The 70,983-nt window shown below is 42.7% G+C and overlaps 3 protein-coding genes and 1 long non-coding RNA gene across 14 annotated transcripts; 3 read left to right on the top strand and 1 right to left on the bottom strand.

Annotated features, from left to right (window-relative positions):
* Window positions 1-10,957: 10,957 nt before the first annotated feature.
* LOC311309956 lies at window positions 10,958-15,516 on the bottom strand. The gene is made up of 9 exons (XR_014630480.1): window positions 15,474-15,516; window positions 14,615-14,687; window positions 14,285-14,336; window positions 13,641-13,676; window positions 13,298-13,349; window positions 12,654-12,689; window positions 12,314-12,365; window positions 11,670-11,705; window positions 10,958-11,378 (listed from the first exon to the last, which is right to left on the bottom strand). It is a non-coding gene; the product is annotated as an uncharacterized lncRNA (long non-coding RNA).
* A 1,019-nt stretch (window positions 15,517-16,535) lies between these two features.
* Window positions 16,536-28,311, top strand: bub1 (BUB1 mitotic checkpoint serine/threonine kinase; the record flags this gene model as incomplete). The annotated part of the gene is made up of 24 exons (XM_084440084.1): window positions 16,536-16,558; window positions 17,044-17,103; window positions 17,219-17,360; window positions 17,504-17,700; window positions 17,940-17,983; window positions 18,080-18,159; window positions 18,301-18,347; window positions 18,424-18,611; window positions 18,797-18,903; window positions 19,378-19,565; window positions 19,722-19,768; window positions 19,877-19,996; window positions 21,646-21,750; window positions 21,891-21,972; window positions 22,076-22,157; window positions 22,275-22,452; window positions 23,155-23,221; window positions 23,323-24,215; window positions 24,301-24,401; window positions 24,517-24,678; window positions 24,769-24,926; window positions 25,084-25,261; window positions 25,347-25,453; window positions 28,113-28,311. The coding sequence occupies 24 exons, from the start codon at window positions 16,536-16,538 to the stop codon at window positions 28,309-28,311; spliced, it is 3,555 nt and encodes a 1,184-aa protein (XP_084296210.1).
* Window positions 28,312-42,523: 14,212 nt separating this feature from the next.
* syncrip (synaptotagmin binding, cytoplasmic RNA interacting protein) lies at window positions 42,524-50,410 on the top strand. Of its 8 annotated transcripts, none has more exons than XR_014630498.1 (13): window positions 42,524-42,649; window positions 43,641-43,800; window positions 44,686-44,804; window positions 44,897-45,004; window positions 45,135-45,248; window positions 45,493-45,669; window positions 45,821-45,956; window positions 46,069-46,274; window positions 46,577-46,726; window positions 46,849-46,970; window positions 47,096-47,631; window positions 49,003-49,092; window positions 49,431-50,410. XR_014630498.1 is itself a non-coding variant. In XM_084439920.1 (13 exons), exons 2-12 carry the CDS (start codon window positions 43,641-43,643, stop codon window positions 49,042-49,044), a joined length of 1,713 nt encoding a protein of 570 aa, XP_084296046.1. In that variant the 5' UTR covers window positions 42,524-42,649; the 3' UTR covers window positions 49,045-49,092; window positions 49,431-50,410. The 8 variants fall into 8 exon arrangements, 7 of the variants coding, with proteins under 7 accessions (XP_084296046.1, XP_084296047.1, XP_084296045.1 ...); XM_084439920.1 differs by having other exon boundaries at window positions 47,096-47,474; XM_084439921.1 differs by having other exon boundaries at window positions 47,096-47,474; window positions 49,006-50,410.
* A 525-nt stretch (window positions 50,411-50,935) lies between these two features.
* Window positions 50,936-67,912, top strand: snx14 (sorting nexin 14). 4 transcript variants are annotated; one of them, XM_084439868.1, is made up of 30 exons: window positions 50,936-51,095; window positions 51,260-51,409; window positions 51,725-51,845; window positions 52,127-52,200; window positions 52,392-52,470; window positions 52,561-52,604; window positions 52,695-52,782; window positions 52,957-53,041; window positions 53,174-53,330; window positions 53,456-53,531; window positions 53,657-53,701; window positions 53,803-53,883; window positions 55,567-55,681; window positions 55,910-56,065; window positions 56,763-56,887; window positions 57,030-57,088; window positions 57,319-57,345; window positions 58,262-58,394; window positions 59,609-59,795; window positions 59,898-59,981; window positions 60,308-60,408; window positions 60,554-60,665; window positions 60,772-60,812; window positions 61,996-62,115; window positions 62,450-62,573; window positions 65,871-66,035; window positions 66,257-66,352; window positions 67,177-67,268; window positions 67,394-67,447; window positions 67,751-67,912. In XM_084439868.1, the coding sequence occupies exons 2-30, from the start codon at window positions 51,273-51,275 to the stop codon at window positions 67,781-67,783; spliced, it is 2,811 nt and encodes a 936-aa protein (XP_084295994.1). In that variant the 5' UTR covers window positions 50,936-51,095; window positions 51,260-51,272; the 3' UTR covers window positions 67,784-67,912. The 4 variants fall into 4 exon arrangements, with proteins under 4 accessions (XP_084295994.1, XP_084295993.1, XP_084295996.1 ...); XM_084439867.1 differs by having other exon boundaries at window positions 52,124-52,200; XM_084439870.1 differs by lacking the exon at window positions 57,319-57,345.
* The last annotated feature ends 3,071 nt before the right edge of the window (window positions 67,913-70,983 follow it).

Below are 70,983 nucleotides of genomic sequence, written 5' to 3'. Positions count from 1 at the left end.
CATCTTGGTTAAATCTCCCAAATCTCCCAAATGTTGTTTAAAAGATGATATTCATGAACATACTACATTTTTTTTCTAAGCACATTTTAAAAAGGCTCAGAGTCATTTGACAATTCACTTCCATAAATTGCTTAAATGAATATGGTTAAAATTGTAGGATGTATGAAGAGATAAATATAAAACATTTGAATAGGTAAATAGGGGACTAGTTCACCCTCTTCTCAGAGTAATGGAGAATAACATATCATGGCTGTTGAGCCTCAACACTGCAGATAATCAGGCAGAAGAATGCTATCTTTCAGCTTTACTGAAAAGCCAACATATCTGAGCTGAGTCATTTTCCACTGAGAAGCTAGCCTGTATTTAAGAAGCCCCCACCCCATGTTACATTACATATAGACCTAATTTGACATCACAGTGGAGCAGGGGAATGAGGAAATGGTGGACACCTGGGTTTATACAGTAAAAGGTGTTGTTGGGTAACTGTCTACTGCAACAACGCTCCAAACTGGCTCCAAGCCCTCTAACTGGAGCTCTCTCTGCTCATGAACAGAAGGCCTGGCAGGTGGCAGATTGACGCTGACATTGGTATCACACAGCTGCCATGTCTAGACCTGTGTGTGTGTCTGTGGGGCGTGTGGATGGCGGTCTGGCACAGATAAAGTTGATCACACCCGCTGTGTCTGTGGTAACAGGCCCAGGATGATAATTAGAGCCATAATCTGTCAGGTCTGTGGAGTTTTCTCATGTTTGGCATACTGTGAGAAACCCACTGGGAGTGCAAGCCTGCGCCTCAGAGAAATGTGCCATCAGTTTGATTACCTATTCCATCTCTGGAGACCTGGAGAGGGAGGCAACAGCCTACCAAATATAAAGATCTGACTGAGTGCAAAGAGGAGAGGGCATGAAACCTGAAAGTGATGCGTGCCAATCAATTTGAGTCAGTTGATTTCACTGAAGTTAGATAACTTAAGTTTGGGAGCAGGAAGACCACATCACAACTCCTCCTCCACTCATCTAATGATGATTTCTAATATTTAAGGATTTCAAGATGTGAGGAAGAATGTGGATGCTCACAAAGGTGTAATACAGATATTTATTAAATCAGATCTGGATCATAATACCAACAGCTGTAATAATACAGAAAAGTAGTATTAATGCAGATGTGTGCTGGACTCTTATGGCACATATGGAACAGATTAAGGCTGGAAGGTGTAGTGGTTGATGTCATCAAGGTAACAAGAGAACATGAAAAACACATCGCTTTAAACTCCCAAGGAAAATTACCTCAAAGCAACTGATCTACCTGTCACCCCTGTGTGTGCTCTGCTTTTGCAACACACTCCCTCCCCACCTCCTCCTCTGCTCTCATGCTCCTCTATCTGCTACCCAGGTTCCATGCATGGGATCTGCTGAGTTTGGAAATCCAGCAGAGAACCTTAAGGCGTCACTCTGGTGATAGTTTCTTGTAGCAAATTTTCATCTTATGTTGATAACTAAAAGTTATCTAAAGGAGTGAAAAAAAATTCATCAAAAAGTTAATTTCAGCAGTTTTGCAGGTATCTCTTACTGCATATTTGCAGGTATCTCTTACTGTATCTTATCTGCTTTTCAGATTTCCTGGCTGCTGCTAAGAAAGTTCTTTATAGATGTATGAATAAATTATAGGACCCGAGAGGGGGGGTCTTTATTCAGCCACACATGCAATTTTTCAAGCGTCGTTGGTGGAAATTATTCCCTACTTTTCTTCCATCCAAGCCGTCCTCCTCCAGGGGCAGCCAGGAGCAGTGGGCAGCCATCGTTCATGGCGCCCGGGGACCAAGTCCAAGTGCTCAGTCCAGGTCTTGGACAGGGACTGAGCATTTGTTCTTCAGAATTTTTTTTCGTTTTGGGTTCTTTGGGAGGAATTCCCTTGCGAACACAGGGAGAACATGCAAACTCAATCTAACAGAAAGGCCCAGAGACCTTCTTGCTGTGAGGCAACAGTATTATGTACTGCACCACTGCACCAGTATTAGGTACTGCACCATGTGAGCGATTTAGGGGTTCAGTATCTTGCTCAAGGACACTTTGGCACAAAGAACTGGGATCAAACCGGAAACCATGCAATCTCCAGCTGGCCGTTCTACCTCCTGAGCTACGTGCCACCCCGTTTAAAGACAGATGTTCAGGGTAATTGTATACTAACTAGCTTTAATGCTGCTCATATAAACATTTGACACAGCAGTGGGATCTGTTACTGCATGATGCCATGATGAATTGAGAATAGTCAGCAATGTTGGCAGGTTTACATGAGAAGACACGGTCGTTAAGATATGTCATTACTGATTCTACATGATGGTGTGAAATTATGAGATCTCTTCTTCAAAGTAGGATTTAATATTGATCAGAAGGTCTAATCTTACCTGACACGCCAGATGGTTTGTTTCACTCGACCATCTGGGAAGGCTTTGTTGGAAACTGTTTGGAAAAGGAAAGGCACTTTCAAAACTACCTTGCAGGAGATTGGATGAACCATCACCGTTTCTCACGGGCTTCAACTATTTCCTCACAGAACACTGATTAGGTAGATCGTTTTCTGATCTAGCATAAACTGATCTCTAATAAGCTTTGCCAGACTCAGATCTGAATGGTCTCACAAGGCTAGGTCTAATCTGTTGTTTTTAACATTTGTCCCTCTGAATCCTGTCCCTGAGCTTTGTAGCCAACCACTCATAGCATGGAGAGGACTGAGGAGAGGACTGAGGAGGGGATTGAATAGAGGACTGAGAGGACATTGTTAAAAGAAGATAAGCTGTTCTGTGAGATTTGAGAGCACTTTTGAATCTAAAATCCTCACATAAATTATTGTAATTCTGAAGCTTGTCAGAACAAAATGGGAATGAGACAATCAATTTTTGACATTGCAATAAAAATACTATCTAAGAGAGCGAGTCAAACTCCTGGACCACAAAACACTGGATTATAAATCAGACAGATATGGGGTTTTGAAAAAATGGAAAGCTTGTAAATCTGTTAAAATCTGAGAAAGATTTTGTCAATCTGTTCATTTGTCATTGACAAAACAAGTTATCTTCATGGATGGATGATATTAACAGCTTCTTAGCAGCCCATGTTCATGAATTGCCCACTTATTCTGCCTGGTCCTCCACAGAGAAAAAAAAACATTTACTGTAATACAATCTATATTTAAGGTACATTTGCGCTCTCTCAGGATATTCTTAAACAAAATCAGTAACTGATTATGTAGATCTCTAAATGTGAGTTGAGTTTTTATTTATTTTTATATTCGCACAAATTTTTTAAAGTACTAAATTGACAGAGAACACAATGAATAAACTGTGCAGGGAGAGGCAAAAAACCCAGTGGGCTTATGTGGAGTCTCCACCTAATGATAGCCAAAGAGTGTTATAAAGAACTCAAAAATAACATACAGAAATTAACATAAATACATAAGAGTGATGGTAAACTAATAATAATAATAGTGACAAAATATACATCAACAACAGTGATAGTCGGAAGAACAGCGATGACAGTCTTTTACTCCGAGAAACTCCAGTGTTTTTTTTGGCATTCGCTTATTTATTTGTTAGCAGGATTATGCAAAAACTACCATACTGATTTTAATGAAACGGTGGAGGGGTGTAGCATTGGCCAACTTAGAACCCATTACATTTCAGACCGGATCCGAATCACGGGGTGGATCCACAAATTAGAATAACATTTTGAGGGAAGACAGCTTCCTATGTGGAGGCACTAGAGACACAGGGTTTGGATCCAAACATGCATGGTAGAAACCCACAAACATGACGTGACTTTAACAGAGCTAATCTCAATTATGAACTCCCCAAATACCGCCAGCAGATAAAATGCCCAAACAGGGAGGAGAACACTCTGGACCACTATTACACCACACTATCCAAGGCCTACCACGGCATCTCCCATGCTGCGCCGGGCCACTCGGACCACGCCATCGTCCACTTGATCCCTAAATACAGGCAGAAGCTGAAACTCTCCAAACCTGTCGTCAGGGCATACAAGATGTGGACCGACGAATCTAAGGAGAAATCCACCCGTTCCAACCCGCACCAAGATCATATACAACAATGACAAGCCCTAGTTCACAGCCAGACTCAGGAAGTGAAGGCTGGAGAAAGAGGAAGGATGTAGGAGTGGGTTCAAAGAGGCCAAGTACAGGTTTAGCAAGGCAGTGAAGGAGGCTAAACAACGCTACTCTGAGAAACTCCAACACCAATTCTCAGATGGTAATGCATCTTCTGTCTGGAAAGGCCTCAGACAGATTACAAACTACAAACCGAGATCCACCCAGGCCACTGACGACTCACACCTAGCCAATGACCTGAACGAATTGTACTGCAGGTTTGAAAAACAACAACCCCCCACACCCAACAGTTGCATGAACCCAGCCCCCTCTACAACTACACAGCTCCCCTCCCCACCCACTGCAACACAGCCTCTCACCATCCTAGAGAAGGATGTGAACCCCCTGATCAAGGGATAGAACCCCCAGAAAGCGGCCAGACTAGATTCTGTCTCCCCCTCCATGCTGAAGTACTGTGCTGATCAGCTGTTGTAATTTGTACATTGCACTGTATTATGTTGCACTGTTCTTTGGAATTTTGTATTTGCACTGCTTTCTGTACTATTTTGCACTGTAATATCTTTGCACTGTCCTGTCCAATCCTTGCACCCTGTCCTGTGTCGTGTACAGTGTATGCCTTAGCCCTAGTCAAATTCCTAGTATGTCATATAAACAGATCTTGAGTCTTGAGTAAACCTGTTTTGAAAAGAGCTATACAAAAAGTGTATTACTACATTATGTGACTCAGAACAAAGAATAATAGAGACCCCCATTGTTTATCCTCCTCTTTCTCTGTCTCCTGTGTTGGCCGGAGATATGCCCCGTTGCTATTCCAAGGTGAGACTACAGTTTTTTATGTGTTTTTTGTTGATTCACCTATACTTCTGTGTTAAGCACAATTAAGATGCACACTGTGTACACACACTCTTTCGCCAAGGGCTAGGCATTCTCAAATATATAGAAAACAAGCAGGCTTAACAGCTCTTCCTTGATCTCAGATAAATAAAGTTAACTCGTCAAATTGCAGCATACATCAGTACCACCCTCCATACTGTACTACAAAACTATTTTTGATTGACCTCATGGAGAAGCTTAAAATCCAGTATACCAAGCGATATTGTCCAAGAGCATATTCTACCAATTGATGTTCAAGAACCAGTTTGTTAGAATTCACACTTTTAGAATGACACCATTATTTTGATGTTAAAGAAGATGGTGCACACGAGACAGCAAGTGTTTGATGTCTCAGAGGCTTTAAAATGATGTAGCCACATCCCTGGGTGGAGGGAGATTCTGTATGATGGCCACAATTGCTCTCTACCATACAAAACAGAGAAGGTCTTAACATTCCCAAGAAACTCTCATTTGAATTACTGGAATTGCTGAACATGTATGTTTCACTTAATTAGTTAATAATTCTAAAATAGGGATTTCCAACAAAATTGGGATTGCAATTTAATAAATGTTTATGCATATTTCCCTCAGATTGTATGGTTTTGGTGGTGACAGTAATGAGGTTTTACTATGACTGCAGATTAGCAGGAATAGATAAGGTTTAGTTGAAATAATAGCTATGCCCTATCGGCTCGGCTCCATCAGTTAATTTGTTTATTTGTAATTAATTTGCTTGTGTACATTCAAAGTCTTGGTTGTCACTAATTTTATTTCTGAACAAAGCACACAACACTAGCTACTAAGTATGCCACACAGCTCTCATTGTAGATCTTTATTGAAAACCCTGAGCACAGCAGATTGTGCAAATAAAGTGGTGAGGGACAATTTGTGAGGGACCATATGAGACCATAGAAATATCATGAATCTAGATGCTAGTTGTGGCAATCCAGAGCCGTCATTCCCCAAAATGGCCGCCTGCGCCACAAGATGGATGCTAACCTAGACTACAGGCTCCCCAAAATGGGAATCCACCCTGGGACCACATAACCCATCAGGCTGGGAATTGGGAGACTGATTGCACTGGGCTGATCCCATGCACCTGAATTAGTAGTCAGCCAGGGAAGGACTGTGGATGCACAGAAGAGCTGGAGGGAAGAGAGACAGCTAAAGGAGCTGCCTCATGTTTAACATAATTTTGTTTGAGAACCATTTCAATTGTTAAGTTATTTATTAAAAGGCCAAGCAATAGTAAACTGCAAGCCGTCTCCCAGGTCTCTGTGCATGCTACTGCTGTTTGGAGGTTTGTTGGTCTCCCCTCAGTTGCCTCCGGGGGGTTGCCACATATTGCATATTGCAGACACATTTTAAGAAAGGATTGATGGACTCTTAGTGCTTAAAGTTCACTACAACTTTATGATGACATCTGCTGTAGTTATATGTATTTATGTCTTTCATTTATCTAGGTATCTTTATTGGCTGTGTTGACTACAGTTTGCAAACCGGATCCAAATGAAAACCACCAACCACCTGTTTACAAACTCACCAATATGACCTCGTTACTAGCTAGTTTCATGTGGAGATGCACATGCAGCTAAATAGCCTCAAGAAGTGTGGAAAGCTGTCATGAAATAGGACATTCACTATAGGAAGAAATAATAGGCATCTCTTATTTGAAAAGGTTTATGAGGACCAATGTGACATCTACTGTTTACCTGCTCAGCCATTTCTGTTTCAGGCAGCACCTCTGGAAGATCAACTGCCACTCTTTCTCTTCTTATTGTACAGTGAGTCCACATCATTAGACCATATAATAATAATAATACATTTTATTTGTAGTGCGCTTTACATTCCGAGAAATCTCAAAGTGCTATAAAACAGAGGTTAAAAACAACAATGTAGTACATTCATCCAGGCTCCACATCATTACACATCCAATACATCCACAACCAAGTCACATCCAACACATTAGTACAATATTGGTAATACAATAATAAAAAAGATACAATAATAATAATACAATAATAATAATAAAAACATGAAGCAAGCATTACATGGCACATAAAAGATGAAGATGACATGGGAGAACGGTCAACAGAAAGCTTTTATGAAGAGGTGGGTTTTAAGGTCTTTCTTGAAAGGACTCCGTGCTGTAATTTCTCCAGGTGTCAGAACAAAGCGACAGTTTCTCTGTACCTGTGAGAGCAGAACGATACACTTCGCTCCCACGCATACTCGGGCTCATAAACAAGTCGTGCACATTTATAGACACAGCAAATAAAGGAAACAGGCCAAACCTGACCAAATGTTGTGATGACACTATAAACAGCCACTCTGTAAAGAAGGAGGAGATGCATGCCACTCTCAGCTTCCTACTAAGATAGCAAGGGTATGTTTGAGACCAGTGTGTCCAAATGAGCCCCAAGTGCTATATGGCCCTCTCGGTGGAGTTATATTGTATGTTCCAGTTGACTGAAAATGAAAGAGAGAGTATGGGGGAGGGGGTAAGATGAGGAGGTGCTGAGGGCAAGGGGCTTCTCTCATTCACTGTGAAGCTGCATGTTTTCCTGAGAGCTAGCATTCACATTCCCTGACATGTTTGCCTGCTATTAATACATTTATGCTAATAGACATCCCAGACCCAGGTGTCACGCACACTATTGCAATAAACAGAACAGGGAGCACAACCTCCACAGGTGCCATTACTGAGCAAACCATGTGCCTTGGATCACACATATTATATATACCTATACATATAACTATACCTCTTTGATCAGTGACACATGCTGTATGGATGTGCTGCCATCCAATTCTAAGCTATTGTGCAACATGCATTTGGGTGCCAATTCAGTATGGCAGCCACTGGAGAGTATAAGCTGATTATCACACTAAAAGAAGCAGTGCAGAAATCTTCCTTATCAAGCTCTGCTCCCATTACAAAACTAACGAGACGCATTAAAGCATTGACTTGCACCTAGGCATAGACATCTGGAATGATCACAGTGAAACTGAACATCACATAAGTACCATTGAGATGGAGATGTGTCATCCTGTGGTGTTGTCTACTGCATCACCCGGAATCATCAAATTATCTCATGTGATGCATTTATGTGACAGGTAAGTACCACAAGAAGTGTTGTGCAGGCCCAATAGCCCATTAGGTGTCTTTGAAGAGATATTTGTCAGGCCTGCCAAAACCTCTCATTAAATAGTCAGTCTTTTTTTTTTATGTGCCCAAATAGTCCACTGACTAAGGCAGTGAGACAGACATCTCCCTATCCTCCCACCTGTGTGGCATCTTCTAAGCTGCTGCCCCGCAGGTCTCCATTTATTACTGCTTGTCTGAAGCAGAGGATGCTGTCACGCTGACTGGCAGCTTGCTGCTGCACTCAACAATATGCAGCTCTGCAGGGTTAAATATCAGATTGGATCACTGGGAGCCCAGAAGTGGAAGTGTAGGCGATAGTTTTCACTGCTATTTAGGGCACCCTGCAGGGCATCCTTTGCTGTTCTCACAGAAAAGGATTATGAACAGAAGAAGATGGGCAGCAGTCAAAAGACTATAGACTTGACTAGAGTCGATTGATTTACTCCCCATCAGGCAAACAATCACCTGCAGACTGAATATTTGACAGATAGTCTTTGAGTGATTTGCATGTAGTAAAACAGTCCTGAAGAGTCCCCTGATATCATGTCTACAACTCAATTTGGTTCTGTTCTTGTAAAACATACACTGGGACTCGGAAAACAAATAGCCACTCGCTGAAAGAAAGGCAAGGCAAGTTTATTTGTATAGCACATTTCAGCAGCAAGGCAATTCAAAGTGCTTTACATGAGACATTAAAAGCATCAAGACAAAGTGCAAGAAACACATAAAAGGTCATATAAAACAAAATGCAGAAAAAGGAAATTGAAAACAAAATGCTGGGGAAAAAAATACAGGAATAAAAGTTACAGTGCAATGTATGAATTAATAATTCTTTGATTTAATAAAAAGCAGCAGGAAAAAGAAAAGTCTTCAGTCTTGATTTATAAGAACTGAGAGTTGCAGCAGACCTGCAGTTTTCTGGATGTTTGTTCCAGATATGTGGAGCATAAAAACTCAACGGTGCTTCTCCATGTTTTGTTTTAACTCTGGGGACAGAAAGCAGACCTGTGCCAGATGACCTGAGAGGTCTGGATGGTTCATAACGTAAAAGCAGATCAGAAATATATTTTGGCCCTAAACCATTCCGTGCTTTATAAATCAACAGCAGTATTTTAAAGTTAATCGTTTGACAGACAGGAAGCCAGTATAAGGACCTCAGAACTGGAGTGATGTGATCCACTTTCTTAATTTTAGTGAGGACTCGAGCAGCAGAGCTCTGATCAATTTTTTAGAGACCTGTAAACACACTGTTACAGCAGTAGAGTCTACTGAAGATAAATGCATGTTTTTTCCAAATCCTGCTGAGACATATATCCATTAATCCTTTATATATTCTTCAGGTGATAGTAGGCTGACTGTAATTGTCTTAATGGGACTGTTGAAATTCAGGTCTGAGTCCATGACTACACCAAGATTTCTGGCTTTCCTTTGTGGTTTTTAGCATTGCTGATTGGAGTTGAGCGCTGACTTTTAATCGATCTTCTTTGGATTCAAAGACAATTACTTCAGTTTTATTTTTGTTTAGTTGAAGAAAGTTATGGCACATCCAATCATTGATTTGTTCAATCTACTCAAGAAAGATATGTTGTAATTAAGGCACTTCAATTGGCTATGGACTGGACACAAGCAAATCAAAAAGCCATTGATATAATGAATATTCTACTTCATAACGGTTAGCTGTAAGTAAATCCTGTTTGGGTGGCTGGGTTTTCTCATTACAAGGTGTCAGCACAGTGGCCTCAATACGTGATGAACTGCTCTCTCTCAAAGTTTTTGGGTGGTCTTATTCTCCTCCCACTTGTCCATGATCAGTTATGTCTATTCAACAGACAAATATGGTTCGGTAATGAGGTGCTGCTACACGGTTCTGCTGAATAGAAAACATTATGCAAACAGTGAAGGAAATTTAAAACACCCAGCTGTGATGCATGGCATAAAAAGCAGAGAGAAAAAAAACATCTGTGAGGACTACTTCCAAAGTAGTTGCTAGGGTCATGGAGGGGACCACCTATTTTGATGTTGTCTGATGTTACTCTTTGTGTGTGTGTGTGTGGGGGGGGGGGTAGACTCTGGCACCTTTGATAGTCCATGTCCTCCAGAAATGTATTCCAACATCCAGCCTGCATATGCCAGGCCCTGATGAGCACTACAGTTCCAGCTGCTTGGAGATAAAATTAGCAGTACAAGAGCAGCGTGTCTGCACCTCTCCTTTTCATCTCCCAGGATTCAAAGTGACATTGACAGCAGTAGCGTACACAACAAAGCAGCTCATTAATCATGCAGAGGGATGGGAATTCAAAGGACTGGGAGCTCAAAGTGGGAAACATTGAGGCTGTGGTCACTAGTGAGTCATTAGCCGAGCAAGAGGGTCCTCTGAGATCACAGCAGGGTGCCCTTTCCATGTTTCTTATGATACATCATACATGTTTTTACATAATTCATTGATCATCTAAGGATCTCCATTGTCATTTTAAGTCAGGTTGTGAAGCATGATAGTTATGGTGATACTATAGCTCATGTCTGTAATCAGGTTCTCCATGTAGTGATAAATAGGGTTATGCAGGTTTTGTTCAATTGGGAATGTCACATCCTGGATGGAAAAGTACCAGCAGCATAATAATGTCATCTTACTGTGATTTGGATGCTGAACATAAAATAATTTGATGTTACCTTTATTTAACCAGTAACTAGTTGAAAATGTGTATTTCACTAGTCAGTCCTGACAATGTTATCAATCACACAGGAATCAGTTCGGTTAGGGTTGTCCTTAATGCAATATCACAACCTCATGAAAGAACATAGAAACAAGAGTGATCTCACATTACGAGAAAGCTTTTATTTATTTATTCAATACAAATGTACCAGGAAATCTCCAATGTCAATCTCAAAGATTCTATAATTTTGAAGACAAACAGGTACAGAACAAAATACATTACAAGATCAAAAACAACAAATTCTCTCCCCTAATCTTACAAATACTGATTAAAATGAATATAAATCTTACAAATACAATTAAAATTGCAGCGACAGGACAATCTATTTAAAGACAAAATCTTTTCGTCTTCACGCTGACTAATGCATTAAAATAGTAAAATGGACGTCAGGCGCTGAAAGTGCAACACTTGCAAACGGACCGTTTACCTAACTGAAATAAACTACTCGACTCAAGCTACATTCTTACATACCATGGAGGGAGAGGAACCTCATCCATTTCGTTTTCTGCTCAGTCACCATCTCCTATAAAAACAATCACATCATTAGCATATTGAACACTTTCCAATAACACAAAGAGATTTAACCAAATTGCACATCAGAAGTCAGATCCGTTTAAAGGGTTTCATTCACATGAAATCAGGTTCGGGATAGATTCATCACTTATGCAACCAGTCTGCCACTAATAAGGCCCAGCATAGTTCCTCAACTTTAACAGCCAAATATGGCCACTTGTCCATCGCTGATTTCTATCACACAACATTTACATTTCAGATTAGAGGATATGTAGCATATGTGAAGTGGAGGTGAACTTGCCTCAGAGTCTGGACATCATTTACATTAGGCTTCATTCTGTTGAATACAGAAGAGAACATTGTCAAACATATTGCAAATTACAAAATCTAATCTAGGCAACTGATCCGATGGTCCTGATACATTAGTACATTAGTATTTAAGTGGACTAGTTGAAAAATTGCATTTCAGAAGTCAGATCCGACAGTGTTATCAATCACACAGAAATCAGGTTCGGGATAGGGTCATCATTAATGCAATATTACAACCTCATGAAAGAACAAAGGGTGATCTCACTAGGCGAGATTTTTTATTCAATACAAATACAAGCAGGAAATCTCCAGTGTCAATCTCACAAATTCTATAATTTTGAAGACAAACGGGTACAGAACAAAATACATTACAAGATCAAAAACTGCAAATTCTATCTCCACTAATCTCACAAATACTGATTAAAATGAATATAAATCGTACATAAATCGTACAAATACAATTAAAAGTGCAGCAACAGGACAAAATCTATTTAAAGACAAAATCTTTTCGTATTCACGCCGACTAATGCATGAAAATAGTAAAGTGGCAGTCGGGTGCTGAAAGTGCAACACTTGCAAACGGACCTTTTACCTAACTGAAATAAATTACTCGACTCAAGCTACATTCTTACTTACCATGGAGGGAGAGGAACCTCATCCATTTTGTTTTCTGCTCAGTCACCATCTCCTATAAAAACAATCACATCATTAGCATATTGAACACTTTCCAATAACACAAAGAGATTTAACCAAATTGCATATCAGAAGTCAGATCCGTTTAAAGGGTTTCATTCACATGAAATCAGGTTCGGGATAGATTCATCACTTATGCAACCAGTCTGCCACTAATAAGGCCCAGCAAAGTTCCTCAACTTTAACAGCCAAATATGGCCACTTGTCCATCGCTGATTTCTATCACACATTTACATTTCAGATTAGAGCATATGTAGCATATGTGAAGTGGAGGTGAACTTGCCTCAGAGTCTGGACATCATTTACATTAGGCTTCATTCTGTTAAATACAGAAGAGAACATTGTCAAACATATTGCAAATTACAAAATCTAATCTAGGCAACTGATCCGATGGTCCTGATACATTAGTACATTAGTATTTAAGTGGACTAGTTGAAAAATTGCATTTCAGAAGTCAGATCCGACAGTGTTATCAATCACACAGAAATCAGGTTCGGGATAGGGTCATCATTAATGCAATATTACAACCTCATGAAAGAACAAAGGGCGATCTCACTAGGCGAGATTTTTTATTCAATACAAATACAAGCAGGAAATCTCCAGTGTCAATCTCACAAATTCTATAATTTTGAAGACAAACGGGTACAGAACAAAATACATTACAAGATCAAAAACTGCAAATTCTATCTCCACTAATCTCACAAATACTGATTAAAATGAATATAAATCGTACATAAATCGTACAAATACAATTAAAAGTGCAGCGACAGGACAAAATCTATTTAAAGACAAAATCTTTTCGTATTCACGCTGACTAATGCATGAAAATAATAAAGTGGCAGTCGGGTGCTGAAAGTGCAACACTTGCAAACGGACCGTTTACCTAACTGAAATAAACTACTCGACTCAAGCTACATTCTTACATACCATGGAGGGAGAGGAACCTCATCCATTTCGTTTTCTGCTCAGTCACCATCTCCTATAAAAACAATCACATCATTAGCATATTGAACACTTTCCAATAACACAAAGAGATTTAACCAAATTGCATATCAGAAGTCAGATCCGTTTAAAGGGTTTCATTCACATGAAATCAGGTTCGGGATAGATTCATCACTTATGCAACCAGTCTGCCACTAATAAGGCCCAGCAAAGTTCCTCAACTTTAACAGCCAAATATGGCCACTTGTCCATCGCTGATTTCTATCACACAACATTTACATTTCAGATTAGAGGATATGTAGCATATGTGAAGTGGAGGTGAACTTGCCTCAGAGTCTGGACATCATTTACATTAGGCTTCATTCTGTTAAATACAGAAGAGAACATTGTCAAACATATTGCAAATTACAAAATCTAATCTAGGCAACTGATCCGATGGTCCTGATACATTAGTACATTAGTATTTAAGTGGACTAGTTGAAAAATTGCATTTCAGAAGTCAGATCCGACAGTGTTATCAATCAAACAGAAATCAGGTTCGGGATAGGGTCATCATTAATGCAATATTACAACCTCATGAAAGAACAAAGGGTGATCTCACTAGGCGAGATTTTTTATTCAATACAAATACAAGCAGGAAATCTCCAGTGTCAATCTCACAAATTCTATAATTTTGAAGACAAACGGGTACAGAACAAAATACTTTAAAAGATCAAAAACTGCAAATTCTATCTCCACTAATCTCACAAATACTGATTAAAATGAATATGAATCGTACATAAATCGTACAAATACAATTAAAAGTGCAGCGACAGGACAAAATCTATTTAAAGACAAAATCTTTTCGTATTCACGCTGACTAATGCATGAAAATAATAAAGTGGCAGTCGGGTGCTGAAAGTGCAACACTTGCAAACGGACCGTTTACCTAACTGAAATAAACTACTCGACTCAAGCTACATTCTTACATACCATGGAGGGAGAGGAACCTCATCCATTTCGTTTTCTGCTCAGTCACCATCTCCTATAAAAACAATCACATCATTAGCATATTGAACACTTTCCAATAACACAAAGAGATTTTAACCAAATTGCATATCAGAAGTCAGATCCGTTTAAAGGGTTTCATTCACATGAAATCAGGTTCGGGATAGATTCATCACTTATGCAACCAGTCTGCCACTAATAAGGCCCAGCAAAGTTCCTCAACTTTAACAGCCAAATATGGCCACTTGTCCATCGCTGATTTCTATCACACAACATTTACATTTCAGAGCATATGTAAAGTGGAGGTTAACTTGCCTCAGTCTGGACATCATTTACATTAGGCTTCATCCAAGCTTCCATCTTCATCCAACAGAAGATGACCCTAACCCTAGCCCAACAGAAGAGAAAATATTGCAAATTACTGACTTGATGGTCCTAATGAATCTCATGGCAATAGCATAGTATTCAAGTGGACCAGCTGAAAAATTGCATTTCACAAGTCAGATCCGACAGTGTTGTCAATTACACAGGAATCAGGTTTGGGATAGGGACGTCTGCAATATTACAAACTCATGAAAGAGCATGGGTGACCTCACATGGCGAGAAAGTTAGGCTATTAGCCTACTTTTTAATTCAAATTTGACACTAACAGGTAGGCTACAGAAGAAAATACATTATTCCAAGTGGACTAGTTGAAAAATTGTAAGTCTCACACGAATCAGGTTCTAGAATTAGATAATACTAGTAGGCTATTACAGCCCAACATGTAGTAGGCTACTACAGATCTGAAGATGTAAAAGGGATAGAGAACTACATAGGTAGGCCTACTAACTTTTAGGCTACCTCACAGCTTGGACTAATCTGTCTCATTTTGCTTGTGGTAGGTTAGGCCTATAGTTTGTCCCCTGAAAATACAAAATTCTAACATTCTGCTCATATCACTGGATTGCAAGAAAGTCCAGATTTAGGTTTCAATCAAGTTTAGGTTCGGGATAATTCATTATAACGCAATCTCGAACAATCATACTCGTCTGCTGCACGAGGTATCGAAGTTGACGTTAGCCGACAGGCTTCAGGCAGTTTTTTAATGAGATAGGCTACTGTTAAGCCACATGCATTGGTATTTGAAACGTTAGCTAGCAAAGTGAATTACAACTCGTTCATATTTTCTTACCTTCGTGTAGGCTACCAACGTGCTCTGCCCTGCTACTTCCGTTGAACAAAAAGGACTGTGCGAGGGAAACTTCCGCATATATACCACGGAAATTCACAAGAACATTCAGAAACACAGATTCAACAAAAATAGGGTGCAGGTTCAACAAAACAGGGTGCACGCAATAGGCTATAAATTACCTGGTTCATTCAACATCTTGACTTTTTTTTCTTTCTAAACCAAAATAGATATTTTGCTACCTACATTTAAATCCATGTTATAGGGACATAACATGTCTCGATTGTTTGCATATCCAATTATGCATACTCATTGCTTTGAACGACGGGGTAAATTCTTAGTAGAAATTAGAATTTTTTAGAATAGGGAGAAAAATCTAAGTAAGTATGCCCGGCAAAGCCTTGGGGTTCATGCCCTGGGTATATTATAGCTCCATTGTTAATGCCCATGCAACATCTGTCTCTGGAATAAATGTTATTAACCACAGCAGGGGTGGGCCGGAGGAAAAATCAGGTTGACCCACAAAGCAGTTTGGCTCCAGACTCTCCAACCCCAACGCGCTTTGACGGCGTACTTATTTTATGAATCATGGCCCGCCCCGCGGTGCGATTCCGCCTTAAAGCCCGGCGAGTGGATGAATCCAGAGCGTTGCGATTAAATCATGCTTTCCCATTTTATCGACTTTTGTCTTTCGGTGTCCCTCTGCCTCCACCTTCCCTTAGTCTCCAGAAGAAAAAAAATGAAAGGATGGTACCCTCGTTTAACAGAATCCAGTGACTCGGGATTTTAATTAAAGCACAGTAAACTGGAACGCTCCGCCCTTTCCTCGTGGTCTTTTCACAAAACGAGGGTACCCTATGTATAATGCCGTCCGTTGTATCGTCGTAGCGCGGAATTTGAAATCGACATTCTCGCTCAACCACTCAGAATAGCTAGTTATCAGGTAGGCTACACCCACAACCGAGCAACAACGTTAGCTAAGCACCAGTGTGGGAAAACCCTGGAAATATATGAATCACACGATTCAAGTTTTTACAAGAACTGTTCACTTACCTATCAATCACCATGGATATTGCCTCACGTTTACAGTAAGTTCCAGAACGCCAAAGTGTTTTAGCTAAGCTAACTAGAGATTAATTTTGCTAACGCTATCATTGCGTTACATTCACTTAACGTTAGAATTTTCCGCTGTCTAGGCCTGACACCTTTCTTCCAGTTAGCTAATAACCAGGTGACGTGTTATTTATTGTTCGTGATAAGTAGCCTCAACTAAATAAAAGATCAGTCCTTGTTGCAGTGTAACGTTAGTGACTGTAATGGCAGCAAAACAAACAACAGCTGACAGTTGGCTCGCTAACGTTAGCTAGTTAGTAGCAAGCTATAGCCAACTTCCTATTAGCTAACGCTAGCTAGTTTAGATAGTAGTAACTAAATGTATTATAGCTAACGTTACAGCAGCAGAATGATCTGATTATTTGGCTGTGTTGAAGTGACTAACCTTTAGCTAGCTGGTAAATGGGCATATAAGACGTTTTTGTAGTTCAAAATTGCGTTTGTTACATTTATCCTTTAGGCGTTTTGAAGAAAGTATGAGCACCTACACTGGAGATGACCCTCTAGATTCATGGGACAGGTAACAGTTGTTAATCATGAATCATGATTACCTTGGTTTCCTTATGATGCTCCAAATGTCAGATTTTCCCAGGGGTTGTTAACAGCTGGAAAATGTTTTTTATTCTTTGTTATAGGTTTTGTGAGTATCTAGAAAAGCGTTTACCTGCTGAGGACACCAAGGGGATGTTGCTTGTGCTAGATCGTCTTGTCCAGACATTTCTGCAAGATGAGCGCTACTCTAACGATGGCAGATATGTGAAGCACTGCATCAAATATGTAAGACTTATTTCCAAAACAATTAACATTAATCTTCTTTAAAACAATACAAGAGTCTATACAACACCAGGGTGCTGTATTTGTCAGGCTGAATCATTGATTATTTGAACACAAACAGTCATCTTTTTTTCTCCTAATTTCAGACAAGTCATTTTAGCGATCCCATCAAACTGTACAGCTACATACACAGTAAGGGCATTGGCACAAGGACTGCAGCCCTCTATGTAGCTTGGGCCGAACACCTTGAGCAGCAGGGCCTACACCAGCGGGCTGATGCAGTGTACCTGACAGCTATTGAAAGCCAAGCCAAGCCAGCTGAAGCTGTGCTTCAGCAATACAGGTGATTTCTCCCTTTCACTAAGAACACAGCTTAGTCCATTCCCAATCAAAGCTTTCAATCAATCAAAGCTTTATTTTCCCACCACTACATGTCAAACTGAAGGAAACTAATTTTAATCAAGTAGCCTGCTCGTAACTGAGAATTTGACTCCCACTGGCTAACCTGTAATTAAATGTGGCACTAGGGTTAATTCATCATCATCCTCCCCTGTTGATTATTTCCATGTTGTTAATTCACAGGTTGTTTCAGTCCAGGAATTCTGAACACCGGACAGGAGTTTCAGGTTAGAGTGTTTTGTCATCACATTTTATTCCTTGACTGGAATTGATGTAAGTATTGTAGCTAATACTCCAAAACCTTACTTTGTCTATGAAAACAGATGATGTGCGAAATCCTCTTCAAGATTCTCAGCTGACCAATCAGCAGTCTTCCCACAGAGAACCTGGTCAACATTGCAAGGTGAATTTCCAACAGTTTCTATCTCAAGACAATTGTACACATTTAGATAGAATGTATTCGTGGTTTCACAAGAAACAACCCAGGGTGATTTCAGGTTTTGTTTTGACGGGCCAACAAAGAATGTCTTGCTTTCTACCACAGGAGCCTGAGGGTCGGTCGCAGCTCCCTGCTGACTCCGCACTGCACACGTAAGTCATTGAACAAATGTCTGCTCCTAAACTTAACACATTGTGTTTAGTCTAACAAAGTGTAACTCTTCCACAGAGTCATCTCCCGGTCTGAAAATGCAGGGGTGAACCGCTCCCATCAAGGCCCAGCAGCCAGCTTTGAGACACTGTCAATGTATTGTAAGAAGTCCCTGGAATGTGAAGGATCCGAGTTCTGCTTTGAGGAGGTCAGGGCGAAGAGATACTTTCTCAGACGCAAGCAGGAAGAGGAACAGAGAGAATTTGGTGCGTAGATTGTTTACATCTTACTTGACTCTGTAACACCACAATGCTTTTATAGAGTGGTGAACGTTATCAGGTGGCCATATCCGTTAGAGCTGCTTTATGGAATGTTAAACAGACCCTTAAAGTATCATGGATATGATCTCTAGTCCCAACCTGTTACCAATATTTATGTTTATTCTGACCAGAGGCCCGCCAGAGAGGCGCCAGGGAGCAGGAGGAGGAGGTCCAGAGAATGCAGCGACTTCTGGAAGAGCTGGAGAATAACCTTGAAGCAACTCCTCCAATACAGCAGGTGAGATAAAACCTATTTTGCATTCAAATTAAGGTGTTCCTGATTTGGCAATTAACATTTTTATTTATTTATTAGTTTTTATTATGTGTGGTTTTTGTTGTAACTTTGGAGGCCCTTTTGTTTTAGTCATTTTGAAGCACAAATTTTTATCTTTGTATGGGCTTTTATAAATTGCAGGGACAATACAACACAACTTCAGCACATCTGAATCCAGAGTTCCTCCAACAGTCCTTTGGGCAGCCCCCCTCACTAAACAGCCTCAGCAACAAGCCTAATCCAGGCCACAGCTTGAGTTGCGCCCTAGACTTCAAGTCTGTGCCAATGAGGGCACCTGAGCCACTTATGCAGGGTGACATCCATCCTGCCGCAGACGCTCAGAGCTCTGAGAGATCCCCTCCTCCATATAGCCTAGGTCTGCCTGATCATCCTGCAGCTCCACCATCATCTTCATCCCCCCAGGCCTCCTCTCTACAGGCACCTCCGGTTCAAACCCAGCCAGAACAGGACCCCAAGCCCACTGAGCTGTCATATTCAGCCCCCCAGAAGACAGCCTGCGTACTTGAGGTGCAAAGTGGAGCACCTCGGCAGTTGAGTCGCTCTCACCCGAACAGCTCGGCGTTCCACATGGCCACAAGTTTCCAGCAGCACAGTGGCAGAGAGCAGTGAGTACAAAAGATATCCATGTGTCCATCTTGGCTCCAGTTTCAGACATCCAGCTTTTAGAAACTAGCCTTAAAAAGTTAACTTTTTGGAAATGTCTCCTTAAAATGATGTAATATTGGTTTATGTTTCCATTGAATACAAGCTTTCTTTTCCAGGAATGTGTCTGCTTTTGAAGCACCCGAGGCAGAGGGGGAATTAGATGGTAAAGTCAACCCTCTATGACATCCTAAACTTCCTATGGTGTGGGACCATTCACACATCACATTTCTCCCTGTCCCTCTCACTCTCGCTCTCCTGTTCTCTCTGGCAGTGTCGCAGGGTGCAGCTAGTAACCTGTCCCATGTCACCCCTAACACTTCTCTGGGGCTGGTGCTTTCCACCCCTTCAAGGGTGCTCCCATCCCCCACAGTCAATACACGGGAGGCACTGGGTAAGCAGATGTTCATATTTAGAGGTTATGCTGTCACACTGCATGCTCTGCCCATCTCCTGGGGTTCAAATGAGCTGTAATTGTAATTATTTATTGTACCTAATTGAATGTCACACAATCGGTTGTTGCTGTTTTGTTGCGTCAGAAATCCACTACTGGTTGGTATACAGCAGGGGTGGCCAACCAGTCAGAGACTAAGAGCCACAAAAATGACTGTGGTACCACCCAGAGCCACACCATATATACCAGCGTTTCTCAACCTTTTTTTCAGTCACCGCACCCTTCATAAGTACTTAAAATCCCAAGGCACCCCAGTCTAAAATAAGAAGAAAAACATTATTGTCCATTAAATATACATTTAAAGTTAATTTATTTAAAATTAATACATACAACAAGATATTTTCTGACATAATATATTTTGGACTGGGCTGGGTTGGGCTGGACTGGGTTAGGCTGGACTGGGCTGGGTTAGGCTGAACTGGGCTGGGTTAGGCTGGACTGGACTGGGTTAGGCTGGACTGGACTGGGTTAGGCTGAACTGGGCTGGGTTAGGCTGGGCTGGACTGGGTTAGGCTGGACTGGACTGGACTGGGCTCGAGATTTGAGGCTTTGAAATGTCCCAATGATGTCTGGCATATCAGACAGAATGGCTTACCATTACGTTCTAAATGGGTTCGTTCGGGTAAAAAATGTCCTGTGTTCGTCTTCATATTTTCTTTTAGCTGCGCATTTCTTTCCAGCCATTCTTTGGTTGTGTACAGTAGCCTAGGCTACGTTAGCTTTTGTCTTAAAAGAGAATGACCCACGCAAAGCAAATTATTTTGTTTACAATAGGTGCGTTTACATGACAAATATTTTTCAATCTGGTTGATTTCAAGCTAAATTTCATCTTGAGCGTATACATGGGATACAAAGTAAACTGGTTGGATGGTTACATGCGACAACGAAACAAATGTTTCGAACGCGCACGCAGCCGTGAGTGATTGCGTTACGATGGTTACAAACAGCTGACTACGGAACTGTCGAGCATGCCTTGTTTAGTCAAGTCTTGAGCATGCGCAAAATGAACGCAGAACGCAGCATCAATCCGTTTCAATGTAGTATAGCCTACATGACGGACCAAACGGTTTCGAAAAGGTTTAAACTACCTCCTTGAAAGCGATTGGAATTTTAATCGGGTTGGGGCATTTCAGTCGGATTGAGGTGTTTATATGACATATTTTCAATCGGTTTGTTCTTCCAAACCTATTTGAAACCGATTCAAACTGTCCATGTAAACGCACCTAATAATTTTGTTACCAAGGTGATTTGCTACCTATATGATTGGTCTGAAGTGGTTCTCACGCGACTTCCTCACTAGCGAAACGAATCATGATTTTATGACAAATCTGCAATAAACTAAAATGGGCGGGAAATGCACAGCGAAACTAGAGAGAGAGAAACGTTCTTATGGAATGAATGAATTTATTTTTTAATGAAAGGATGGAAGAGCCGCAAGCCAACTTTTTTGGGGGGGTGGATGGAGGAGCCGCACATTGACGGGCAAAGAGCCGCGGGTTGGCCACCCCTGGTATACAGTATCTTTGAAGCATTTATGTATCAGCTAAGGCAACACATCATAAGGGTGTTTTTTTGCATAACTCCTCCAGGTGTGATCATGGACATGTTCCAAGCCCCAACCCTTCTACAGGATGAACCCTTCGGCAGCAGGCTCCAGGCTGAGAAGAGCTTTAATGCTGGCTACCAGAGGACTGGTAACTCTCTATTATATACTCTACCTGTGTGGTCCTGTAAGATTTGCCGCCTGCTTCCTCTGATTCTACATGATGGTTGGTAAATATATATATATTTCTTTCTTTTCTGTCTCACTTTCTCCTTTTGTTGTCATGTAAAGGGAGCGCCAGTTCATTTAACAAGCCCCCGGCTGCAGTCCCGTTTGCGATCTTCCAGGATGAGAATGATAAGGAGAACTGCAGGTGAAGTGTTGCTTTCCCACTCTTGAACCCTCTCTCCCTTTCTGTTGCCTGAGTTTTAAAGTGGGTTGACTCCATTGGTTTTCTGTGTGTTTCTCCCTCTCAGCCATGATGCTGTAGCAGTGGACAAGCCAAGGCTGCCTAGGGCTCTTGTTGAGATCCCTGTGTTGAAATCAGAGAAACCGAATGTAAGTGTGGGCTAAACGGACAGCCAGTGACTACATACCCATACTACTTTGCATAATGAGTCAGTGTTGGCGAGTTTACAAAAGCTTTTATTGTCCTTTATTGTTTGTGTTGATCAGGAGACCCCAACGGAGTTGATCCCAGATGAGAGCACTATGTGGGGTGCGCGCTACAACTCTCTCAACTCCCTTGCTGCGTGCCCCAACAGCACAGGGGAATTTGCCTTTTCGGCTCACCTAGTCTCTACTCCCTTTCAGAACAAAGTTCCTTACTCCAGAGACTTTCAGCAGGACCAAGGTACCCCTCTTTGCTTGTCTACTGAGAAGTTGCCTTGAAGGTAGTTTGGGCTAGCCAGTGTGTTTTCACCATTCATCTATTGATCAGTTAGGCTTCTTACGTTTGTCGGTGTTACCGGTGTTACTTGGTGTTCAGGCATACACCGTGTATTGACTGAGCCATTACTTTAACACTGCCCACCGTTGTTTTCCGCCCCCCCCTGTAGTTTTAAAGTTAATTTTCACATATCAGCGCCCACTCAGCAAACTCAAACTAGTGTCTGTGATCTGCTCTCCGCGTGCGCATGCAGCACAGAGCAGAGTCTAGAGGAATCAGATTTCAGTTTCAATTCACGTGAAGAGATAGGGCGAGGGGAGGGGAGGGGGAGGTTATGGCTAATAGCCCCTAGCTAGCCTAGCTAACGTTCAGCTAACCTAGCCACCTGTTGGCTGTTTAGCTAACCTAACTTGGTGGCTGTTGCCATTAGCTAGCTGTCTATCTTATTCTAGCAGCCTATTCTCTCGCCTATTCTATTCTTCAGCACAACAGTGCTGTTCAACGTAAGTCAAAGTCTATCGTTAAAGATGAAAGTAAGCGCTCTCTTATTGTTGGCTAGATGGTGTTACCGGTAACACCGGTGTTGTCATGGGTTTATTAGTCAGTGGGGAAAAATCCACACCGTGACATCCCTATGATAAATATTTTTTTTCTTATTATCTCCAGAAAATGAGCCCGGAGGTTTCGGTGATCCTGAAGAAAACCCTTACATGCGTCAGCCCACGAAACTCAGGTAATTCAACCCACCTAACCACCAACCCAGTAATGTACATGTTTATGTGACAAGGAGACTTATGTATGTTGACAAAATGGCAATGATTGTTCCTTCCCCAGCCCAATCTTGGAGAAGTCTGATGAGAAGTTTGATGAGAAGCTCTCTGTGACCGCAGTAGGCACTATGAAGGCTCAGGGCTTTGCTGAGCAGGGCACTATAGTGGGAGAGGGCCTGGCCCAGGCACAAGGTAGCCTGGCAGCCTGTTCCATCACTGATTTGCACCATCCCTCAGCTGTGTTGTCCTTCAGAGACCAGACCCTGGTACACAATGGGGGAATTGCTGTGGCCAACGGTCCTCCCGAGGCCTCTGGGCCTGAGTGGGATGTGTACATGAGCCGAGAGCAGCCTCCTAAGCCAGCCTGTCTCTCACAATCTTCGCCAGAGGCAGCCTTGCAAAGGTTCCAGCGTTTCACCCTCAAGTCTAACTTCAGCGTATATATCAGTCCAGAGAAAGCCCCAAAGCCTGCTTATGATGTTCCTATGAGCCCAGAATGTGCACCCAAGCCAGAATGGCTGGTTGTCAGCAGCCCAGAAATTGGAACTGAACTGGACCTGGATGCCTTCATGAGTCCCCAGCAGGCCCAGAGAGCAGAGGACATTGTTCAAAAAAACATGGACATCCCCATGAGTCCAGAACCAAAGTTTAGTATGGATGTCCCCATGAGTCCAGAACCAAAGTTTAGTATAGATGTCCCCATGAGTCCAGCCCAGGTCCAGAGTGCCACTATGAATGTTCCTATGAGCCCAGATCAGGGAATGAAGGTGAACATGGATGTCCCCATGAGTCCTTCTTCAGGAGCAGCTGCTGTTGGGCTGGTCTCCAATCCTTGGGATGAGGAGCTGATCTCCAGCCTGCTGTCCACACTCTCCACACCAATCACCACCCACCCAGACTGCATAAGTTGGCAGTGCAAAGTCCCCAACTTTGCCCCCAACATGACCATCAGGATAGGTAAGGATGAAGGGAAACTCATGATGCGTTTCTAAGTCTTTGGAGTGACCTCATTTCTGATTTGAATACCTTTGGCCATTTGCAGGGGAAGACTCCTTACGGGTTGACTGCCTCCTAGGACAGGGTGCCTTTGCCACAGTCTACCAGGCAACTGACCTCACAACCTCCAAGAAGATGGTTTTAAAGGTTTGGGCTGAATGATGTTGCTTTTTACATAATGTTTGCAACTTGAACTGGATGATTCTCTTCAAATTTTTTAGATTCTGTTCTGGAAGACTGCTTGATTTTTCTTAATTTCTAGGTGCAGAAACCAGCGAATCCCTGGGAGTTTTACATCAACACTCAGCTAAATGTGCGTCTTCAGCCCAGTGTACGCCACCTCTACAATATCCTCCACTCCGCTCACCTCTTCCAGAACGGCAGCGTGCTATTGGGCGAACGCCACAACTGTGGCACTCTGTTGGTGGGTCTAGGCACACTTCACCAGTCAAATGTGGGGAAAGATTAGAGCTGTGAAAGGGGTCTCATTGACATGTTTATTCCCAACCTACAGAATGCAGTGAACCTGTACAAGAACCTAAGTGACAAGGTGATGCCCCAGCCTCTGGTCATTTACTTCACCATTTGTATCCTGCACATGGTGGAGCACCTTCACAGAATCCACATAGTTCATGCTGACATCAAGCCAGACAACTTCCTGCTAGGAGAGAGGTAAGGGTGCTGACATTTTGGCTTCAGTGTCTGATGAAGAGGAGGAGGAATCTTTCTTTTTTTTCTCTCCTCAAACCTTTATGTGGAGCGCTTTAACTATGGGATTTGTCTCTTCTCATGACCATGTTTTTCACACTGTTTGCTCAATTTATTTCAGGTTCCTGGAAAATACTGGTTTTGACCCTGAGAATCTTGATCATGGACTTGCCCTGATTGACCTGGGCCAGAGCATTGACATGACGTTTTTCCCAGAAGGCACTGCCTTCACCTCCAAGTGTATGACCTCTGGCTTCCAGTGTACGGAGATGCTGAGTGGGAGACCATGGAACTACCAGGTAAGCTTATAAAACTGTACTTGCACTCCAAGGGGTCTGACTTTGACCCTTGCTAAGATTGAGTTGCTCTATGTCTTTGTTTTAGACTGATTACTTTGGAATCGCGGGGACTGTCTACTGCATGATATTTGGGACATACATGCAAGTGAAGAACGAAGATGGCGTGTGGAAGACAAACGCGGTATTCAGAAGGTAACCACTGCGTGTGATGGGATTTTAGAATAAAACCCTTTAAGGCCTGTACCCTGTACAGACATCAGGAAAACCGTCATAAAGTACAGTGACTACATCCCTATTAAAGACTGAATATAATAAAACAATCCACATTATAACTGCGCCCCGGGCTGATGTAACAGTTGGTTGAGGGTGCGCATTATAAATAAAAAATAACATAACATAACATAACACTCATCAAAGTCAGCATTTAAACCCACTGGATGTAGGGAGCCTAATGTATCCAGTAACAGTTACCTTTGACACAGCCTTGTATCATTGTTTCCTCATCTTGGCAGTTTAACTTGCTCAATGCCCTGTAAATGGAGGGAAGAAACAGCGTGCACTGCAAAAAGACAGTTAAAATACAAGAAATACATACTGAACTTGAGGAGAAATTACTTAATACTAGTGAAATTATCTGTCCATGTAGCAAGATAATGTTACTTGATAAGAAGTCTTAAAAGTAATATAAAAAAGTAAATAAGCTGGTTCGAGTCTAGAAATAAGTTAGAAACTAGTAAATAACTTTTAAAACAAGATCATTAATCCCATATTTCCATATATCCAATTTTAAATTTTGGCAAGTGTTAGCAAGCCATCTATCGAACACTCTAACTTCAACTGCTCCTCACTTTCATAAACCCGCCCAGCATAGCTGTTTGTATTTCATATTCCTCAGAATCAACACTGATTGGCGAGATCGTTTTCTGATCTCTATGGACAGTATCCAGATTGATTTGTGAGAGAAACAAATTGTGAGCTTGCGAAATCAGGATGGTCTCACGAGGCTAATGAGGGACTAGCTCTCTCACTGGCTTTGACCAACTTGTTGCGGAGATTAGGTCCCTGTCTACATACAAACAGAGGTGGCTCCTTAAATGTGTTATTAATTTAGTCAGGTTCATTATGTTTTGATTTTAACTTTTGTTTGAATATTTTGGGGATTTGCAAAGCTATACATTTTAGGAAAGGGTATTGTATAAGGAATCAGAAAATAAATGTTTCTATTTGCCCAAACTAACTTACCTTAAACCACACCAGAAAATATCATTATTTTTAGTATTAAGTTCAATCAAGTGAATGTTGTGTTTACAGACGCTGTTATTTTGAAAGACTCAATTAACCAGCATGCATTGCATGAAACTGAGCTATCGGGAGGAGGCGAACGGAGTCGGAATTCGGCAGAACAACAGCGGTAGCCATCATTATTTCTCGAGCGAACATTTGCCAAAACAATGCCAAAATACTGTGCAATTTGTGGAATCAAGTATTTACCTGCACCGGCGGGAGTGAGTTTCCATCGGTTGCCGGAACACCACAGAAAGTCCAATGAACTCGGGTAAATGAAACATCTGTGCGTCGGTTGTCATCTTTTCTGTGAGTGTGTGCATCGCATATTCTTCGTTTTGTTGAACTAACTTTATAGGGTAGGCTAGAGCTAGAGGGTTAGCATGGTGTACCCACCTCGAGTCCTAGTCCTTCTAGACGTTTTTGTTATAGTCCTCGTTACTTTGCTTCCAGGGACTTGTCAACGCGTTTTGACGCGACAAAACCCCGGAAGTGTAGACTTTGTGAACATGCTTTGTTTACATGGAGCAACTATAGTCAAGAAAACCACATTTTTCTTAATTGTTTTGTGGGTGTCTAGTTGTTGAGCCCAATGTTGTTCTAGGGTAGAATTCTCCTTTAATGTTATCAGATTCCCTATTAGCATTGGGTTTAAATCCGAAATATTGCCAAATAGGGGCATTTTCTTTTGGAAATCCTCCGCCACCAGATACTGGATCAGATCGGTCCCATCTCTACATTTTAGTCAGTTGTCCTTGTTTTTCTTGGCACCATTGGATTCCTTGACCCAGAAAATGGCAAAATGGCAGCTAAAAACAATATTCCATCTTATTTAGCATTTTATAAAATAGATTTTATAAAACTTAAGTTTTACGGCAGCCATTTAGTAAATTCCAAGATGGGCGTCACATGGATATCTGGGCAAATGGAATATGTATAGGAATATGTAAGAAAAAAAGTATCGTTTTGCAAATCCCCCCAAAATTCCCACTAAATTACATTTGTAATTGTAATTGTAGTTGAACTTGACTAAATGATGGATCATTCACGATGACGTGTTTCATGATAGAGTTTTCATGGGTCTAAGCTTATAGAATTGGCTCTTAGGTAGGCCATTGCCTTGGGGTGTGAGCTAATCGCCAAGAGGAAGGCATTATGGTCAGTCTCTTCTGGTAGAGGGAGGTGCGTAATTTACCATTTTCTCATGATCCACATAATGAAATGCACACATTTTGGATTAGACTCAACAGAAATTTTTAGATCTGGGCTCATTGAGATGAGGCAAATTATCAATGTTTGAGAACCTTTTAAATATGCACAAAATATCACGGTATCTAAAATATCAAATTTTATTGTGATAAAGGGGATTTCTGTTCTCATTGAAGAGAAACGGTTGTTCAACATAGCCGACATAAAAATTGTCATAGCTACCTGTAGGAGCAAGAATTGCTCCCAGTTATGCCAAGAATTGCTCCTATCCCTTTTAAAGTTCCACAAACTATGTTACTGTTTGAAAGTGTCACAAGATTCTTCCATCTGTGCTTGCTCCTCTCGTCATCTGCTATAGGAATCCCCACAGTGATCTATGGACTGAGTTCTTCCACACTTTGTTGAATGTGCCTGACTGCAGTTCCCTTCTCTGCCTGGGTAGCCTGCGCAGCCAACTGTACAGTGTTCTGCAACAGAACTACAGCCACAACAAGCTGGCCTCGCTGAAGACCCGGCTGGTTGTCCAGCTGATGGAGAGCAAATCAGTCAGCAAGTAGACTTTCCAAACCCACCTTTGATGTGTAACAATAACAAAAATGTATTAAACACATCTTACACGTTGGACTTGTGTAATGTTTCTCTCAGCCACCCTGCAGTAAGGGGGTAAGTTAACGTGAGTGCCCTGCCTGCACCCCCCCCCCCCTTTTTTTCCTTTATGTTGTAAATTGTAAGTTTTAGTCCTTTACTGTTTTTTTTTTGTTTTTTTAAATAAGTTCTTTGGACCTTGTCCTTTCAATAAAAATAATTGGCAAGCATGTATCTGGCTCCTTTCTGAGTTCCAACTATTATTCTCTGCTTAGAATGACGCTTTTGACTGCAAACTGCTCAAAAGTACTGTGATGGACCTGAACGGGAGGGGATGTCTGAGGGGAGCTAATTGATTGCGCAGTCACTGACTCGGTGGTGTTGAGTGACAATGATTTGATTGTCCACAGCTGTGTGGCCGACACCTTGTGTTGGGACTCTATAAAAGGAGAGAGACGTGAGTTGATCGGCCTGCTAGACACCAGTCTGTTTGTTGTACTGCGGGCGTACACGCTCATCTGGGGGGAGGTGTCGTTCGCAGTTTATAGTTCTGCCGGCGACGAAGCCAGGTAGATCAGGGGGAGCGTTTCCGGTGTTAGGAGGGGAGGCTGGACGCCTCCTTTAGTCAGCAAGGGCCAGGGATTAGGAGAGTGTGCGCTCGGCCGGTGATCTCTAGCCTCACGCTTAAACGCTCGACCAGCTAACGGGCGCTACTGCACCGCCGGCCAAGTCTTCCCCGGGGAGTCGGACGGTGCCACAAGCTTAGACCCCGGGGAGGGGTCTCGTCGGTTGGGCGAGTTACGTCTTTTAAAACCCTTATACTTTGTGTGCATGTGCATTGTGTGTATCCCTTCCCTACCCCTGTTTGTCATTTAGATTGTTTTTATTAGTGGGGGATAGCGGAGAGGATTACGGGGTTCAGCCTGCCCTGTTAGGCTTCTGGGGACTCAAGTCTGCTGCCCTAATTTGCCGTGTTAACGGGTGCAGTCTTCCGCGTGTGTAGTGCAGTGTCACCCCGGTCCTCACCGTCGCTGATGCGACCCCTGTGTGCAGTGGTTAAGTGTGAAGTGGCTGCGGTTGGAGTGGCCCTCTTATGTGTGCGTGTGCCGTGCACGTTTGCAGTGTGGTGTGACGGCAGCCGACAATAAGGCCCCAGCCTAGGAGTAGGAGTTTCCTTGTGCCTCCTGGTGGTTCCCCCACCGTATGAACTGTATATTAAGTGTTATTGATATTGATATTTATTTAATAAAGATTTGATCGCGTACCGCGACGACTGTGTGCGTGTGGTTTGTGGTGTGTCCCTGACATTTAAACCTTGCCTACTCTTTTGAGGTAGATCCCAATAATTATTACAGTACATTGCTAGATTCTGTAGGCAGAGAGGAATCCAATGATGTCCAGCACAACGACATTTGGTCATTTTTAATGACCGCTAGATCGACCAGAAGACATTTTCATGCAACTGTTCTGATCACTAATGTTATCAGTGTGGAACATGCATGGATGTATTTATAGAACGGGAACATGGTGAAAATTACCATCGCGACTATGTCCCGTTTGCAGGGGTGCAAACCTTTTGGCGAAATTTGACATTTTGAATCCAAAATAGGTTATTTGCGTAACGCTTTATAATACATCCCGTGTCTTACCCGTATCTTACCAGTGTCTTACACTGTCGTAACCAGCATCTTACAAGTGTCTTACACTGTCTTACCTGTGTCTTACCGGGTACTTTACAGGTAGGTATGGGGTACTTGCGGTGCAAGGGGGGGCGTGTTATGGAGTGCACGTAAGCGTAGGTATTTGTACTTACATGTAGGTACAAGGTACTAAATGGGTATTTACAGGTAGGCACGGGGTACTTACGGTGTGGAGGGGGACGTATTATGGAGTGCACCGGAGCGTAATTACAGGTCATGGAGGTTACAGGTACGGGGTACTTACGGTGCGGAGGGTGATGTGTGTTCTTTGGCTGCTTTTTGCCTGTATTTGCCGCCTTTGGGCGTTTGGTTTGTTCATAGGTTTGCTTATTGGTTGCGTAGATTTTCGTTCTGGTTGGGAGGAGAGGTGAGTGGTATCTGGCGTCCGCTTGTGCTTGGTGACAGTTTGTGTTGGGACCACACTAGTCATTTGGCATGTGCGGCGGTGTGCTGGTTTGGCTGCCTGTTCACCCAATACAACATGAATCAGGCGATTAATTTGAGAAAAATCAATGTAACTCAGACGGATTAGCCCACACAGGAGGGCGCCTGCTAGCAGGTCAGAAGGTTGACATATCTCGATTCATAAGCTGAATCCCAAATCGCGCACTTAGGCGAAAGTGCAGAGCACTCGCGGCCTTGTGGCCTTACATGCGCGTTCCCGCTAAGTCCACAAGGGCTCAGGGTAGTTCCAAAACTGAATTGCTAGGTCCACAAGTGCGCCACGCCGCCATTTTGCGCACTTTAACCGCACTTACCGAAAGTCCGCAATTTCACGGACTTAGAAGCAGAAAATACCCACAGCCCACCGCGTCCCATGTGACACAGTGCTTGAGTGCATCCGCGTCATGATCCGAGTGCATCACACATAAATGATGACATTTGCAGATAACACAACATTTATCTTGAAATCCACATGCTGCAAACATATCCCACCCAACCAAATTATTTAATTATTATTAAATTAAAACAGACGTCAATCGGTCAATTTGCAGAGCTAAGGGGAGCGTCAGAGCAGCCTCTGCGTCGGAGGAACGCGGCAGCCAATGAAAACGAAGTGGGAGGGGCATTGAGCGAAACTGGAAGTGCTGTCCCATTTAATTCACAGCCCTGCACCAAGCCCCCAGGATCAGCTTGGCGCATTGAAGCCACCATGGGCTTTCAGGCCAAGCCCGGTATTGCACGGCATGCGGCCCAAGAACCCTTATTTCCCATGTTAGTGGATGATGATAGATAGGGCTAGAAAAGGAAAACAAAATTTTTCTGGGTATCATTCAGCATCAGAGACCAATCTTATGAATATAAACTTTTAGTTTTAGGGGTTTGGGGGTTTTTGAAGCCACCAATACCTGTATTGAGCCATTTAAACATGTGCTGTGCACGAGCCTCGGGGACGCGCTGGTCGCGCGTTCGTGAGTCCTGCGAGCTCGGGAAAGCACGTGACCATAGGAAGACCCGCCCTACTCTGCCTCTGATTGGATAGGAAGTCATGTAATGACATCGGTTAACATTGCTATGCTTTAGCAATGAAGCTTATGATCATGCTAATCATAGATATGAACGTATGTCTATGATGCAAATGATCATGACATGTGGTTACTTTAGGACATCGTTGGAAAAGATCTAGAGGGTAAGTGGGTCAATGTTGAATAACTTAGCTAACATTACCTAATGTTACATTTCTTTATATTAACATCAACTATATTGATAGGCTAGGGAGCTATGCTAACGGTAGCTAATGCTAACGGCTTAGGGTTAACGTTAGTTAGTTAATGCTAACGTTACGTTCGGAGGTCTCAGATGTATTTCAATTTTAACAATGTTGAGCATGATCAATGTGACATTGTTCATACATTGATTACAGTCTGTAATCTTGTCTGGCATTATTTAGCTATAGTGGGCTGATGCTTGCTGCTGCTACTATAGCATTTGCCACATTATACATCAAATTAATCAAGCATAGTGTTATTACCTGAAGGCATTATTACCATTGCAAGTAAGCATGCCATGTATATGCCATGCCTGGAAATCAAATTAATAGTGTAATTATTCCCCATCATAGCTCATTGTACACTGATATAATCATTCTCCTTGCCTTTGCTAATACTCATCTCTTTTATCAAACTTTATGCTAGGAAAGAAATCTGGCTGTGATTCGTCGCTAGTGCTCATCCAGGCTGTTGTCATCTCCCGCCTGGACTCCTGCAACTCCCTACTTGCTGCCATCCTGCAGCGTTGGCCATCAGACTCCTGGAGAAAGCTGCTGCTAATCCCGTGTTCAACGGCCCCATGCTCTTCCACACAACTTCCCTACTCCTATATGTATAGTCTGTATGTTTTTACGTGTTTCTTTACATGTCTTTACATGTGTATTTGTCAGGGTTTGTCTGTTAGTGATTGTCGTGTCCCCACTCTTGGCCTGCACCTTGACGTGGTGAGTGGGCTTTAAACCAAGCCAGGCCTTTTATAGTTGTGTTTTGTGTTTTTCTGTTTGCTTAAGTGTCTAATATTGAAGGTACAAAACCTTTAAAAAAAGAAGCCCCTTCCCATAAAATTCCTGCGATTGTAACAGGTGTATTGATTCCACCACACTTGCCCACACTGGGTTCAAACCCGGGTCCTCTGACTTAGGAACGCACATGACCACCTTTCTAGAACACTGCCACCAGCTATCCCAATGAAAAGCTAGCGAATCAATTGTGCACATGGGCAGTACTAATACTGAGGACAGAGTTTAAACCAGTTCAACCAGATATTCACTGAGCCTGACGGGCACCTGCCAGCTAAAAAACCTAGTACTGTCACCCTCGACTTCTGCTGCGCCTGTATCCAGCCATAGGGGCTGATTATTTATAATGATGTTGATGAAGTTTAAAACCTTATTTACACATAGTGTTTGCTGTTTTAAAAGATAAATGCAGTGATATGAGGCGCCACCTATTGGTGAGGACAAAATCATTTTTTGACTGACTAGATGAGATAATGAATTCCTGATGTGCATAATGATGTCACTAAATCCCACTGTGATTGCTTTTTCAGTCAGTGAACAGGAAGCAGAGCAACCCCTCTGTGTTCGATCACCTGATAGAAGAACCTCCTAGGTGAGACCACACTACAGTACGTTGCTCCAGTAAACATATGAAGACCCAGCCGTATTTAAGCTGTCTTGTCTAATTTGAGCTGTCTTGTGAAGTCCCTGTTTTTCACATACTCCCCCCAACCCCCCCCCACCTACAGATGTGTAGTGCTCTGATCTACAGTCCCCCAAGTACAGGCAAGACCCCAGTGGCGCGGGTGCAGACTAACGAGTGTAGGCAGGGAAACACAAAGGTGTCTATAAGGAAAGGAGCTGACTGCCTTAGCAAGTGGGTTGGTGAATCATAACACATAATCAGCTCTGCCTTCTCTTTGACCAGGTTAGCCAATGGGGCAACTGTGGCGGTGGGGGGAGGGGGGTATAATTATTGGACAGGACACCTGACCATCATCCTCAGTGTTGACTGAGAGCTTGTGATGGCTGTTTGTTGGTCTCTCCCCAGGTCAACCTAATGAGACCCTCCTTCATCTTCTTCAACAAGATAGACCGGCTGTCCCCAGTATGCTCCAGCAGACAGGACCAGATACACAGGTGAGGCCTGTCTGTCACGGAGCCACCGCCTCGCTCCGCCTCTGGTGTAACTCGGTTCTTTAGCTTGGCTGCGTACTTGATTGATGTTGCACATGGGCGATTGGAACTAAACTAACCTTGCGTTGCATTTGTCTCTCTCTCTCTGGCTCTATCGTGTCCACTCTGCTGGCGCTGATGGATGGGTTGGACAGTCAAGGGGAGCCAGTGGTCCAGTTCCTGTTCATGCTTGGTTGTTGCCTACTCACCTTCCCATCTCCTGCATCACCTGCCACCTGTCTCCACTCTGCCCAGCTGCACCTCATCCCTCATTACTCTTAGCATTAATACCAGTCAATTTCCCTTGGTTCTCTGTAAGATCATCCAGTCATCTACCAAGTCTGCTCAGCTCTTCTGTCTGCCATATTTTGAAGTTGTTTATTGAAATTGAGTTAAAGTAGTTTGTATGGGTCAAGCATCCTCCAGTTTGTATGACTCAAGATCTGTTTACTGCCATGTATATGGTTCACACATACTAGAAATTTGACTAGGGTTAAGGCATACACTGGTGACATGTTTTTAATTGTTTTGTGATCACTGTCTTTGTGATATTTTCTGATGACCAAGCCTTTGATCTAAGCAGAGCCTTAGCACATTATGGAGGAACCATGTCCCTTTCTTTTACCGATCCCTGAGAGCAAGACCTGTGAATGTCCTGAACAGTGTGGTGGCCACATTTGTTGGGAATTTGGGTGGAAACAGTGTGGAACATCATTGCATAGTTTGACTGCCATTTCATACCAACATTAAGAGAAAGTGGAGAAGTAGGCTATACCTAGAAAATACTATAGTTGTGCAATTCGTTTGTACAGTCTAGTAGTTAAATGGTTAAAAATGGGCAAGCAATAACATTGGAGGGAAATGTATACTGACACTGATGATTGTTTCAGAAATGGTCTGAGACAAAATAATGAAATGTTATACATCAGTATTGTGAAACACTGAACATATTTTAATGACTGACAAGGAGAGAGGAAACAGTCCAAGTTAATCAATAATAACTAGGCTCACTATGAACAGTGTGTATTATTGGCTCTGTTCTGACATCAGTGCACAGTTCATTCCACCACTGTGAGGCCAGGACAGAAAAAAGCCATGGCCACGCCAATCTGCCGTAGGGGGGCTTGGAGCAACTGGGGAACCAATCACCTCAAGGCAGCAGAGCTTGACCACAGCCTGGAGGTCGGAGGGAGCTGTTCATTTGCCCTGTAGGCTCGAACCACAGTCCTAAACTGGATGGGACAGCGCAGGGAGCCAGTGCAGAGAACAGAGTAGGGAAGTTTTGTGGAAGAGCATGGGGCTGTTGAACACCAGGTCAGCAGCAGCTTTCTCCAGGAGTCTGATGGCCAATGCTGCAGGATGGCAGCAAGTAGGGAGTTGCAGGAGTCCAGGCGGGAGATGACAACAGCCTGGATGAGCACTAGCGACGAATCACAGCCAGATTTCTTTCCTAGCACAAAGTTTGATAAAAGAGATGAGTATTAGCAAAGGCAAGGAGAATGATTATATCAGTGTACAATGAGCTATGATGGGGAATAATTACACTATTAATTTGATTTCCAGGCATGGCATATACATGGCATGCTTACTTGCAATGGTAATAATGCCTTCAGGTAATAACACTATGCTTGATTAATTTGATGTATAATGTGGCAAATGCTATAGTAGCAGCAGCAAGCATCAGCCCACTATAGCTAAATAATGCCAGACAAGATTACAGACTGTAATCAATGTATGAACAATGTCACATTGATCATGCTCAACATTGTTAAAATTGAAATACATCTGAGACCTCCGAACGTAACGTTAGCATTAACTAACTAACGTTAACCCTAAGCCGTTAGCATTAGCTACCGTTAGCATAGCTCCCTAGCCTATCAATATAGTTGATGTTAATATAAAGAAATGTAACATTAGGTAATGTTAGCTAAGTTATTCAACATTGACCCACTTACCCTCTAGATCTTTTCCAACGATGTCCTAAAGTAACCACATGTCATGATCATTTGCATCATAGACATACGTTCATATCTATGATTAGCATGATCATAAGCTTCATTGCTAAAGCATAGCAATGTTAACCGATGTCATTACATGACTTCCTATCCAATCAGAGGCAGAGTAGGGCGGGTCTTCCTATGGTCACGTGCTTTCCCGAGCTCGCAGGACTCACGAACGCGCGACCAGCGCGTCCCCGAGGCTCGTGCACAGCACATGTTTAAATGGCTCAATACAGGTATTGGTGGCTTCAAAAACCCCCAAACCCCTAAAACTAAAAGTTTATATTGATAAGATTGGTCTCTGATGCTGAATGATACCCAGAAAAATTTTGTTTTCCTTTTCTAGCCCTATCTATCATCATCCACTAACATGGGAAATAAGGGTTCTTGGGCCGCATGCCTTGATTTGACTTGCAATACCGGGCTTTGGCCACTACGTCAAATGGCTTCATGCGCCGGTGAGCAACTTTCATTGAAATGAATAGGCAGCCATTTTCAATGCCGTCTCCAGTTATATTATACCTCCATGCCCTGCACCCTCTGGCCCTTACAGCTGACGTCAATTAAGTGCTCAGGCCTCAGGCCACAAGTGCGGTTTGCGCACTCAGATTGGGATTCAGCTACAGCATGATACGCAGGGTATTTATGAGCGCTTTTGAGGGTGGGTGGGCCAAATAACCCAGACGTAGACACTAGCTAGAGTTCCTACCTACTTGCGAGCTTGCTGAGCGAACCGTGACTACAGTATCTAGCGGAACTAGCTAACTAGCGGTACGCAAGCAAAGAGAATGTACAGGTACATCTTATTCTATTCTATACTGCACAGTTACTGTATGGATGCATTTTGTCCCTGATATCCCTTTTTATGCTGCTACCTTTACTTACTTACTAGATAGTTATAAAAAAGAAAAAAAAGAAGACACTACATAAGGGGGTTATGTAGTTTCTTCTTTTTGTGTCTAGTGTCTTATTATTATTATTTTTGTTTTTTTTGTAGCTATCTAGTTTTCTCTTTCCAACCTTTGCATTTTTTTCAATGCTGAAACACCTAAATCTCCCCTTGGGGATCAATAAAGTCCTATCTTATCTAATCTCATATAATACTAATTAATGTTAATGAATAGCCAAATAATTAAATCAATGTACCACACTGCAGCCAGCCAAGAGGGCCTATTTTATTTCATTATTCTTTATTAATAAAAGCTTTAAATTGGAGTGTATATTATTTTCATATTGCCATACTTTTTTTTCATTTTCATTTCAAACCTTTATTTTAACTCGTAAGGCACTGGGGTTTCCCTCATTTAAAGTGAAGAGCTTACATAACAGCATAACAGCATCAAAGGAGTTCAGCGCAAGCTCGAGGCACCCTAAAAACAAGCCAGTCATTGGATCGAGTCAAATAGGTTCTGGGATTCCATTCTAGCAAAGAAATTATATAAGGAGGTAGCTTACCTACTTTATAGACGCTTTAAAAAATAATCAAATACCAGTGATAGTTGCACCTTTCAACTAGAGAAGGCTAACCTATCTTATCATACTCACAATAGTGAGTATCTGTCACCAGTAATAAATCTGGTGACCGTTTTATAAAAGCAATGGCTCACTTCAGGCCTGTGGTGTATGGTTATTATGTCACTGCTAGCTGTCAGCCCTCTGTGTAGCTGTGATAGTATGTATGTATAACCATACCACACCTTGCTGTGAGCTATTGCTTACATAATAATCATACTAAGACATTGTGACATCATAGTGGCCTCATGATGAACAGTTGGGTCTTTTAGAATCTGCAGATTACAGAGGATTTTTCCCCCCAGCAAAATATAATTTTGTGGTTATTCTTTTCATGGCAATTCCAATCCAAATTACACTCCTCTTTTGACATATTTGTAGAACTTCCACGTGAGACAGAAATTCACTGAGCTCAAAGGGATGGAGACAAATGAGGTAAAGTTTTGGATGTTGATAGCCTGGCAAAGCCACCAGATGGAGGTACAGCATATCTGTAAGAGGATATCTTTTCTGCATAGGACCACACCGTGGGCTTCATAGGTGATGGAATTTCACTTGGGACAAATGGTCAGGAGTTGCAGCAGCCATCCATGGAGATGAATAAAACGAGTCATTCTGGAAGAGGTGGTTGCTACAATGTGACCACGTGGAATCGGACAGATGTAAAAAGAATGGTGGTGTTTCAATTCCTTCTAACTTAATTTCACAGTAACTAACTCGTTAACTCGTAACATGTAATTGTCAAGTATTAACTGTTAAATTAATGATCCAGGTCGCTGTGGTCAGGCCTACGATTCTTACACAGAAAAAATGTGTTATCACCACCCAAAGACTGAATGACCTGTCTCAAGCAGAACCTTCGTCATGGTCTCTGGAAGAACAAAATCATGCAAGTCTCCCTTTCTGTTTCTTGATGTTTGATTTGATGTCATATGATTCTTTGTGCACATTCCTTTATATAGCAGTTAATGCAGGGGATATGTTTGACACTGCATAATTAATGGAATGTATTTTCAAATACAGGGATATGAAAGAGCATCTACATCTACCAATGCTTTCAGAGCCACTCTGGATGACCTTCAGGCCAGACGCTCAGTGATCAGTGCACAATATCAGACATCTTCATCAGAAACTTATTCAAGTTGGGATTCATCTTCTTCCAGTTCCTCTCCATCCTCATCTTCATCCACTTCATCTCTGTCCTCGTCTTCATCCTCCGCCTCCTCATCCTTTTCATCCTCCTGGTCTTCTCAGTCTTCTGAATCAATGTAACTGATACCCTTTATTAAACTGCATGTATGGAATTTTTGGCATATTTTCTGTTATGGGTCTGGAGAGGTTTAACAATATGTATGCTTGCTCAGGAACCTACCTACTATTAAAGACTACACTTGTTTATTTGCACTCTTGTATTTCGATTTCTGTATTTAAAAAAAATTCTATTGTAGATCTGTATCTAGTCTGGATTGTGTTACCCTAACCGCATTCAGACATTACATTAGTCATTTAGCCGACGCTTTTATCCAAAGCGACTAACAATAGTTGCATTTAACGTAAGCCAATGTACTACTACTTGCCAGAACTCCTTTCTAAAATAAGTGACTAAGAGCATAATCTAGTGCTGAAGGCAAGGTGCAAGTACAGTAATCTAAAATATAATAGGTGCTTAAGAGGGTGGATCGTTGTAGTAGGCTACTTCTTGAAGAGATTAGTTTTGAGCCTGCGACGAAAGATGGGTGTCCTGATGTCAATGGGCAGTTCGTTCCACCACTGCGGGGTCAGGACAGAGAAGAGCCACGACTGCGTCAATCAACTGCAGGGACCTCGGTGTGATGGAGCAACCAGTCGCCCCGACATAGCAGAGCTTAGCGGTCGGAAGGGGGTATAGGGTTTGGCCATGGCCTGGAGGTAGGAGCGGGCTGTTCCTTTCATTGCCCTGTAGGCTAGTGCCAGAGTTTTACACTAGATGCGAGCTGCTACCGGGAGCCAGTGTAGGGAACGGAGAAGGGAAGTTGTGTGGGAGAACTTGGGGTGGTTGAACACCAGGCGAGCAGCAGCTTTCTGGACAAGTTCCAGGGGTTTAATGGCTGACGCCAGGGCCCCAGCAAGGAGGGAGTTGCAGTAGTCCAGGTGGGAGATGACCAAGGCCTGGATGAGCACTTGCGCCGTTTCATCAGTGAGGAAAGGGCGAATCCTCCTGATGATGTAGAGCATGAATCTGCAGGAGCGTGTGGCAGATGTGATATGTGTAGAGAATGACAGTTGGGCATCCAGGGTCACACCCAGATTCCTCGCAGTCCGAGTCGGTGTCACCACTGTGTCTTCAATGGTGATGGCCAGGTCCCGGTGCGGGCAGCCCTTCCCCGGGAGGAACAGCGGCTCTTTCTTGTCCAGATTGAGATTGAGGTGATGTGTTGTCATCCACTCCGAGATGTCAGCCAAGCACCCAGCGATCCGTGTCTCCACTTGTGAATCAGAAGGGGGAAATGACAGGACCAGTTGGGTGTCAACGGCATAGCAGTGATGGGAGAAGCCAAGCGAGTGAATGACAGTCCAGAGATGTAGTGTAGAGGGAAAAAAGGAGAGGACCCAGGACAGACCCTTGTGGAAACCCCTTAGTCAGACTACGCTGTTCCGACATCGACCCTCTCCATGTCACCTGGTAGGAGCGGCCCGTCAGGTAGGATGCAAACAGCGTTTTGACTATCAAAGCAGCTTCACAACAACACTGATGAATTAGCACTACCTATTAGAGTAAGTAAATTATACTTAGTAAATTCTAGTTCAGTCTGTAGATCCAAGTACCTTCAAGAAGTTAAAAGCAATTTGGAGATGACTTGGGCCTGTGCTGTTCATAAATCCTGAATTGACTGGCCACTCCTTCAGGGCAGTCACCAGGGCAATTAGTCTAACTCAGGCAGAAACTAACTCTCACAATAGAACTGACTATCAAAGCAGCTTCACAACAACACTGACAACTAGCACTACCTATTAGAGTAAGGGTTAGGGGGTTATTTACCTGTTAGGGGGGCATATGAACAGGATTTCACAGGAAATTGCACAGGCATTTCCCATGTCAGGACCTAGTATAATTCCTCAATTATGAATCTTTTATTAATTATAAATAGATCTTAGCCTCAAAGCTAAAATCAGAGTCCAGCACGACAGCTAAGTTTCTTGCCTGGCATTTCGTATTCAGTGACAGTGTTTTTAAGTGCAGCGATACAGGTTTTAGGGCGATGGGTCTGTTGTCGTTGAGGCCAGTGGTCCTTGCTTTCTTGGGGACGGGGATGATGGTGGAGGTCTTGAAGCAGGCTGGAACTTGGCATGTCTCTAGTGAGGTGTTGAAGATGTCAGCGTACACCAGGGACAGCTGATCAGCACAGTACTTCAGCATCTATGGGGAGATGGAGTCCAGTCCAGCTGCTTTCTGGGGGTTCTGTCTCTTGAACAGGCGGTTCATATCCTTCTCTAGGATGGTAAGAGGCTGTGTTTAAGTGTATGTGTGTGTGTGTGTGGGGGGGGCTATAGAGAGGTTCAGGCCCCTGCTGATGGGGGGGCTGGGTTGAAGCAGCTGTTGAGTGTTTTTCAAACCTGCAGTAGATCACTTCAGTTTGTTGGCTGGGCGTGAATCGTCAGTGGCCTTGGGGGATTTTGTTTTGTAGTTTGTAATCTCTCTGAGGCCTTTCCAGACAGAAGATGCATTACCATCTGTGAATTGGTGTTGCAGTTTCTCAGAGTAACGTTGTTTATCCTCCTTCATTGCCTTGCTAAACCTGTACTTAGCCTCTTTGAACCGGACCTTGCCCACTCTCATGTTGACTAAAGTCCATGGAATTCAGGAGGTTAATGAAGTCCCTGGCCTTTGAGTCACTCTCATTGTCTACATGCAGATTAAAATTGCCAGTGATAATAATCCGATCATAGATTGTGTGGATCATAGATAGGAGTACTGAAAAATCCGCCAAAAAGGTAGGGCATTTCTTGGGTGGTCTATCGACAGTTAATGCTAGAACTCGGGAGTGGCACTTTAAAACTACAGCGTGATATTCAAATGAGGTAAAATCATCAAAGGAAATGCTCCTGCAGCTCAGAGCATCAGTTTGGTGGCTGTTCCTTCCCCCTTTTGTGCATGGTTGGCCAGCCGCACAGCTAGTATAGCGTTTGTCCCTCCCTCTCTTACTCCCAACAATGTTGGCCTGCATCTCTCTGTTGGCACCACAAGAGGCAGTAGTCCCAGCACACCAAAATCAAGAAGGACACCAAAATCAACTTGATGATCTCCAGTGCACAAGTAGAGTAGTGGTCAGAGCATTGGACTCTCACCCAGGAGACCGGGGTACAAGACCTGGTGGGGATAACTTTATGGGACTATACTCCAAACTTCCACATGTTCATCCTTTCACTCCAACCTTTACCCCTTGCCTTATAGGTCAGATCCTGTCCCAGCCCCAACCCTTATTCTAACCCCAACCCACACTAGGGACTGGAAGAAGGACACCTAAACCAACCTGCCGATCTCCACTGCACAAGTAGAGTAGTGGTCAGAGCATTGGACTCCCACCCAGGAGACAGGGGTTCAAGACCTGGTGGGGATGACTTTATGGGACTATACTCCAAACCTCCACACATTCATCCTTTCATTCCAACCTTTTTATCCCTTACCTAAATTCCACAAGTAGAGTAGTGGTCAGAGTATTGGGCTCCCACGTGGGACATTCTGTCAATATTAAGGGAATAAAGACCCTAAATTTAGACTGTGTCCTGTGGTGGTCTTACCCCGGGTTACATATATTTGAAAATATTCACTAATTGACATATTCCAAAATGTCCAATTTTTTGGAATTCCTTTGGCTAGAAGTGTACCAAATTCCATAGTTTTATCACAAAATGCACAATTGTTACCTGCTACTAGCCTTACAATACTAGGCCAAGCCTCAGTACTACTAGTCTACACAAAAAATCCATTCACTAACCAACCTTCCTACATATATCACTGTCACACACGGACCAGAGCATAACATTAAATTCAGTTAAAATATAATATAAATAAAATTATATAAATAAGATAGCCAATAACTGGTCTGGCCACATAGTGTAAATTGGGATCATAACCTCCATGGGTGGGATGGCTGATCAGCAAATATCATATTTTTCTATGGATCATAATGACTCGAGGCACCGTTGAGCGGCCTGCTTCGCATTTACTGGTAGCATAACAAATGAGCCTTTGCAACGAAAATAGATAAGCCCGTGTGTAGTGCTAGCAGTCGCAGGAAACCCCATAGATATCCGCGCAGACGCCATTTTACTTTTACAGGCGTACCTACACCGGGGAATCCTAGTTAGCTACACATTTTATTTTATTTTTATTGCTAGCTATCACCCTGAACTAAACAAAACCAGCACCGCGCACGTTAGTGAACCAACAAAGGTACGTGTCTGTTTTGATTGTGCACCAATCAATTAAGAATATATCTTGATTCATTCAAGAAATGTTTGCAAACAATGTGTGAAAAGTGGATTTGGTCTGCAACGTTACCACCACGGTAGCGCTGGCTAACGAACGCATTAGCCAATTGACGGCTGAAGTTAGCCAGCTAGGCTAACCAAGGAAGGGCAGGATACACTGGCATTTGATATGGATTCAAGTTCGTGTTTAAAGGTGTATGGTTATGTGGGACGTTGGAGCTCGCATATAAGCCTATAAGCCAATTTGCAGGTAGACCACCTAGCTAACGTTACTAGCTAGACAATGGTTTGAAAGATTGATAGGCTAACGTTAGCAATTGACTGCTGATACTACTGGGAGGTGTGGCTGAATAGAATTGATCTGACGCTAGCTTGCTGGCTAGCTCACGCTATTGCTAGCTATCACGGTGCACGGTGTGTAAATTACGTTAACATCTTGCATTCTACTTAACGCGTTCGCTATCTAGCTAGCCGAGTCGTTCCATGAATTATTTTTCTATTAAACATAAAGCTCTGAATCATGCACACTTGGTAGCACAAACGCATTGACACTAATCTAAATAATGTGGCTAATACCTAGCTAGCCAGCTAACGCCTATAGTAGCGGCTAGGAGCTGTAGCTAACGTTAAATATGCTTATGTTTAGTATCTAGCTAGTCGTGCCAACCAGATACAATGTTGACTTATTGAGAAACTCCAAACGTGTGTCCTCCAAAACACTGTCTCAATGTTGTGTTAAGTCCATGCACTTTCCTCAAAATTGCCAAACTCCCCCCCAAAGCTTGTGTGTGGCAGAGTTCATGTTACAACCAGCTAATGTTAGTAAACAAATATAAGGCCTCTTGTTTCTCTTATGGGCATGGTTTCAAGGATGAGGGACCATAACTGACATAATTACCGTAATGCAGTGCAAGTACTTCATTCAATTAATATAGTTTATAACATTTGTGCAGATGTCTGAAGACATGGCTACTGATCATGTTAATGGAAATGGTACAGAAGAACCCATGGACACGACTGCAGCAGTTGCCCATTCAGAACACTTCCAGACGTTAATAGAAGCTGGTTTACCACAGAAAGTTGCTGAAAAACTAGATGAAATTTACGTAGCAGGTAAGCCACATTGATCATCTTAAAGGTTTGTCCCTCCTGAAATGCTCCCTCGTTGCAAGTGTTCACGCTCTGGTGAATTTATCTGTCTCCTTGAGTGGCTTTCTACCTTATTAGCAACGCTGTATTTCCTTATCAAATTGGTCTGTAGTTCATCATAAAAAACCTTCCCCCATCAAACCACATAGCTGTATTTATGTAGCCTATATAAATTTATTATGTCATCAAATTGTCAGAAGACTGAAGATTTCTTGGATGGAACCCTTTTGAGGATTAGCCCTATGATTTGATGGTGAAGCTGGGTGTATGTCTGGGGGAGTGAGGGGGTGGGTCTTGATATGGTCTCATGGGGAAGTGGAGGCCAGCTGGTATGCAGGAACAATAGCAGCAGCTGTCTGATGCTGGGACAGGTGATACGAGCCCCATCCATCCATCCCCTCTCCAAGTAAATTGTAGACATGGTAATTACTAAGGGGTGCAGTATAGAAGAGACATAGACCTACCTTTTTCATCAAGAAAATGTGCCATTTCATCAGAGAGGGCTTTTTGCAAGAGGATGCTACATATTCGTTTTCTTTAAATGCTTTCCATTCCACACATGCCTCACACCACAAATCATTGTATTAAAATATGAATGTCCTTGAGGACCAACACATGAATTGTCACCAGAATCTGAATTTGGTTTATTTGCCAAGTATATTTTCACACAGGCTACACAGATTTTGACTAATGGATGATTAAATCTTTACCTCTGTACCTGAAGTAACTGCATTGCTCTCATGGTTTACTGCTAAGATCTGATTGAAAAATCACCTACTTCTTTGATATAGCCTAGGCTTTGAAAAACAAAATGGTCAGGCTATATTTTAAATATTGCTTTCTGTGCAGGCCTGGTAGCGCACAGTGACCTAGATGAAAGAGCGATTGAAGCTTTGAAAGAATTTAACGAAGAAGGTGCACTGCAAGTCCTGCTGCAGTTTAAGGAGAGTGATCTGTCACATGTGCAAGTAAGTACCGTCTGCACTGCATAACTCCTAGAAGAGGATGATTTGATTAAAAGGATGGTCTTAAGTCTAAATGCCGACCTTTTCTCTTTCAGAACAAAAGTGCCTTTCTCTGTGGAGTTATGAAGACTTACAGACAGAGGGAGAAGCAAGGGACCAAAGTTTCAGATTCCACAAAAGGACCAGATGAAGTGAAAATCAAAGTATGTTGGAGGTCCTCTTCCACAGGATGTGTGCTACACGTCTGTGACTTCTCTACTAGAGATTAATGGGACTTTGTAACAATCAGTCAATGTACTGTACATTTATCCTATTTTCATCTGGTAATTTCAGGCACTGCTTGAGAGGACCAACTACACACTTGATGTAACAACAGGTCAGAGGAAGTATGGTGGCCCCCCTCCAGAAACTGTGTACTCTGGTGCTCAGCCCACAGTTGGAACAGAGGTAAGGCCATGACATGAAGCTTTCAGACTAAAACTAATGGTTTAGAGTTAACCAAGCAAGTTCTGTTGCTCCTGTCTTGACTTGTTTTGCCTAATGATGACTTTCTGTTCTCCTGGAGTAATGCTTGTTAGACAGAGCTTACCGCTAAGATTCGACTGGACAGACAGGACATTTGTACAGTGCCTCGCTTCCTTTTATCACTGGCTTACTGCCATGTCCCCATTTAAATGCTTCAACTTTTCAGATATTTGTAGGGAAGATTCCTCGCGATCTGTTTGAGGACGAGTTGGTTCCCCTCTTTGAGAAGGCAGGTCCTATCTGGGATCTACGACTGATGATGGACCCTTTAAGCGGCCTCAACAGGGGCTATGCCTTTGTAACATTCTGCACTAAAGAGGCCGCCCAGGAGGCAGTGAAGCTAGTGAGTGTGTCTCTCTGTTGTAGCTTGAATGCCTTTTTTAGGTTTTGGGTGCTTGCTTTCTACATTCTCTGTCTACGCTTTTCCTGTCATGTCATTGTCGGATGGTATCCAGATTCCGTTTTTTTCCTGATTCATCTGTTTGCTTCCACAGTGTAATAATAATGAGATACGCCCTGGCAAGCACATTGGAGTGTGCATCTCTGTAGCCAATAACAGGCTATTTGTCGGCTCCATTCCCAAAAGTAAAACAAAAGAACAGATTGTGGAGGAGTTTGCTAAAGTTACAGGTAAGAAACCCTCGCTAATGGTTGAGATTAAGATTCTTTTGAAGATCACTACCTCAAGATCTCTAGTGATGCGTGAGACCTGACTGTCCCCCCCCCCAACCTTGTATCCTAGAGGGTCTTAATGATGTCATACTCTACCATCAACCCGATGACAAGAAAAAGAACAGGGGGTTTTGCTTTTTGGGATATGAAGACCATAAAACAGCTGCCCAGGCACGGCGCCGACTGATGAGTGGCAAGGTGAAAGTGTGGGGCAATGTGGTTACTGTTGAATGGGCAGACCCCATAGAGGACCCCGATCCAGATGTCATGGCCAAGGTAAACCTGAGTGCTCTGCTGATTGAAATGTGACAAAGAGAGTCAGGAATCGGGGTCAAGGGTGTTAATTTAGTTGCTTTTCAGTAAGCCATAGCCATTGTGCAGCGACAAGGGACACATTTTCTCAGATGCGTTCTGATGTCATCGTCTTGTTTCACATTTGTTTTTTTTGGGAACTTAATCAAACTTTGAAGTCATTCATTTATCAAAATATAAGAACTTCGACAATAGTTTACAATGTGATATGCCCAGATTAAAGTTCTTAACCTTTTCCTGTGCCCCTCTTGCTTTTGAACCAACAGGTCAAAGTTTTATTCGTCCGCAACCTTGCAAACAGTGTTACAGAAGAAATACTTGAAAAAACCTTCAGCCAGTTTGGTAAACTGGAGCGTGTGAAAAAACTGAAAGATTATGCTTTCATTCACTTTGATGAGAGGGATGGTGCAGTCAAGGTATGGTTCTTGTGTGATTATGTTGTGTGTAGTATAAACGGAGATGTCTGTTAGTTCTTTATTGAGTATGCAGGGGTTTGAATGTATCATGAATGGGTTTCTGCTTGTCACCGTTTCCTCAGGCGTTGGATGAAATGAATGGCAAAGATCTGGAGGGAGAACACATTGAGATTGTGTTTGCCAAGCCACCTGATCAGAAGAGGAAAGAACGCAAAGCCCAGAGACAAGCAGCCAAAACAAACCCGTAAGGATGTCCCACCAAACTGTTAAAAATGTTAACTATTATGTTCAGTTGTGTGCGTCCACAGACTTGGCTATGAGCTCATTTAACATGCTCATGAGGTCACCTCTCCCCTCTGTCTCCCACAGGTATGATGATTACTATTACTACGGCCCCCCTCAAATGCCCCCTCCCTCCAGAGGGCGTGGTAGAGGTGGCGGGAGGGGCGGGTACTCTTACCCCACTGACTATTATGGCTATGAGGATTACTATGATTACTATGGGTATGACTACCACAGTTACCGAGGCGGGTATGAGGACCCCTACTACAGCTACGACGACTTTCAGGCCCCCAGTAGAGGGAGAGGGGGCAGAGGGGCACGGGGGGCTCCTCCAGCCAGAGGCCGTGGTTTGGGCGCTCCCCGGGGCAGGGCTGGATTCGTGCAGCGAGGAGGTGGAGGAGGTCCAGGAGGAGCAAGCAGAGGTGCGCGAGGTGCCAGAGGAGGTGTGCAGCCCAGAGGCCGCGGGGTACGTGGTGCAAGGGGTGGCCGCGGTGGAAATGTAGGAGGAAAGCGCAAAGCTGATGGGTACAACCAGCCAGATTCCAAACGGCGCCAGACCAATAATCAGAACTGGGGCTCTCAACCCATTGCTCAGCAACCGCTCCAAGGTGGTGATCATTCTGGTAACTATGGTTACAAATCTGACAACCAGGAGTTTTATCAGGATTCTTTTGGGCAACAGTGGAAGTAGAACAGCTTTGATAACACATCCTTTTTAGAGACTTGATCTGATTGGCCCTCAATACGGTTGCCTCTTTTTCAAATTGGTGACATCTGGCATTTCTCTTGTATATATTTTAGTAATCCGCTTGGACTTGAACAGTAGTCACACAACAAACTGCTTCTGGCGGACTGGTTTTATTTTTTTCAAGTTGATCGATGCGATAATCATAATCTGGGTTGAAATTTTAGATTTGCAATCATGTGCTCCAGCTGTCTATTTGGCTATAGTTTGTATGTTCTTAGCAGTTCTAGTCTCCATGTCTTAAGTAGGTAACAACAAAGCTTTTGTCTCCTAAATATGTATTTAAAACGAATGAAACTACAATTTGTATGTCAGAGGATTATGATAGGTAATTGCGTGTCTTGTTTTGGGGGAAACAAGGACTAAAGTCCTATTTTTGGCTTTACATTTTGGCTTGTATTCTTTGCTGTTTGTCTGCTTTAATAAACATACACGCACAAGTGTACAAAACCTCAAATTGTGTTGCAAATTCATGTTTCGGCAAATTCTCTCTTCAAATTGCCTTCAAATTTAAGGCTCCTTGTGGAAGAAATGGACCAAAGGTTTGCCTATGGTAGCCACATGCTGCAATGTCACTTTGCATGCCATTTAATTCTAAATCACCAAGTTCAACAGTTGGCATCCGTCCACAATTTAAGTGTTATGTATGTGCAGTGACATACTCATGACAACATTGTTTTTGTTTATTTCACAATTTGGTATTCTAAATTTGATGGGTGCAATGCAGAATCTGACAGTTACCTAAAATCTGTCATCCCAAGTCCTTGTGGCTACTTAGAAAGCACAATTTGATTCAAATTAAGTGAAGCACTTATTGTCCCAGAAGGATCTACATAGTCATTTGAGGCCTCAGTACTAATCTTGCATGTTTATCTAAAATTTATCAGATTAAGCAATGATGGGAAGTTTTGGCATGCATGTATTAACTGCTTGTACCACTTTTTGCTTGTACTGTAGATCATCAGCCCTTTTTCGGTCATAACCCCCAACATTTCCTCACCATGACAACTTGACTCTTTTCCCTTTTTAAAAACATAGAAAGGCCACTTATTTTCTAGACGGCTAAAAACAGACCTGTGCATGCAAACTTATACTGTAGGGTGTGGAAGTAGCAGTGAATGCCCGTCCTTACTGAATTTCATTTATTTTAATGTTCAGACTTGTTTTTTTGTAGTTACATCTTGTCATGTGTGTTGTTATGTGATTGTTTTTTGATCTATCTAATTGCATCCTTTTGTTACCTGACTAGCAGGGAAAAGGGGTCGAGGCTGGTCCTGAACTGTCCCTATGAAGACTGACCTATGTGGGGTTACACCGCAAGCTGCCAATGGATGTGATGGTAAGGTCAACTCAATGTATCACCAGCCTTATAGGAGCATTTCTCCATCTGCCACGTTTCAAGATAATCAAAAGAGCAAAATAAAGTTGCTTGGATGGACATACGTTTTTATAAGCTTGCCACCACCTCCCCGGTATCCCCAAAGATAATGCCATTTTAAGAATGGAACAATGTGAAGGGTTTGAATTGGATATCCATCCTGAAAGGAACTGTAAATGAAATGTCTTTTGCACTTTGTCTAAGTTTCAAATGGCTCAGAGGAGCTTGATGCTAATCTGTGTTTTGGTTCTAACTTCGTTTTAGTATGGCGGTCATGTTAATCTTTTGTTTGGATTTAGATTTAGGTTTTCAAGAGAATGTTTGGAGGTTTTAGGTGTAACCACCTGCCATAGAGGGTCAGGCATTCCAGGACGATGGTCTCTCTTCAGAACCTGTAAGGGTTGGTTATCTACCTCAGCACAGAGGTTTGAACTGCCCTGTCTGTACTGTAAATAGGAAAACGGATGACAGCAGGGCTTGTTCCCCACAAATATGCACAAGGGCAACAGTAGAGCTCTAACTTTTTATTTTAGGTGTGCCTGCTGTTGGTCTGACGGTGCCAACAGTCAAACTGGGCATGTTAACTAATCTCATTAAATGAGCCTGAACAAGCCTTTCTGTCAGCCTGTTTGAACTGAATTAGCTACTGTCTGTCTTCAGATAATGTAGTTGAATACTGTTTGAATGATAGCTTAGGAAATGTCACTTTTGTAAAAGTGTGAACGCCAGGAAACATCTACTTATGTTTTTTTTTTTTTTAGAAGCTTTGCAGTGTCCTCTTTCTTTGACGGGGAGCGAGGAGTCGTAACTTTTGTATGTGATAGAATCCCTTTTTGGAAAGATCATGTACACAATTATGTTTGAAAGCCACCAGCCTAATTGTGTACAGGAACATTTACCTAATCTTGCACAACATCTTGCATGACGATCATGAGCATCCAAGCGGCCTTTTTGTCACATTCAATGTGTGACAAGTGTCTTGAATCTGCATCATGTTGAGTATGTGATTATTAGCAGGATTAGCTGAAAATGACTGGGATTATCCAGTGGAAAAGGGATACTTTTTTTCTTTTTCTCTCTGTGGATTGAAAAAGGAGACTGAACATTTTATCAGGTTTTGTACACAGTTGACTCCCTCAAGTCTTTATCATCACAAATGACTTGGAAAAGATGTTACCAGTTATGAAATGTTGGTCGGCTAACAAGCGTTTTTGCATTCTTGCAAATTGTTTTATACTGTAAAGTGAGGCGAGTGCTATAACTTATTTTTTTAATAAAGTTCTTGACTTTCATCTGTGTCTGTGTCTGATTGTTGAACTATGCATACTGACAACATTGCAGGTTGTATTCAGTTGTAAATTAGCCTCACGCTTCAAAAGTCTGAACTCCTGAAACTAAACAGATTTATTATGATTGTTGAACTATGTATAGCCTACTCAAAGATTGCAGGTTGTATTCAAGTGTAAATTACCTTCATACTCCAAAAGTCTAGACCCCTCATGTTTCAAGTGAAGTGTCATTGCAATATACCCCCCATCCCCTTTCTTATTTCATAGGATTATACCAATTCCACTCCACTAGACAGTAGTGTAGTTAATTCATCCCTGGTGTAGGCTTGGTATGAGCCTTCATTTTAACACATTGTCTCCTTTTTAGGTGTAAAATAGGTGTAGAATTTAACAGAACCAGTACAAGCTTACAGCTAGGAAAGAACTAGGCCAACCATGAGGCTAACCCATGGGCTAACCTAAAAGAGCCAGAGTTTTCTAAAACGGAAGTGACATCAATCGGATTATGGAAACGCTCCAGCTGTCAAGGAAGTCAACTCTTGCTGAAATGGGAATAACAAGCTTGTATTTATGAAAATCTAAGAGTAAAATAGCACTCATTATGAGAAATAATGACTTTATATGAATTTAAGGCATATTTCGTCGTGTGACGCGGTATCTGGTGTAGTTTTTATGGTAAGTAACACCGCTCTTTTTTGGAAACTTTCAAAACATTCAGAACTAGGTAGCTCGTTAACGTAATCAGACTGGAGTGAGTACGACTGGAGTCGTAACTAGTTATTTTGGCAAGTTGCTGGCTAATGTATGAAATGTGTAGCTAATGTTTGCCTTCTCAATAGAGCCCATTGAAATATGGCTGGTATTCGAGCATATTTGGATAATCTGAAGCAAGGATTGAAGATTGACTTCCTGAGAGAAGTTGGCCGTCAATATCCTGTTTTTTGCTTCCTCCTGGTGTCAATGCTTTCGTCAACTATCATTCTCAACAGGTGAGTTCTAAATACTGACACTTGTCGGTCACAAGGAACATAATTTGCTCTTCAGTGGAATGCAAATACATAGCTAATATGACCATTTATTTCGCAATCTATAACCTTTATAAGGACTCCTACTGTCCTTAATCTGACTTTAGATCAATAGTGGAATTTAACCTACTCTGAAGTATGTTTAGATCTAGATGTAAAATGCATTTTAATGAAACCATATAAACAAACAATATCCAACAAGTTAGTGTCTGGAACCTCAGTCCCAGGATGGTCAAACAGGAAGTGGCTGACCTTATTTTTGTTTCACTGTACCAATAGGTATCTACACATTCTGATGGTGTTTTGGTCCTTCCTGGCTGGCATGGTTACATTCTATTGCTCCCTCAGCCCAGAATCTCTCCTACCAAACATCCTCTTCACTATAAAGCCTAAGAACAAAGTAAGACATAGAAATAATACATATTTCATTATTCGAAAATGGAGTCCATTTTGTGGGGTCCTATCCAGAATAATCTTCAATCCTGCCTAAAACACTTGTACATCTGGTTTAAGTTTAGATAGGGCATTATATGGATAGGTATGAACAATATGGTAGCAGCTAACTTCTCTAATTGGCATGGTAGAACCACCTTCATCTTGCATATGCTTATCAATTCCCTCAAAGCTAAGTAGTGAGTAGGGTCTAGGGCTTTAGGATCTCTCTTTGGTCTCCTCTAGCAGCAGGAACAACAGGAGCTGTTTCCATTGGGACACAGCTGTGCAGTGTGTGGGAAAGTGAAGTGCAAACGACACAGGTAGGAATATGTAATGATGACCAGATAATACATATACATAAACAAGTATGGAATGCTTGGAAGTTGCATCAGTTGAATCATGCATTTATGTTGAATTAGAGCTACAACAGCTTTTGGCCCGCTTTTCAGAAGCAGTGTTAATCTGCCCTCTAGTGGCCACAATAATTGTGAAAATATTTCATACTTTTCAGACCAACATTACTTCTTGAAAACTATCAGCCATGGTTGGACTTGAAAGTGCACTCAAAAGTGGATTCTTCCATATCTGAGGTACAACACTCGATAATTCTGTGGTTATTTCCATGAGCCAATCCTGACCGGAGAGATACTGTATAAACATTGTTTCTGTACTCCCTGCAGGTTTTTGAGTTAGTTCTGGAGAACTTTGTGTATCCCTGGTACAGGTGAGAAGATGATACTGATAGTTTAATTATTTGATTGTATTTGGCTAAAGTTGGCTGGCAACTTGAGGTGTACTCTTCTCTGCTTTGCAGGGACATCACCGATGATGAGGCGTGTGTGGATGAGCTGAGAATGACCTTTCGTTTCTTTGCCTCAGTGATGATTCGACGGGCTCAAAAGGTGATGAGTCGGTTCTCTTTTGACAGATATCTTCCATTCACTTTTCGGCTCGGATGATCTTAATACATTTTGTGTAATTTCTCCTCCGGGGATCAATAAAGTCCTACTACTAATACTTAATACATTATGACTGTTGTGTCTCAGACTTAACACTGATTGTCTTGTGTACTACAGGTGGATATCCCGTCAGTTGTTGCTGGCAGAATGATGAAGGCTGCCATGAAGCATCTAGAAATAATATCTACGGCTTGGCAAAAAGGTTTCCATTTTGTCCACATTTAGCGAACATTGTTATGTGCATACTGTATACAATTGTAATCATTTATTTGATGGGAATTGTATAAGTGTCTTCTGAGAAACTCTCGCTCTCATGCTGTCTTCTTGTCTACAGCGAAGAACTCTGAGGGTCTGCAGCAGGCTGCTCTGGATGAGTATGGCCCTGACCTGCACATCGCACTGCGCAGCCGCAGAGATGAGCTGCTGTATCTCAGGAAACTGACAGAGATGCTGTTTGCCTATGTCATGCCCCCCAAAGCCACTGATTGCAGGTAGCCTAAATACACAGCGGGTAGTTTAGAGACAAACATCTGCTGTTTTTCCCCAATTTGTAAAAAAATTGAAAGTGTCTGTGTCAAGTAGCGGTGTCTAGTGTAATCTTGTCACACTACTGTAGGTCTCTGGCTTTGTTACTGCGAGAGGTCATGGCAGGCTCTGTTATCCTCCCCACTCTGGACTTTATGGCAGATCCTGTAAGCATGATGCATTAACATGTCCTCAGTGATGTAGTGTCAAATTGTATTGAGAACTTCACCAATCTCTGAACTGGTAACTGGTTCAATCTTATTCACTAATAAAACATTCCTGTCCTTTTTAGGATACCGTGAACCACATGGTGCTGATATTCATTGATGACAGTCCTGTAAGTGAATGGGAAACCTTACAGTCATCTCATGGAAGCACTGTGGAGCTAGTGTGTGTTGTGAGTTGTGCTCTACTCATCTACTGGAATTGTGTTTCCAGCCTGAGCCAGCCACAGAGCCACCATCTGCCCTGGTTCCATTTCTGCAGAAGTACGCTGACCCACGGAACAAGAAGCCATCTGTAAGTAATGGCCTTGTGTCTCTGTTTAGGGACACAGATCCTTTGTTTGCTACAGAATTTTTCTGCAGATTATTTCTGATAAATGACTGCTGTCCATCTTCAGACCTAAAAAGGCATGGTAATACTGGCTGCCCAAGAATAAAAAGTACATACTGTTCTTGAAATGTCAAAATAGTGGATATTTGTTAGCAGGATTACGCAAATTTACTGGACTGATTTTCACAAAACTCGGTGGAAGGGTGTATCATGGTCCAACTTAGAATCCATTAGATTTTGGAGCGGATCCGAAGAACAGGCCTGGTCCACGAGCCGCCCAAACACGGCCGGCCATTCACCTCCATTAATTTTTTGAACCAGGATTATGCAAAAACTACCTGACCAAATTTCATGTGGGGGTGCTAGAGATACGTAGCCTGGTACGACCATCCCGTTCTCGCGAGCTCACATTCTGTTTCACTAACGCAGAACGGTCTGGCCTTCGCCTCCTCCAAAGTGATTATGCCAAAATCCAGACCATGCCGGGCCAATCAGGGACTGCGTTTTAACTTCTGTCCCGCCCCACAGTGGAAAGCAGCCACTGATTGGTTCGTGTCCCTGCTGCTCGCTAAACAAACATGGCGGCACCCGAAACAACGAGTGGTAATGTTAACGTTAGAAGAATAAATGTAGCTATAAGTGCAATTATTGCAGAAATAGACTTAATCACAACACTTAAACAAGAACAAGAGTATGCACTAGCGGCGTTTCTCGGTGGAAAATACGTTTTTGCCGTTCTTCCGACTGGATTTGGCAAAAGTTTGCTGAACGCTCATTGGCTGAAGGTGTTTGTCTGTCAAGGCAAGTACCCCCTCCCACATAATCGCACTCTATGGGGCGAAGGCCAGACCGAAGCAGTGAGCTCGCTAGATCGGGATGGTCATACCAGGCTAAGAGATACGGGGTTTGGACTGGGGTGTGAGAGCTTGGAGTGCACCGCATTGCCCCCCACTGGCTGTGACCCGAGGGGGGCGCCACAGAGCCGGCCAAATAATGCCACCCATTCACCACCACGTAATTTTTTGGACTAGGATTACACAAAATGAAAACAAAACTTAGAATGAAGCCAGCTACCTGTGTGAGGGTGCTAGAGACACAGGGTTTGGGTTTGCAGGGGGAGCCACCCGTTCACCTCCAGTCATTTACCTGACATATACCTTTGCCCCAGTGAATCACGAGCCCCCCCAAACACGGCCCAGATGGCCATTCATCTCCATTAATTTTTTGGACTAGGATTACACAAAAACTACTGCTTTTCATGAAACTTGGTGGAGGGGGGTAGCATGGGCCAATTTAGAACCCATTCAATTTTGCCGTGCACAGGGTCACGAAATGCATTCAGGGGCGGAGGTCTGTGCTCTCTGAGCACCATTTCTAGTTGTATATATATTTATTTGTTTTTGCACTTTTACTATGGCACTGGTTAAGCTCTTAGATGCACTTATGATATCTGGCGAAAAGTAGTTCTCTTGACTACTTTACCTACACTATGTTGAATGCATTTATTGTAAGTCGCTTTGGATAAAAGCATCTGCTAGATGACTAATGTAATGTCTGGTTGTCTGTCTATTCATGTCTTTGTCTGTCTCTGTTCCTGTGTCTGTCTGTTTGTCTGTCCGTCCGTCTATCTGTGCTGTGGTTCTCCAGGTGCTGAAGCTGGAGCTGAGGGAGATCAGGGAGGAACAAGACCTTCTCTTCCGCTTCATGAACTTCCTGAAGCAGGAGGGAGCCGTGCACGTGCTCCAGTTCTGCCTCACTGTGGGTAAGAAGGACAGCAGCTCCCTAAAACCTGATGTATGGCTGTATGGCCTCGGCTGTGGCTGAGGTGTCACATTATATTACCTCTAACTGCTTACCCGACCGTAGTTAGTGAAGTGCTGAAGAGTCCATTTTATAAATACACAATGACGTGCTGGAGTAACATGCTTAGTCATCCTAGACCAAACACTCCTTATCCTTCCGAGACAAACCATTCCATTTTTCCATCCAGAGGAGTTCAATGACAAGATCCTGTGTCCGGAGCTGAGTGACTCAGAGCTGCAGCGTTTACATGGGGAGGTTCAGCACATCTATGACGCCTACTGCCTGGAGGAGAGCATCGACAAGATCAGCTTTGACCCTTTCATCGTCGAGGAGATCCGCAACAGTAAAGCCTAGTTTATACTTAATAAATTTGGCCCATGGCTCATTGCTCTGGGCATTTATACTCAATAGATCGTCTGACTGACAGGCGTCCTGTGTCCATAGCAACGTATAGCTGCACTGAGGTGCGTGCAAATCTATCTGGCAACTGTAGACGCCACACACTGGTGGTTTGTATACCTCAGTTTTCACCCAAGCAATTATTCCAAGTCAGTCTTGTTTTATTGGGAGGAGGAAGGCGTCAAAGATGGTGGAATGTCAGTCTGACCTTTAAACAGCAAGTGAGATGAACAGGGGGAGTTTTAACATTGTCCGCGACATGAGAGAAATTGGTCAGGTGTGACAGTCCCACATGACTGCCTAGCCGATGTGACTGACATACGATCGTGAGATTTCCGAAACTGAACCACACATATGAACACAAAACTTTGTTTTGTTTTGAGTTTGAGTTTATATGTGTGGTATTAGTTTTGGGAAATCTCACGATCGCATGTCAGTCACATTGGTAGGCAGTCAGATCGGGCTGTCACACCGGAGCAGCATTTTAAGTATTTCTGAATGTCCGCAAATTGTTTTGTCGTTGTGTATCCCCAGGCCAGTCTACAAATCAAAGCTGTGAGACATGACATTTCAGGAGGCACAGTACGAGCCAAGTGGCTCACATCCTGTCCCCCCCCCCCCTCTCTCTCTCTCTCTCTCAGTTGCCCAGGGTCCATACACGGGGGTGGTGAAGCTGCAGACCATGCGCTGCCTGTTCGAGGCCTACGAGCATGTCCTGTCTCTGCTGGAGGGGGTCTTCACCCCCATGTTCTGCCACAGCGATGAGGTGAGTCCCCAGACAAGCACCCAGCAAGGCCTCGCTATTCACCCGTTGTTTTCCCCACAGTATAGTTGTTTTCCCAACCCATGTCGATATGCTGACAGAAGTTTCCACTATTGATCATGCCTCCATCGTTCTTTGTGCGCAGTATTTCAGGCACCTTCTGAGAGGGGTGGAGTCTCCGGCCAGGAACTCTAGATTGAACAGGTTGGTGCTCCTGTCAGCCATCCGTGTGTTAGAGAGCCGTGATATTCAGCTAAGATGGGATCTTCAGCAAAGTGAACATTACCGCAGGAATTACACACAGACTATTCTTTGTGGAAAATCACAGTAGAAAGGTTCTGCTTTCTGTGTGTGTCCCATTCGATTAACAATTTATAGCCTTTGTTTGTGTTGCTTCTTAGCATAGTGTATGATTTATGTGCCTGTTATTCCAGGAATAGTCTGAGTTTGGATGATATGAGGTAAGTACAATTTGGCAAGATGCAGGTCAATGTGACCCTCCTACGCAGTTTGCTGCATGTCTGATATGCAAGTGTACAGTATTCGCAATGCAGTGAAACAAACAAGTTGCCTTAAATAACAGTTTGGAGCAAAAAACACATGTTTTTTTTTGGGGGGGGTGCTTGGGGTTTTGTATGTCTGTGTGATGTGTTGAAGTGTCAAGACGTGACAGAATGTGACGTAACATACGCAACTATGACCAGGTCCAGGTACCTTGTTTTTCAACTGACATACCTAGTCAACCAAGGATCATGTAACATGAGCCCCAGCATATAGGAGAGTGAGAAAGTCCACTGTCCTTGGCTTTCGTGCCTCAAAGCTCCCCATGTCAAATATCATGTTCCGTCTCTGCCCATGGTCCATCCATATCTCGTATGTGGAACCATCGTTGTCTTGTGTACTATATAATGAGTACCATCTCTCCTTTGTGCGACAGCATCTAGTCATATCTCACTCTCATCTCATTCAGCCTACATTGGCTGTCCTAAATATCCCACCTGCGCTGAATTTTCCTCTCAACATTTGAAACCTAAACTTGTATCTTGTATGCTGAAATATAGCTGTTTAGGTACATGCCTCACTTTGCAAGTATGGGCTCCTTTGATGTGCTTGTGTGTTTCCATTCTGATTTGTCTGCTTGAGTGTTTGCACTTCTGTGTGTGTTTGTTAATTTGGGCCCCAGCTTGGCATTTTGACTTGGCCGTTGTAAACATAATTTTAAAGTGGCCTCACTACAGTATGCACGATTGCCTTGCACTTCCTCACAACACTTTCAACACAGTCCATATTCAGTGTCACTGCTTCAGCAAACTTTTTGTATGGTCCTGTCTGTGTGTGTGTGCTCATATTTGTGTGTGTGTGTATTCACGTGCTCAGGAATACATTAAAGCGAGGGGAGACGTTTGGGATCAGCAGGATTGGCAGTAAAATCAAAGGGGTCTTTAAGAGCAACACCATGGACGGGGGTCTGCCTCCATCTTATGCCATGATCGACGCAGAGGATGACGTGGTGAGCGCCTCTGTCCCATAAAAAGACACATCTGTCACAGCCTACATTGTCCAGTGATGGGAAAATGGAGACTCTAGTAAAGAAAAAGAACTCCTGCACACTGTCTTCTTCTCATTTGCAGTTAAATAAATACATTTATTGATAACAATGTTTTGGTCAACTGGCTTTCATCAGGCTGTCTAAAAAAACAACCTGATGAAGGCCAGACTGAAACGTCATCAATAAATGTATCAATTTATTTATCTAACTGCAAGTGAAGAAGACACTGTGTGGGAGTTATTTTTACCTCCGCCCCAGTGATAGCGCAGGGCGAGAGGTAATGTTTTCGGTGGCATGCGTTTGTGCGTGTGTTTTTCAGCAGGATTACGCAAAAACTACTGAACCGATTTTCCCGAAAGTTGGTGGAAGGGTGTAGCATGGTCCAACTTAGAACCCATTACATTTTGGAGCAGATCCGAAGCACGGGCCGGCCATTCACCTCCATTCATTTTTCATTTTTTTAACCAGGATTACGCAAAAAGTACCTGACCAATTTTCATGAAACATGGTGGAGGGGTAAAGAATGGGCCAACTTACAACCCTTTAAATTTTGGAGTGGATCCGAATCATGAGTTGGGTCCACGGGCCACCCAAACATAGCCGGACTGGCCATTCACCTCCATTCATTTTTGGACCATGATTATGCAAAAACTACCAAACCGATTTTTATGAAACTCGGTGGAGGGGTGTAGCATGAGACACCTTAATTTTGGAGCAGATCCGAATCACGGGCCGGATCCACAAATTAAAACAAAACTTAGAACAATGCCAGCTCCCTGTGTGGGGTTGCTAGAGACACGGGGTTTGGACTGGTGTATGTGGGGGGAGAGTGCGGAGTGCACTGCCCCCCGCCAGCTGTGACCGAGAGGGGCGCCACAGAGCCGGCCAAATACAGCCACCCATTCACCTCCAGTCATTTTTGGACTAGGATTACACAAAATGAAAACAAAATTTAGAATAAAGCCAGCTACCTTTGTGAGGGTGCTATAATGTTGGCATTCACAGAGCCACGAAATGCATTCAGCATTGGGCAGAGGTCTGTGCTCTCTGAGCACCATTTCTAGTTCTCTACTAAAGTTGAGCCTTGGTCTTCTCCGATGCACCTGTCACACAACTGTCATGCAATAGTACTCTTTCTAATATAAGGCTCTGTCGCTTGTTGTTCACCACCATAGGTGGAGGAGGCGACGGTGGTGGAGGAGGACGACTCCCCCATGGGGCTGGCCAGCACCCCGGGGTCCCTGAGGAACCTGTCGGCCTGGAGCATCATTATCCCCTATGTGGACTTTTACGACGACGAGGCCAAGCGGGAGAGGGTCCCCGTGTTCTGCATCGACGTGGAGCGCAATGACAGGAAGGAAGGTGAGAGAAATGTGCGCCCAGGCGTGGGAAAATAAGCAGGGATAGCAGCTGGACTATCCATGCCAGTTTTGAAGGGGTCGTTAACCTCCCTTTCCAATGCAGCGGGGCATGCAACTGAAAAGTGGTCCATCTACAGAAGATACCTGGAATTCTATGTTTTGGAATCCAAACTCACCGAGTTCCACGGTAGGGAGCTTCTTCAGACCCAGCGGCTGTTTCTGTTTTGGTTCTGTAATTTCTGTACACTTCCTCTTCTTAGTGGAAACATGTTCTCACCTCTGTTCACTGATGAGTACCACAGCAGTGGATTATAAAATAACAAAAAATAAAAAATAAACGGAGCAAGTAATGTCTCTTAAATACTGTAACCTGAATGTCCCTAATACAGTGTCCCTTAGCCCTATAACTATGAACGTCCCTTATACTGTAACTATGAGTGTCTCCTAGTTAGTGCCTTCATTATGTCATGCACAGCAGTGGATTTGAACACAAGGTTGTCGTCTTTTGCACAGGCTCATTTGCAGATGCCCAGCTCCCTTCCAAAAGAATAATTGGGCCAAAGAATTATGAGTTCTTAACATCAAAGAGGGAGGAGTTTGAGGAGTATTTGCAGGTATGTGCTGCTCCCAGCATAGTCATTTTGTGGTTCAATTATGTGTTAGTGCTAAATACTATTTTGGTTTTTGGGTGTGCCCATTTTTTTAATGTGTGTGTGTGTGTGTGTGTGTGTGTGTGTGTGTGTGTGTGTTTGTGTACAGAGACTACTGCAGCACCCAGAGCTGAGTAACAGTCAGCTGCTTGCAGACTTCCTGTCTCCACACAGCATGGAGTCTCAGTTCCTGGACAAGATGCTGCCGGATGTCAATTTAGGTAAGCAGGTATACAGATTATCTATACACCACAGAGTACTAATACGCCTTTTTTGACGAACTATAATTCTGTTTTATTTTATGTCATCTTTTACTTTTTACCTAAGGTAAAATTTTCAAGTCTGTTCCCGGAAAACTAATAAAAGAGGTAAGAAAACAAGTCTTTTTGTTCTAATTGGATTTTTATAGTTTCTTGAACTTGAAAAAGCAAGCATATGTAAAAGCAATGCTGATACTGGCCTCCCTGACAGTCTGGATGTATAGATGTATAGAGAGCAACAGTGAAGTTCAGGAAGTGAATCCCACTGACGTTTCAGAAAACCCCTGTAAGGCAAGGCAAGGCAAGTTTATTTGTATAGCACATTTTAGCAACAAGGCAATTCAAGCGCGTTATATGAGACATTAAAAGCATCAGTGCAAGACACACATAAAAGGTCATATAAAACAAAATGCAAAAAAGGAAATTTAAAACAAAATGCAGGAAAAGTAAAATTCAGGAATAAAAGTTACAGTGCAGTATATGAATGAATAATTATTTGATTTAATTAAAAGCAGCAGAAAAAAGAAAAGTATTCAGTCTTGATTTAAAAGAACTGAGAGTTGCAGTAGACCTGCAGTTTTCTGGAGGTTTGTCCAGATATGTGGAGCATAAAAACTGAACGCTGCTTCTCCATGTTTTGTTTTAACTCTGGGGACAGAAAGCAGGCCTGTGCCAGACAACCTGAGGTCTGGATGGTTCATAACGTAGCAGCAGATCAGAAATATATTTTTGCCCTAAACCATTCAGTGCTTTATAAACCAACAGCAGTATTTTAAAGTAAATTCTTTGACAGACAGAAAGCCAGTGTAATGACCTCAGAACTGGAGTGATGTGATCCACTTTCTTAATCTTAGTGAGGACTCGAGCAGCAGCGTTCTGAATCAGCTGCAGCTGTCTGATTGATTTTTTAGAGAGACTTGTAAACACACCGTTACAGTAGTCGAATCTAGTGAAGATAAACGCATGGACAAGTTTTTCCAGATCCCGCTGAGACATATATCCATTAATCCTTGATATATTCTTCATGTGATAGTAGGCTGACTTTGTAATTGTCCTAATGTGACTGTTGAAATTCAGGTCTGACTCTATAACTAGATTTCTGGCTTCGTTTGTGGTTTTTAGCATTACTGGCTGAGCGCTCCAATCAGTAAAGAGTTCTAAGCCTGGAACCAAGCGATTCAGCTACGAGATGAATCGTGACCACAAGTCTGTATGATTGAAGCCACAGTGAATGGGAAATTCAGTGTGGGCAGTCCAGTCACTGTTGCGCCCTATTTCTTTTGCATTCCAGAAAGGCCAGAACCTGGATCCATTCATCCAGTCTTTCTTCAACTCCTGTGAGCCGCCCAAGCCCAAGCCTGGCAGACCAGAGCTGACCATTCTCAGCCCCACTGCCGAGAACAATAAGAAGGTCAGCTGAGCGCAGCCAGAATCTCAAAAGTCCCTCTGTGTACACAAACGGTCAAACTGTACAAACTGTGGACCCTCACTGTACACAGTGCACCCCACCTATCAATCTCAGGGCTAAACAAACAGTGTCCAGTTTTAAAAAGGAAACATTTCTGTGAAGTCTTTGACCTGTTCCAGGAATTGTAAAGTAACAGTATGCCATGACATGTTCTTGCCCTCACTGTTTTATAGGAGAAAAATCATGTCATGGAGTCTTGCTCTACTGTTTTGTGGTCTGTACTTCCCCTGACTGACTGGCCTTAATGGTTTTGTCTCCTCTGCTGTTCCGTCTTCAGCTCTTCAGTGATCTGTTCAGGAACAACGCTAACCTGTCTGAGAGCATGGAGAGGAGGCACAACCACAACTACTTCATGGAGAAGATCTCAGTGGAGGGGATGTATGACTACATGATGTATGTGGGTAAGTAGTCTCTCACACAGACGATGCTGCCCCACAAATTGCATATGCAAATATGCGATTTGCACTCTTTGTGGGAGACTAGAGGGGGACTAATACACAGATGACTGGCTGGATGAGTTGCTGTTCAGGTGAACTGCAATAACAGTGTTCCCACTTTTTTTCCAGAGATCATTTCCCAGGACTTTTCCAGGACATTCTTCTTATGCGCACATTTTTCAGACGTACCTGCTATTCATACAGAGCCCTAACGCTAACTCTAACCCTAACTCTAGTCTCACATAGCCAGACCTATCTCCACACTATGAAAAATAGTAGGCTATGAAAGCCTAAAGATGGAAGCAGCACTCACGTCTCTTTTAAAGTTAAAAAAGCCTTTATTTGGGCATGGTGGCTTTGCTCAGTCCTGCGCGGTCGGCTTTTGGCCTTCTCAGGGGTATCTGAGCAAACAAACATTTCAAACGTTTTTTAAACAATACAGCCTGTGGCCTTAGCCAATCAGCAGTCAGTGTCGACATACATCAGGTGATCAGTTGGGAAGTTCAGTCACGTGACAGTGTAATACAATACAGGAAACACTCAATTTAGACAACACTCAATTTAGACAAGAACCTTCTGGCGCCAGAAAAAAATATAAAAAGAAAATAATAAAGAAGATCCCCAAAAGAAAATTATTAAGTTTCATTTTTAGTAAAGGGACTTTTTTATTTGTAGTTTTGTTTTTTGTTTTTTTTATTATTTTTGTTTTTTATATTAAAGGAAAGAGGAGAGATCTAGTTCCTCATTGAGTCCTGGTTTTTTCATGGCGTTTAAAGTGTAAATCCAAAAAGATTCTCTTTGTAATAAGCGTTTAACTCTGTCTCCTCCTCGCTTGTCGAGAGTGACAACTTCGATAACTGTGGCTTTTAATGATACAGCGCTAGGATGACCTGCTTGTTTGTAATGCACTGCCATAGGATAATTCTCATTAGCTGTTTTTATAGCATTTTTATGCTCACTTAGACGATCCTTAAATCTCCTTTTTGTACGTCCAATGTAAAAACATCCACATTCACATTCTAATCTGTAGACTACATGAGTGGTACTACAGTTGGCAAAAGATGTCATCTTGTATGTTTTGTTACTGTGGACGTCTGGAAAGGTCTTCGTTTTAAAAACATTGGGGCAGTGGTTGCAGTGACCGCATGCGAAGGTGCCCACTTGTTGGCTTAGCCAGGTCTGAGTCGCAGGAGGAGGAGAGAGATAGCTGTGCACCAGCGTGTCCTGTAGGGTGGGGGCACGCCTGTAGGAAAACAAGGGGGGGTCGGGGAACACTTGTGTTAGAGCAGGGTCACTCTGTATCAGACTCCAATTGTCTTTTATAATTTTCTTTATTTTAGCTGCCTCAGTGCTGTATTGAGTAACGAAGAACATTTGGTTCTCTTTGAGAGGTCTGCTTTTTTTTACAAGTAAGGTTTTCCGATCCAGGGACTTAGCTCTCTCCATGTGTTGGTTGAGTGGTTCAGTCTTATAGCCTCTTGCTTCAAACCTTTCTCTCATGTCTACTGATTGTTGTAAAAAGTCTTCTTCCTGGTCGCATATGCGCCGGAGTCTTTGGAACTGGCCAAATGGAATGTTTTTGATCAGGCTATCAGGATGAAAACTGTCCGCTCTCAGTATCGTGTTGCGGTCACTGGATTTGCGAAATATGGAGGTATGAAGTTGACCCTCAGGGTTCTTAGTGATTTTAAGGTCTAAGAAGTGTATCTCAGTCTGACTGTATTCTATGCTAAGTTTCAGATTGGTATTGATTGAGTTGATATATCTGTGAAAGGACAATAAATCTTCTTCTGTAGAATTAAAAAACAAAATTATGTCGTCAATGTATCTGGCATACCATAGAAGGTACACTTTGTTTGCGCTGTGCCAGTGCTGGAGAAAGGTCTGACTTCTTGTTTCAGTATGGCGGACACCTCCGGCCAGAGAGACTGAAGTCTTAAGATTTAACTTTTCTAAATTGTTTTGGGTCAGTGACATTAGGGTACTGATAATTAGACAGACCAGATGTCAATATTCTCTTGCATCAGATATTTTTGGCCACCGTTGTTTAAAAAAATGTTGTGTTGTTTTGGACACCACTAGCCTACGTCACGTTTGTTGAAGCGCTGAAGGGCGCTGGGACGAAACTACCCGGTTTTTCTGCAATAAAAAGGGGTTATGTGGACACAGCCCCACTTGGGAAAACCCGCTGCACCTCTTTAGTAAAAGTCCCAACAACAGAAGCAGATGTTAGAGAGAGCCAGTCGTTTATACACACTTTGGGATTGCTCCATCACCCCCAAGATCTTTGACCTTACTGTAACCTCCCTTCCTCCCTTGCCAAAATGAATGTTTAGATTATCAAACAAAGTTTGCTTGCAAAGAGCATGGTTCATTGACAGTTGTGAACACAACAGAAAGGTTGCAGTAGGCTAGTCCTTTTACGTAGCAGCTGGAGATTCATTTTACCTGGCAAGTCTCTCAAACCATTTTGCATCTTGTTGCACAGAGTGCATTTTAGGTCCCTTGTTCAGAAAGTGATTAGAAATATTGTTGTAAAGGGGTGCATCCAAGAATGCTTAACGGTGTTTCCCCTAAGATTTTTTTCAGGGGCGGTGGCAGGCCCTCTGATACTACTAGTGTTGTCGTGATGCAGGCATGGCCTGGATGCATGGTGTCAACAGTGTCATCATAGATGCGTGCAATAAGGAATTTCTTAGTATCAATATATTTTTCTACACAGCTGAAATGAAACGAGTGCTCATAACTTAGGTAAATATATATTAACAATATTAATAAAACATGTTACTATAAAACACGTGTGAATGCTAAACAGCTGAAAATAAATCGCAAAAGCATTATAGCCTAAATGGGAAAAATGTGAATTAACTTGAATGCAATTGTGCCATTTAGTCCACAACACATAGTGTAGCTAATGTTCGCCTACATAGTTACTACCATCAAAAGACATAGACTGTGGTTACATTATTTATGTAGCTAGATACAGCAACAGAAGGGGCTTTTTGGGTCAGGGAAACAGAAGGGCTTTTTGGGTCTTTCAGGAGCTCCCATTGGGGGGGAGGAGAGCCACCCCTTCAAAGCAGTGATTGGGGAAACACTGCTTAAGATCAAGTCAGTACAGGATTAGAATAAGGTAAACTTAGTGTGGTTATGGCACTGCAGGGGATGATCTGAATGTATGAAAGGTTTGTTTAAGGTGTGCCATTTCTATACTTCCCACACTTGTTGATCAAGTATTTCCCATGCTGTTTTGACGGACAGGTCGTGTGGTGTTCCATATGCCAGACTGGTTGCATCACGTCCTTTCGGGCGGGCGGATCCTGTTCAAGAACACATTCGACGCGTACATGGACCAATACATGCAGCTGAAATTAGACAGGATTCTACAGGAATACCGCATGGTCTCTCTCATAACCCTCCTCAGAGGTGTGTGTGTGTGTGCGTGCGTTCCTGTGTGTGTGTGCACATTTGTGCGTGCTCACCTTCATACGGTTTCACACATCTTTCACACAAGGCCTCACACAATTTGTTGTTTAACCTTTTGTCAGTGTGTGTGTGTGTGGGTGTGGTCCTATTGAGCCGTAGCAGTGCCTCACCCTGCCTTCACCCAGACCAGGCTGATGATTAGTGTTTCCGCTCCCCCCCAGACGCTGTGTTCTGTGAGAACAGTGAGGAACGAACCACTGAAGACAAGCAGAGAAGAGCCAAGCAGACCTTTGAAGAGATGATGAATTATCTGCCAGGTGAAAACTGAGCATTCTCCCCTCCCGCTCTTGTTCCATTGTGTACTCGGGCTCTATGCAGATGATCGTAGCCAAGGTGATGACAATTGACACCGAAGAAATCAGAACTTTTAAAGAGATTTTGTTTTCCAAACCCCATTAGTTTCCGCCACTCAGCCCCACCCTATTCACTCTTTCTGTAAAACTACCTCTCATATCTAGGAATGCACAATATATCGGCAGTCATATCGGTATCGTCCGTTATCGGCCATTTGTCAGTATATCAGTATCGGTCCGATGTGCAAAACAGGGCCAATATGAACAACCTATAATTGTTTTTGTCTAGCTGCTGTTGCTGTTGGATGTGTTGTTTTTGAGAGAAAACATTGTGGTAAATCTGTTTTATTGGCTTTTCCAAATGTTTTGGAAATAGAGGCAGTGTTTTTATGTGTTTTTCAGTATAAAATTTGATTATCATTGAAACTTGTTTTCATGCAGATCATATCAACATTGGTAAATATCGGTTATCGGCTGCAGTAGTGTTAATATCTGTTATCAGACAAAATGTTCATATCGGTGCATCCCTACTAATTTCCACGCGATTCAGTAATTTATTAACATTAGCTCTATTCTTACTCGGGGTGAAATAAACGTTAAATACATTTTGAGGCATGCACTTACTGTGCACCATGTTGTGGCAAGAGTTACAGCATCACAGAATTACAGCATCACTGGAAACGGAAAAAGTGTGTGGACATGAGTCATTCTCGTGGGTGTTTAGGGACTGCTGGGCCAGACAGTATTCCAATTCTTCTGTTGGATCTTACAGTTTGCCTCTTTTGTAGAAATAGTGGTGAAGTGCATTGGCGAGGAGGCCCAGTATGAGGGGATCAAGCTTCTCTTTGATGGCTTCCAGCAGCCACTGCTCAACAAGCAGGTAAGTAGGGAGACAGATGAAGACAAGACCCTCACAGGCTTCATCATCATCATCAACCTTTATTTGTCTCGACAGAAGCTAATGTCTGGGTGGCATCTCTCTCTGTGTGTCTTCACCCCCCATAGATGACTTATGTCCTGCTGGATATTGCTGTCCAGGAGCTGTTTCCAGAGCTAAAGGTAAACATCTGAGTCCAAGATACAGTGTACAGGTGAACTCTTTTGCCTGTGCTGCCTGCTATCTAGTTAGTACGAGTGCTTTGGTACGCCTAATGCATTTACTTTGATGTACATGCAATGAAATCCAGTTGGCAAGTTTTAATTCAACTGCTGCACGTCCATGGGGACCCTTAAAGTAAAAAACTAAAACTCTGGCTTCACAATTATTTTATTTCAAGCATGGGTTGACCGTGTTATAAGATCCTTATTATAATACTATATTAAGGATCTTGATAATATTGTGGCTGTTTGTTTTCTCTACAGCTGGGTCAGAAGGAGGCCTCTGATGGGAGTTAATAGATGTAGAGCACCCCCCAGTACCTGAGCTAAAGGAAATGCAGTACAGTAACACATTCCGATGTCTCCTATATCAGCATTCCAATGTATAATAATAATAATGCACTAATAAATTATATTTTTTGATTTTATTGTGTTGTGAAATTGTAAGCCGGGCTCTGTTCTGGTCCGGTACTGTTGCGATGATGGCAGGGATAAAGTAAATAATAAATATTATCTGACTCCAACTTTGTATACACATATAAACATAACCTGTGCCCTAATATTGCTATACAAACTCAGACATGTCTTGGGTATTAGTACATAATAGGTTGTGCTTGATCGGGACTTTGGCCTGTGTGAATAGTATGTTCCTAAATTAGCTGCTCAAGTGGAAAAATTGTTCTACAGAGCTTACGTGCAACACTAGCCAGTTGATCAGCCTTTGTGACTGAAGCTCTTGAAATAATGAAAATAATAAAAAGGAAAAGCCATTCAAATGTACTGTGTAATTACAAAGGCTACAAGAGTCCGTCCTAAGCAGGAAAACATACTCTTAAATTGTCTATGTGCTCGTAGGACAAGAGTTCGTAACCTACTAATGGAAATCTCAAAGTAACATTCGTTGAAACCTTTCCTTATATACTCAACCTCAAAGGTCTAAGTGCAGGGGTACTCAAATACAAATCCTGAAGGTCCACATTTTTCCCCCCAATAATCCGAAGGTCCGTCTTTTAAGAAAACAATTACTGTATAATACAAATCCCCCCCGACCCCCCAACCGGTTCACACACACCACACACACACACACACAACAAAGGTGAATCAAACCATTTCAAGTTCTGTCTCCTCTCCTATCTCCTCTCCTCTTGTCTCCTTCCTCTTATCCTGTTTTATCTGCTCACCTTGTAATAGAGAAATTAAAATCTATCTTTATTTCATGACTGACCTGTATAACCAGAACTTATGTGGAAGTGGGTTTGTGAGAACATTTATAAACATTCTTCCTCTCCTCATGTCTTATCTCCTCACCTCCTGTATCCTCTCTTCTTGTCCGATTTGATTACGTAGATTTTTCTGGAAAGGTCGCTCCAACGAAGAACCCAAAAGTATGTTTTGTTTCACAGTGGCGTTGTAATGGCCACTTGACAAGAGCTACCTTTTATTGGCATATTAAAGCAATACATCGTGATATTTGGACCTTTACAAACATGTCTGGTGCTAATTCTCCAATTAGATTTACTAAAATATAAGCTGAAAGAAAACTGAACATGTTTTGTTTGCTAGTAGGTGGTATTCATTCTGTTTCGAGCTCGGCAGGTTAGCCGCAAACTTCATGCCGCAATGAGAGATCCCGTCTCTGGGTGGACAGCTGTTCAACTCGCCTGGGACCCGGTCCCCTGGAGCTATTTCGCCTGGCTGCCCTTCGCGTTGTTGTGAACAGAATGAATATCACCTACTAGCAAACAAAACATGTTCAGTCACAATTATACTGTCAAAACTAAGATGCCTGGATAAAAAAAAAAGTTTTCCAACGGATATATTTGCCGAAAGTAGATTAATAAGCAAGCCGCTTTTCATCGCTAACTCAGAGCGGGGAGAGCCATGAACGCAATCTGTTCGTGGACTACAAGAACACGTCATTGATACCTTTGACTGCGCATGTCAAAGGTATCAGTGATGCGTTTTTTACATCAGTTTGTTGCTCGTTTTTCGACCCATTCATCTGAAATGTCTATTTTCAATGTCAACTTTTCTTTTGGCCACCTTTGAACATGCCAGCTACACTAGAAATAACTGATGCTAAAACTAACATCAGGCTAGCTACTAGCTAGCTAGCTGCAGACGAAACTAACGTTAGCTGCGCTGCATGTCGACTCATCTGCGCTGTCAATGACTCCAGTGTTTCCAGATAGGAGTGACAATTTCCCAACCACCCAATGTGATCAAAGGTAGCCCACATGGATGGAAAACCTCCACATCTGACAACACGGCCAACGCCAACCCCTCAAAGCAGCGGACATTCGAAGTACTGCTTGCAGTGGAGAAAGCTGAGAATTTTGACTGGTTGCGGCAATGTCTCGGAAATAATAATATGAAAAGTAGGCCTATAATTTGCTCAGAGTCTGGAGACAGTTGTGGTTCCAGAAAGCTGCCACTCGCCTGGTGTTCAACCACCCCAAGTTCTCCCACACAACTTCTCTTCACTGTTTTCTACACTGGCTCCCAGTAGCAGCTCACATTTATTCACATTCACAACGGATACTAGCCTACAGGGCAATGAAAGGAACTCCTACCTCCAGGCCATGGTCAAGCCCTACACCGCCTCCTGACCACTACACTCTGCTACTTCGTGACAACTGGTTGCCCCGTCACTTCAAGGCGGTCAATCGCCCCTGCGGTCAATCGACGTGGTCACAGCTCTTTTCTGTCCTGGCCCCGCAGTGGTGGAATTAACTACCCACTGACGTCAGTAGGCTACAGCAGAATCACTGCCCATCTTTCGTACAAAAATAGTACTATAGTACTGTGCAGAAGGAGCTTAAGGATTATGTGGATAATAATGATGGTGACACCAAGTGTTTTGTGGGTTGCTGCGAAGTCAGTGATCAGGAGAAAGTTCATAGCCTTTACGTCATACAGGAAAAAGGAAAGATGCAGAAAGCTGTCTGAGCTACAAGAAAACTGGAAAACTTTAGAGAGTGAACAAGTTGAGAGAAAGGGACCCAGTGTAATGAACCAAATAAACAAGGTTAAAAAAGAATTGAACAAATTATATGAGGATGAATTAGAAAGAAAAAAAGCTACATTTGTCAGACAGAGATATTATGAGAATGTTCCAAGGGCCTTAAAGCTCCTGGCATGGAGGCTAAGGAAGCAATTCTGAGAGAAGCATATTTGAAATTAGAGACCCTATATCTAAACAAGTGTGTCACGAGCTAGAGGATATCCAGAATATTTTGGAGAACTATTACCGAGACCTATATAAGGAACCAAATACATCTAACCCCCAGGAAATTAATGTGTTTCAAAAATCACTGGATCTACCCTCCTTAGGCAAGGAACCGATTAAGAAACTAATGGCAGAAATTACAAAAGAGGAAGCGATTTCTAGATTGAAGACTAATAAAGCACCAGGTACGGACGGCTTTCCAGCTGAGTGGTATAGGGCCTTTAAGGATCAAATAGTACCTTTACTCTATGATTGCTTTAACTATACA

This window comes from Borostomias antarcticus (assembly GCF_949987555.1).
Source record: "Borostomias antarcticus genome assembly, chromosome: 6".
Classification (NCBI taxonomy): Eukaryota; Metazoa; Chordata; class Actinopteri; order Stomiiformes; family Stomiidae; genus Borostomias; species Borostomias antarcticus.
The sequence above is the reverse complement of the archived record's forward strand: the minus strand, read 5'-3'. Positions and strand labels throughout refer to the sequence as shown.

Bases quoted from the DNA above. Each gene is read 5' to 3' on its own strand.
- syncrip (XM_084439915.1), top strand. From the start codon at position 43,641: ATGTCTGAAGACATGGCTACTGATCATGTTAATGGAAATGGTACAGAA. The intron at 43,801-44,685 runs GTAAGCCACATT...CTTTCTGTGCAG, and splicing joins AGATGAAATTTACGTAGCAG to GCCTGGTAGCGCACAGTGAC. The intron at 44,805-44,896 runs GTAAGTACCGTC...TTTCTCTTTCAG, and splicing joins GTGATCTGTCACATGTGCAA to AACAAAAGTGCCTTTCTCTG.
- snx14 (XM_084439867.1), top strand. From the start codon at position 51,273: ATGGCTGGTATTCGAGCATATTTGGATAATCTGAAGCAAGGATTGAAG. The intron at 58,395-59,608 runs GTGAGCGCCTCT...TCACCACCATAG, and splicing joins TCGACGCAGAGGATGACGTG to GTGGAGGAGGCGACGGTGGT. The intron at 60,813-61,995 runs GTAAGAAAACAA...TTTGCATTCCAG, and splicing joins CCGGAAAACTAATAAAAGAG to AAAGGCCAGAACCTGGATCC.